At 45.2% G+C, this 59,565-nt stretch overlaps 1 protein-coding gene across 2 annotated transcripts; it reads left to right on the forward strand.

The window, feature by feature from the left end:
• The first annotated feature begins 21,591 nt into the window (after positions 1–21,591).
• On the forward strand, positions 21,592–48,785 carry IFNGR2 (interferon gamma receptor 2). 2 transcript variants are annotated; one of them, XM_057697220.1, is made up of 7 exons: positions 21,592–21,820; positions 30,140–30,272; positions 36,173–36,381; positions 40,230–40,375; positions 43,796–43,955; positions 44,346–44,503; positions 47,616–48,785. In XM_057697220.1, the coding sequence occupies exons 1-7, from the start codon at positions 21,745–21,747 to the stop codon at positions 47,790–47,792; spliced, it is 1,059 nt and encodes a 352-aa protein (XP_057553203.1). In that variant the 5' UTR covers positions 21,592–21,744; the 3' UTR covers positions 47,793–48,785. The 2 variants fall into 2 exon arrangements, with proteins under 2 accessions (XP_057553203.1, XP_057553204.1); XM_057697221.1 differs by having other exon boundaries at positions 21,663–21,820; positions 30,140–30,258; positions 47,616–48,782.
• The last annotated feature ends 10,780 nt before the right edge of the window (positions 48,786–59,565 follow it).

The following is a 59,565-nucleotide window of genomic DNA, read 5'->3' on the forward strand; positions in this document are numbered from 1 at the left end:
TTCTTGAAGGGAAGGATGCAGAGACCAGCAATGGGCAGGGCCCAGCATCATTTTGAGCTGTTTTCTTGTTGTTGTTTGTTTGTTTCTGGCCACACCACGAGGCTTGTGGGATCTTAGTTCCTGACCAGGGATTGAACCCCCCACCCCACCACCAGACACTCAGCGGTGAAAGCATGGAGTCCTAACCACTGGACAGCGAGGGAATTCCCTGTTGTTGTTGTTTTTAATTGAGATAAAATTCATATAACATAAAATTAACGGTTTTAAGATATATTATAGGTTCAGTGGCATTTTGTGCATTCACAGTGTTGTACAATCACCACCTATATCTAATGCCAAAATATTTTCATCACCCTAAAGGAAACCCTGTACCCATTAAGCAGTCGCACCCCACCCTTCTTCCCCGCAGTCTCCAGCAACCACCAGTCTACTTTCCGTGTCTACGGATTTGTCTATTCTGGACATTTCATGTGAATAGAATCACACCGTATGTAACCCTTTGTGCTCGGCTTTTTTCACTTAGCATAATGTTTTCAAGGTTCATCCATGTTGTAGCAGGTGTCAGTCCTTTGTTCTGTTCCATGGCTGAATACTATTTCATTGTATGCATAGACCACACTTATTTATCCATAGTTGTTATGTTTATTGAAACTTAGGTTTATTGAGCTCAAACTTGCCCTGAGCCCCTCTGGGAAACAAGGCAGACCTCAGCAAACACCTGTTCTGGCTGTTGTTTTTAACCTCACAAATAAAATATTAATAGGTTCTCACTGCAAAGCAAACAGAACTCAAAACAATACTCACCAAGCGATGCAACACCCGCGCTCTGAACGTGCTCCAGCAGCTAAGAAGCACAGCTGAGTCTGCGCACAGGGCACGGAGAGAGCTTGGTGATCACTGTCACGTGTTCAGCATCTCTAATCCCTCCTCCACTGGTACCTTCTCCCCACCTATAAACACCCCCAGGTCTTCCTCTACTTAAAAAAATGACACAAATTTCCTTTTGGCCCTCCCACTTCCTGAGCTTACCACCGTGCCTCTTCACCACAATTTTCTCAGCTTCCTCACACCCACTCACTGGTGAATCCCTCTCAACTTGGCTTCCCTGCCTGCTGCTCTCTGAAAGCCACTGCTGTCCCCACCAATCACACCCAAACCCTTTGGTCCAACCTCTCCCATCTTTTCGCCCCACAGCGGTGACCAGCCCCCTTCTTCTAAGAGCTCTCTTTGCCTTCCTCCTCCTCTCCCTTATTTGTGTTCCCATCTTATTCTGCTATTTGAGTGCAAGATCCTGGAGGCAGAGCCTATGGTATCATTTCACGTACTTTGGAATGTCACATGCCTAGTCAGTTCATCAATATTTGTTGATGTGAAGTCACTTGAGCTGTTTGTGTACATTTATGTCCAGAAGGAGACAGGATCCACCTATCCTACTCTAAACTACCCTTCATCTGAGCAAAATGATCAAGAATCTCTCAATCGCTCTTCTATGGGAACTTAAAATGTGCCAAGTACACACATGCAATGGCATACGACTCAGCCATAAAAAAAGAGCGAAATAATGCCATTTGCAACAACATGGATGGACCTGGAGATGATCGTACTAAGTGAAGTAAGTCAGACAGAGAAAGACAAATCCCATGTGATATCACTTATGTGTGGAATCTAACATTTGGCACGAATGAACCTATCTCCAAAGCAGAAACAGACTCACAGACATAGAGAACAGACTTGCAGTTGCCAAGGGGGAGGTGGGGGGGGCGGGATGAATTGGGAATCTGGGACTAGTCAATGCAAACTATTATATATAAAATAGGTAAACAATAAGATCCTACTGTACAGCACAGGGAACGATATTCAATACCCTGGGATAAACCGTAATGGAAAAGAATATTTAAAAACGTATATATGTGTATAACTGAGTCACTTTGCTGTACAGCACAAATTAACACAAGATTGTAAATCAACGACACTTCAATTAAAAAAAGCTAAAAAAAAAAAAAAAAATGTACCGAGGAGACGCGTTCACCAGCGTCTGTTTCTCAGCAGGCTGAGAGGGCGTTTTAGCCCATGCAAGAGCGTACGGCCTCAATCTGAGAAGAAGCCATCCGATTTTTATGCAGTACTGGATGTACTCAGAGGGCTTCGAGGAATAGTTTCCTGAGTTTCTTGATGTCTGCAGTGCTGACTATTACTTTCACACTTAGCTAAGTAACCTTTGATACTGTGTGGTTATAACATAATAACCACATGTTGCTTTGTCTCCTCAATCAACGGTGAAAAATCCGAAGGGCTTTAACCACTGGTAAAAGTGTCTTCTCACATCAACCACATAGCAGCACACAGTATAATGTGAACCAAATGGCTATTTTCTAAGTGGGTTGAGTACAAACTGCAAGGCGATTGTGACCTTGCCTGGGCTCTGCTGTATAGGCGAGCCAAAACACATTACTCTGGAAAGCTAACTCTCCTCTACCGTCCCTTTCCTGGTAGTTCTTAACCAGTCCCGGGCTGACCCCACGTTCCAAGGTCTGTCTGATGATGCCATCAGGAAAGTCTGATCTGTGTTTACCTAAGCACGCTCAGGGCTGTCCCAGCTGCAGTCATGCCTTCTTCCTTTGCTATCTAACCATTCCCCAGCTTTAGTGGAACACGTTCCCAGGAGGGCAAGTCCGGCCCAGTGGGTGTGTGGGGCAGGGACTGGCCACCAGCATCAAGGGGCCGGGCATGGCTCCAGGCCACGGCTCCCCTCTCCTCTCCCAGGAGGAGCCCAGACCCTCCCTGCCCTGAGAGTCCACCTTCCCCAAAGGATCCATCAGCCCAGGCCACTTCACTGCTCCACAAGGCCACCTCTGGGAAACTTGCTCTCCTCTTCTTCTGGTCCCGACAAGGGTGACTCCCCTGAGTGAACCACCAGCTGAGAAACTCGAATGCCCTCCTTTACGAGCCCTCTCTCTCATTCGACTCCTCTCCCCTCCTGGGGAATTGTTGAAATCCTCAACAACCTCCGGGCCTGGTTCTGCCATTGTTGATGGTGAAACTGACCCCAGAGTTACATTGAGAAATCAGTTCCAGGGGTGCCCCGCGCCAGTCCGGAACCTCTGCACCTTTTCTCTGCACCCCTTCCAGCGACAGTTAGGGCTCTTCAGAATCCTACTTCTCATATACTACATCCCTCTGAGGCAGCCCCACCTGCGCTAAGGGGAGACGTGCTAGGTGACCAGTGCCGTCAACTGGCAGCAAAGCCACCCTGTCTAAGTCCTGTCCAGAGCCTGGAAGATAGAGGAGCAGCTCCCTGCTCAGGGGCAGCCTGGGCAAGAGGGCAAGATCGCGCATGCCGATCACTCTAAAGCCTCATCCCTGGTCCACCCACCAACTGAGGCTGCGCCACTGCGTATAAACACCAAAGCATCATCTCGGTCTGTGCATTTTTAGGTCTCTGGAAACAACACATTAGAACACGGGCTTCATCTGAATGGTGTGTGATGGCAGGTGAAAGAGGAGGCAAAGTCATTCCCATTGAAGATGATGTGCGAGTGAAGGTGAGGAACCGAAGACGATCAGTGGGAAAGGTGTTGGAAACAATAGGGGAATTTGATCACGGAACTCATTTCAAAAGTAATCTATAGAAAGCAATTTTCCTGCAGAGAAGCAAAACCAGTTCAAATAGGTTTTGCGGATACAATGGAATACTACTCACCCGTAACAAAGGAGAGCTTGCAACTTATGACAACATAGGTGAATTTTGAGGACATCATGCTAAGTGAGATAAGTCAGAGAAAGACAAATACTGTATGGTGTCACTCACTGGTAGAATCTAAAAACAAACAAACACCAACAAACAAAATACAAAAAAAAACTACACACACACACACACACAAAAGACCTCATAGATACTGAGAGGGGATTGGTGGTTGCCAGAGGCAGGGGGTGCAGCTGGGGGAAAAATGGGTGCAAAGTGGTCAAAAGCTACAAACGTCCAGTATAAGATGAATAAATCCTAAGGATATAATGTACAGTGTGGTAACTGTAGTTAACAATATCGTATTGTGTATTTGAAAGTTACTAAGAGAGTCGCTCTTAAAATTTCTCATCACACACACAAATTTGTAACCATGTGTGGTGATGAGTGCTAACTAAACCTATCGTGGTGATCATTTTGCAATATATACATATACCAAATCATTATGTTATACACCTAAAACTAGCACAACATTAATATGTCAATTATATCTCAGTTTTAAAAAAATTACTTTCAATACCTATGCCTTCTTTCAGAAGGACAAAAACATTAAAAAGCACTGCCTATTAGAAAAATAAATTATTATTATAATGGAAGAAAAGGTCTTTTCTACAACCATGGCAACCACACATCAAAAGATAAAATGTGGAGGCATAAACTTAGCAAGAACTATGAAGGATTATTTTGAGGAATGTAAAACAAGTAAAAGATTCACTCAGTTCTTCTAAAATATGTCTGTTCTCACAAATAATTTTCTAAATTCATGAGTATTTCAATTAAAATAACAACAGGAAAAAAAGGACTGATGTCCTCATTTTATGCTTTATATAAAAATGAATTACAATTAAATAAATATGAAACAATGAAAGTCCTAGAAGAAAATATGAATGGATCCATTAACAATGTTATAGAATCCCTTTTTATCTAAGGAAAAAAAATTAAAAGCAGAAAGGGAAGTAATTATCACCTTAATTACATTAAATAATTAATTGATTAATCTTTTTTTAGAAGATAACACATTCACAGATCACGAAATTCAAAAAGAACATTGTCTTTTTTAAAGGGTACAGATGTATGTACACAGAAAAACAATGCATTGAACTATTGTTAGTGTTTTCCTGTGTATCTTTACCGAATATCCAGTACATACACAACCATATTTTTAAAATAAGAACAGGAGTGTACTATACACACTCTCATGTCCCTAAGATTTTTCACTTGCTCCAACCGAGAGATCAACATCTATCTGCCAATTTGGCTCTGACTCATTCATTTTCAGTTGTATAATATTTTATTGTTCTGCTTAAAAATTATTCATTTCTGTATAGGAAAAATTATCACAAAGCAATTCAAAAGATAAACTACAGTCTGGGGGATGTATTTGCAACACATGACTGAAGAGGGCTAATATCACTGATAAAAATCCATTTTAAAAGGGACAAGAATCCACCCAAAAAGAGGCTAAAGATGTGATCAGACAGTTCATAGAAAAGGAAATTCAAATGTTCTTAAGCAAAACGTGGTCAACCTCATTCATGGTCAAAAGATAGAAATCTGACAAGTTTTGCTTTTTTTTTCCCTACCACATGGGCAAAAATCACCCAGTCTCATGCCCTGGTGCCTGTGAGGCTGTAGGAAAAGAATGTGCCCAATAGAACTGCCCAGAGGTGACGTGAAGATCATTCCTGTCTGTGAGGTCCCCAGGCCTCGTTTCTGGCTCTTCAATCCCTGGTCCGGGAAGATTCCACACGCCACAGAGCAGCTAAGCCCGTGCGCCACATCTGCTGAGCCCACAAGCTACAACTACTGAAGCCAGAGTGCCTAGAGCCCATGCTCTGCAACAAGAGAAGCCACTGCAATGAGAAGCCCACGCACCACAGCGAAGAGTAGCCCTCGCTCACCACAACTAGAGGAAGCCCACGCTCAGTAATGAACACCCAATGCAGCCAATAAATTAATTAAGTAATTATTTTTAAAAAGGATTCTGCTTCCTGACACCCTTTCAGACACTTGTTTTCTGCTTGAACTAGCTAGGGTGTGTTCTGTTGTTTCCAATGTAGACCCCAACTTCCAATGTAGAACCTCAGGTAAGAAGGGGATACCAATTTCCTCCTTACAAATTGGTTGCCAAGATTCCCCAAGATACCAGGTCCTGATGTGTGATCAATGGGAGTGGTTATCTACACAGACGCACAACCTTTTACCTGGAAACCTCAGGCCAGTCATATTTTGCAACTGGGGCTTTTAGAAAGGTGACATGCTGCAGGTGACATCATGTGTATGGGCCAGCACTCTGTGATCATTCTCCAAGTAAATGTGTAACTTTCGCATTTAATGGCATAATTAAAGACTATATATAGCTTCATGCTAACTCAGGTCATGTGTTACGGAAGTTCATGATTTTCAAAGCTCTTTGGATTTTGGAGTTGTGGATTGGAATTGTGTACCTGTATTATGTTGACTCTATTTTCCCATAGCCTAATTATTTTATTCTGTGATACTTGGTTTTTTTAAAATCCTTCCACACCAGCCCGAAATATGATATATCCAATTCTCAGTGGAGACAACTCTGGCTTCTTGGTACATTGTCACACATCAGCCCCAGTGACCTTTGGCCAGGCAGGCAGGTGAGCCCCAGCTTGCATGTGACATCACGGGGTTGCTGGTATTGCCAAGACCAAAGTGACACTGGAGTTTCCCCAGTGTGGAACCACCTTAGGGGATCAGAGCCACTAGCATTGAATTGGGATCATTTTTCATACGGGTCCTGGTCTGGTTTCCAAGGGAGAAATTCCTAATTCACACTAAGGATGGAATATCTTTAGAGTTAAAATTTCCTCTCACCCAGGTTTTCTAAAAGGTAGGATTTGACTCCTGGAACATACAGATTGACCTGATGCCTTGGTAATCATTGATTAACCATTTTGCAACCCTATTTTATGATCTTAAACATGACATGTGATTTTTTTGTTTCTTTTTTTGCAGCTTGATTGAGGTATAATTGGTATGCAGTCTGCTGTGGGCATTTGAAATTACCTTTGGATGAGTTTTTACATATGTGAAACCATCACCAACATCAAAATAACAAATATCAATCACCTCCAAAGTTTCCTCATTGAGCACAATTTTTAAATAAAGCATGTTGAGATTACAAAGAAATTTAAAGCTTTCCCCCTTAGCAAAAGCTTGTTTGTAAGGGACAAATCCAGACGTTTGTCTTTTTGATCTGGTTTATTTTCAAAAAGCAAACAACACTCAGAAAGAAAAGTGTTGGACTTCCTACGTGGCGCAGTGGTAAAGAATCCACCTGCCAATGCAGGGTACACGGGTTCGAGCCTTGCCCTGGGAAGATTCCACATGCCACGGAGCAACTAAGCCCGTGCGCCACAGCTATTGAGCCTGTGCTCTAGAGCCCGTGAGCCACAACTACTGAGCCCATGTGCCACAACTATTGAAGCCCACGCGCCTAGGGCCCATGCTCCACAACAAGAGAAGCCACTGCAATGAGGAGCTTGCACACCGCAATGAAGAGTAGCCCCCGCTCTCAGCAACTAGAGAAAGCCCGTGTGCAGCAACGAAGACCCAACGCAGCCAATAAATAAAAATAAATAAATTAATTAATTAATTAAAAAGTGCCTAGATTTCAACAGTACCAATAGGAAAACAAGTAATTAATTCTACCCTTTTTGTAATCCTATATCTACCAGTTCCAAAAGAATCCAGCATAATGTAAGGTGGTACCCTGGACTGACTCCAGTAACAGAAAAGGAACATTAGTGTGGAAACTGGTGAAATCTAAATAAAGTCTGGGGTTTAAATAATATTAAGGTGTCAATTTGGTTTCTGGGTTTTGACAAATGTAAGATATTAACCTTAGGAGAAACTGAAAGCAGGATGAGTGACATACAGAACACTGTACTATCTTTGCATCTTTTCTGTAAATCTAAAATTATCCAAAACATACACTGTAGGGGACTTCCCTCATTGTCCAAGTGGTCAAGAATCCGCCTTCCAATGCAAGGGACAATATATGCCACAACTAGAGAGCCCTCATGCCACAACTACTGAGCCCATGCTCCAGAGCCTGCGTGCACCGCAACAAAGATCCCACAACTAAGACCTGATGCAGCCAAAAAAAAAATTCAAATAAGAAAATAAATAAGTATATATATAGTGTGTATATGTATATACACTGTATATAAAAACAAATCCGTTGATAGTTACTCAAAGAAAACCACGTTTTAAATATAAAAGATTTTATTGTACCTCCAAATGATGGGCAAGCAATAGTTCATCTTTTGTAATTTTTTGAAAGTAACAACACACCAAGGTGGGGAAGTGGGGGTGGGATGAATTGGGAGATTGGGCTTGACATATATACACAAATATGTATAAAACAGATAACTAATGAGAATCTGCTGTGTGGCACAGGGAACTCCACTTCGCTGTACAGTAGAAACAAACACAGCATTGTAAAACAACTATACTCCAATTAAAAAAAAAAAGTAACAACAAAACACATTTCACTTTCTAGGGCTACCTTTTCCTTCCAATGGGTTTTACCATCTTTTCCTCATTCTTTCTCACCTGTGGGGTCCTTTACCTAACGATTATGACCATTTCTAAACACAAGGTTGAGCAGAAGTTTCATATGTTAATTCTCCGAAATAAGACTAACCTGCTTTAAAGCGAGGAGACTAAAGAGGAATTTACTTCGTGGACTAGAAACAGTCTCTTCTGTTTTGCGTTTGCCCTGACGTTGATATTGCTAGTTTGGGGAGGGAGATGGGGTGTAGGAAATGTTTGTGAAAGGATAGCCTGTAGAGAAAACAAGGGCCTTCCCTTCCCTCTGGTGGGGAGGATGCGGGGTGGGGTGGGGTGGGGTGGGGTGGGGGTGGGGCAGGGCCTTGAGTGACAGGAGGCCGAGGGAGGACCGCGATGTGGATGTCTGGGTGCGCTAGGGATGCCAAGAAGGAGGGCAGCGGATGTGGGTTTACCCACTTTGAAGGGATTAATGAGCATCTTCGCTGTGTACACAGCAGGTTGATTGCCAGCCAGCTCTCCTCACATGTCCTGGGCTTAGTCCAACTCTAGAGCCTTGGAAAGTTGGACACGGATTTGACTTGATTTACATAGCAAAAATGATTCGATGGTTCTGTTGCTGGGTGTTGTGAAACCAGTACACAGCTGTGCCCACCTTTCTAACAGATGCACTCTTGCTGCTGACGAAGCGATTTATGTAGGTCAGGAAGTGCAGAATATTTTTCAGTAATTAGTTTTGCCCACTAGTCTTCTCTCTGACTTCCTGTCTAAACGACACTTTTTTTTCTTGTCGACAATTATTAAATTACTCAAGTCTGAAGGTATGTGGACATGTATATTTAGCTACATGCTTCTTCTGGGCTGTACTCCAAGCCTCTAGAATAACGCCTGGCACATGTGGAGTGCTGATAAGTGGTTGTTGAAGAATTAAAAGGTAAATGGGATTCCTCTCTTTTGATACTTGGATAACTCAACACGTCAGTGCTACTTGCCTTCATTTGGATCAAAGTTCTTTAGGACTATTCGTTTCCTGGGACAATGTCATGTCCACTTGGGAGACAAGAGTGTCTCTTGGTCTTGACTGAGGTCATCCAGGTAGGTTCTGAGACTAGGTTCATTCACACAGGTGCCCTTGTGCCCCCTGGGGGAGGGGGTAAGGAGGCATTTATAGCTACACCCAAGCCCCTGGGTATTTGGGACAGTGACAGGAGGGAAGGGTGCCCTCCCCCCTGCATATCCTGGGAAAGCCAAGAGGGGCAGGTATGGGGTTTTCCCCCAAGGCAGGGAAGGTGGTGGGAATGTGAGCTGGTGGTGAGACCCTTTGACAGGGGGGAAGAACTGCCCCTCCGTGAACACCTCCCAGGTGCCTGAGTTAGTGTTTCCCTCAAGGAGACTGTGAAAAGAAAGCTGTGTGGATTGGTACCTCTCTGGCACAGCTTGAAGGGCCCCTCAGTTCCTGCCTGGGGTTCCCCACCCCCAACATGGAGATGTCCGGACACCTGGGGACCTACCACTAGTACTGGAACAGAAGGGAGAGTAGGGGCTCCTACAGAATCTGCCACTGCAGACACCAAGAGAACCACGTGGGACAGAATTCAGTCGGACCCATCATCCTCTAGATCCCATGTCCACCAACGTCCTGGACACGAGGTGCTGCGTTTACTGGTTGACTTGGGTGTCTTCTGTCATCTCCACTCAAATGTAAACTCCATGAGCTCAGAGGTTTAGTTTGTTGTGTTCAGCGCAGGGCCTGGCATGGAGTAGGTGCTTAATAAACGTTTGTTAAATGAATGAGAGAAGGAGGAGAAGAAGGAAGAGAGGGAGGGTAGGAGGGAGGGAGAGAGGGAATGAGGGAGAAAAGACACCATATTGTCCCTGGACCATTTCTCATCTTGCCTTCACTAACAAACGTACCTAAATGAATTTGTTTTGTTTCTAATCATTTTGTATGGATAACAAGTGTACCTAAATGAATTTGTGTTTGTTTTGTTTCGATTCATTTTGTATAGATAAGTGTACCTAAATGAATTTGTGTTTGTTTTGTTTTGATTCACTTTGTATGTAAATCACATAAGTATGGTGTTTGAGGGTTCAAAGGAAAAAAGGAAAGGAAAGCTCAAGGTGACGGTAGTTTGAAAGTCCGCCAGAGGAGGGAAGTTCACAGCCATTTAACACCACGGAATGTAGGAGAAGCACCACATCGCTACGGCTTGCTGCACAAATGCCCGTGACTTTGCATGGCCTGCCCTGGAAGGAGTCAGCCAACTGAAGGCTTACATTTGAAGGTTGCTGAAGAGTGAACATGAGGGGACAGGCATCTCTTTTTGCCCTGGCCCAAGTCATGGTTGGGAGCTGGCAGAGTCCAAACTGTACCTGTATAATGTCCTAAAACTACAGGCAGCTGGATTTTTGCAGTCATGAAAAACAAGTATGTGAGAAACAAAAGATTCCTTTCTATGCCATCCTGATTGTGGTTTCTACAATCGTCTCAAAAATGGTGAAGTCATGTTGCCTCCTTGCCTTTTTACTGGTGCTCAAGAATTTAGGCATTTCAAGATGTGGGGGACTTCCTAGGTGGCCCAGTGGTTAAGAATCTGCCTGCCAATGCAGGGAACACAGTTTCGATCCCTGTTCCAGGAAGATCCCCCATGCCACGGAGCAACTAAGCCATGTGCCACAACTATTGAGCCTGTGTACCGCAACTACTGAAGCCCACGGGCCTAGAGCCCATGCTCCTCAACAAGAGAAGCCACCAAAATGAGGAGCCCGCGCACCACAATGAAGAGTAGCCCCAGCTCGCTGCAACTAGAGAAAGCCTGTGTGCAGCAACAAAGACCCAACACACCCAATAAATAAATAAATAAATAAATAAATAAATTTATTTTTAAAAAGATGTAAGCTGTGGTTATTTCTGGGTTGTAAGATTACGGGAGAATTTTTTCTGTTCTTTCGGTATTTTATAGATTCAGGAGAATGAGTAAATACTATTATCATAAAAAGGAAAAAAAACAGTAATAAGAGCTTGTGTGTATTTGTTAAGTTTAAAAAGTTCCAAATCAATTAAAATTCCAGTTTATTAGCCCACATACTAAAAGTCCAGCAAATACCAAAGTTGCCATTGTCTGGAGCAGGAATCTGATTGGAAGCAAAATGCATGTCTTGTAAACTGCATTTCTCTTTCCTCAGATACCAGGGCACCTTTGGACATTAAGCAGTCTGGTTTTTTAGTTGCTAGGAGGCTGATTTTGGTAAATGTGTAGGACTTTTTGACTACATGTGGACATACTACCCCACCCCCACCACAACACAGCCTCTAATTTCATTTCCTAGACATACATTTTCCATAGGCCTATAATTTCTTAACCTAACATTTTGTACCATGTATTCTTTTTTTTTTAATTTATTTATTTTATTGGCTGTGTTGGGTCGTCGTTGCTGCACACGGGCTTTCTCTAGTTGCGGTGAGCAGGGGCTACTCTTCGTTGTGGTGCGTGGGCTTCTCATTGAGGTGGCCTTTCTTGTTGCAGAGCACGGGCTCTAGGTGCATGGGCTTCAGTAGCTGCAGCACATGGGCTCAATAGTTGTGGCTCACGGGCTTAGTTGCTCTGCGGCATGTGGTATCGTCCTGGGGCAGGGCTCGAACCCGTGTCCCCTGCACTGGCAGGCGGATTCTTACCCACTGTGCCACCTAGGAAGTCCATACCATGTATTCTTTTTGATTTACAAATCTTTACCCTAAAAATACTTGTATATGGGGGAGGGATTCATTGGGAGTGTGGGATTAACAGATGCACACTACCATATATAAAAAGATACGCAACAAGGATTTACTGTATAGCACAGGGAACTATATTCAATATCTTATAATAAACTATAATGGAAAAGAATAGAAAAAATATATATAGAGAGATATACATATATATGTATAATCGAATCACTTTGCTGTACCCCTGAAGCTAACACAATATTGTAAGTCAATTACACTTCAATTAAAAAAAAAACATGCATATGACGTACACCGCCATATAGTGTATTCATTATTCTAGGCTGCCTTAAAATTCTAGAGAACGAGGTACAGCATTTCTTTTCTTATTGGGTTCTAGAAATCAGTTGATGTTTCATAGGTCCTGCCAAAGCTAAGCCAGTGTGCCTATCCAGGTGACTGGCATCATTACACCAAAGACCAGCTTTTCCTGGAAGTCTCAACTCTGGCACGAGCCTTTTCAAGGGGAATGTGCACCCAGGAAGAGTTGTTGGTGTCGAGGAAGGAACTAAATGAAGAAGGACGCTGTGCCTGATAACCCTTTCTCTTCCCTCCCAGTACAGTAAATCCCCTACATATGAACGAGTTCAATTCCGAGAGCGCATTCGTAAGTCCAATTTGTCTGTAAGTTCAACAAAGTTAGCCTAGTTACCCAACACAATCAGCTCTATACCACTGCTTTTACACTTGCTTCCAGACATCCTGGGCTTGAAATAGATACTGAACTACTGTACTCTCTACAGTACTGTACAGTAAAGTACACCAAAGCACAACCACTTGTAGGGGATGCACGCACATGACACTGTACGCCAGACACGTGAACTTACTTACATGATTGGACATGCGAACACATGTTCTCATCTTTGAAAGTTCGCATCTTGAAGGTTCATATGTAGGGGACTTACCGTAGACCAAATGACTAGTCAGCACTGCCCACACCACATCATGGCCCAGTGAGTGCCCTTTTGCAACCAGAAAGTCATAGCCTTGTTCACAAATGAGTGTATCCAGATTACTGGAGAAATGTAGCAAATCCTTTCTACCCTCACCTGCCCTAACCCCAAGCTCCAGAAAACAAGGTTAATTCTTCTATTCCTTCTTTTTTTAACGTAGGCTTTTACACCTGCCAAGTTAACAGTGCACCAAGTTTAACAAGAAAATGATGAACGCCAGTCCCAGGAGGCAGAGCCCTGCAAGGGCCACAGCTTTCAGATTTTGAGAGAGAGGGACTGTTGGTGTAGTGTCCAGTCTGGGGATGCCACGCTTTAGAGGTATGGGTGTGCTGGGTGAGGGGGCCATGCAAGACTGAATTGGTGCAAAAGCCCAAAGTAGAGGTGCTGAGAGTAGCTACCCACCTGTCTGGTGTCATTCTGTGCAGTCCCTGCAGTGGGCTGAATAATGGCCCCCGAAGATGTTCACATCCTAATCCCCACAACCTGTGTTACCTTTCTTGGCAAAATGGACTTTGCTGGTGTAATTAGATTAAAGATCTTGAGATGGGGAGATTTTCCTTGATTATGTATGTGGGTTCAATGTATTCATAAGGGTCCTTATGAGAGAGAGAGGGGCAGAGTGTAGGAAAAGGAGATGAGTCCATTGATGGATGAATGGATAAAAAAAATGTGGTATATATACAATGGAATATTATTCAGCCATAAAAAAGAAGGAAATCCTGGCATGTGTGACAACATGGATGGGTCTTGAGGGTATGACAAATGAAATAAGTCAAACAGAGAAAGACAAATACCACATGATCTCATTTATACATGGAATCTAAAAAAAAAAGGAAGAAAGAAAACTGAACTCATAAATGCAGAGAACAGATTGGTGGTTTTCAGATGCAGGAGGTGGAGGTGAAATTTGTGAAGGTAAAAACATCCAGTTATAAAATAATTAAGTCTTGAGTACATAATGTACAGCATGGTGACTATAGTTAATAATACAGGTCCTGGGGACGTCCCTGGTGGTCCACCGGGTAAGACTCCGAGCTCCCAATGCAGAAGGCCTGGGTTTGACCCCTGGTCTGGGAACTAGATCCCGCATGCATGCTGCAACTAAGATCCCGCATGCTGCAACTAAGACCCAGAGCAGCCAAAATTAATTAACTAATTAATTGATATTTTTAAAAATACAGGTACTGAGTTGCATACTTGAAAGTTGCTAAGAAAGTAGATCTTAAAAGTTCTCATCATGGACTTCCTAGGTGGTGCAGTGGTTAAGAATCTGCCTGCCAATGCACGGGACATGGTTTTGATCCTTGCTCCAGGAAGATCTCACATGCTGTGGAGAAACTAAGCCCGTGCGCCACAACTATTGAGCTTGTGTGCTGCAACTACTGAAGCCCATGTGCCTAGAACCCGTGCTCTGCAATGAGAGAAGCCACCAAAATGAGGAGCCCACACACCACAATGAAAAGTAGCCCCTGCTCACCACAACTAGGGAAAGCCCGTGCACAGCAACAAAGACCCAGTGCTGCCAATGAATAAGCAAATAAATTTATGGGGAAAAAAAGTTATGATAAAGAAAAAAATTCTGTAATTATGTATGGTGATGAATGTTAACTAGACTTACCGTAGAGAACATTTTGCAATATGTACAAATATTGAATAGTATGTTGTACACCTGAAACTAATATAATGTTATATATCAATTAATCTCAAAAATTTTTTTAATTCAAAAAAAGTTTTTTTTAATTTTTGGCCACACCTCAAGGCTTGTGGGATCTCTTAGTTCCCCAGTCAGGGACTGAACCCAGGCCCCAGCAGCAACAGTCTGGAATCCTAACCACTAGAGCACCAGAGAACTCCCACAAATTTTAAAAAAAGAAAAGGAGATGTGATTAGAGGCAGAGAGTGAAGAAAGACAGAGCTGAAGATACTACATTGCTGGCTTAAAGACACAGGGAGGAGCTACAAGTGGAGGAATTCAGGCAGTCTCTAGAATCAAGAAAAGCAAGCACACTGACTCTCCCCAGAGCCTCCAGAAGGCAGGCAGCCCTGTGAAGCTATTTTGGACTTCTGGCCTCTGGACTGTAAGATAATATACTTTTATTTTAAGCTGTTAAGTTTGTGATAATTTGTTCCAGCAGCAATGGGAAACTCATGCAGCCCGCAAGAAGAGGGGGTCCCAGGCTAGGCCTCCACAGGGCACACAGACGGGAGGGGCCCTTGGGTCAAGCATTGAAAGCAGAAGGTTCCCAGCCTGGGTCTGAACATGACTGGGATGCTTTGATGGAAGGAACGAAGGCCCCCAGGTGGTCCCAACAATTCACAAAACCCCAGAGAAATCATTCATTTTTAACTTTTAGGATATGTAACATAAAATCCTTTGGATTATACGGGGCTGATTTCTTTCATGAGAAATTATTGAAGAGTAATCCTCCCCCCCTCCCCCCGGGGTCCTGGGGGGGACCTCCTGGTGGTTCTTGGAGGTGACATTCGTCATGCTCTTTGGCTCAGAGAAGGTGTCTAGTGGAGGAGGCTTGGCACAGACTAAGTAATGGGGCAGCAAGGGAGGCTGGGAACTGGAGTTTTCTGGAAGGGGCAGTACTCATAAGGCTGGGAATTCCTGAGACATACCAAGGCTGTTCAATCGGTGCTAAGGAAGACAATCACTGCCCTGACCTCATAGGCTTGTAATGAGGTGAAGGGTTGACCGAGGTCAGGGTCTCTCCTCGAGGCAGTAGACGTGACTCCCCTTTTACTAATGGTGTTTGCGATGACTCATCAGAAACTTGGCCTGACTCCTCTCCGCTGCCCTGAGCTGATTTACAGTAGCCACTGCCTAGTCTGAGCCTGTCTGTTAATGAACAACTCTTACTCATGTCCAACCTGCCAGGATTTTCCTGGAAGACTACAGTACCCAGACAGCAAATTTAATACAAAAGGATAATTATATGACCTTAATCTTTCCAGAAAACAGGAATCCTTTTGAGTTTCTCTGGGTTAATTATACAAATCCTGCCCTGAGAATCCCTGAAGACCGCTCCAGCCCGCCCCTCCCCACTCCCACTGGCAGCTTCCTGAAGCCCTGAGCCCCTTCCCTGAAACTGTGGGTGCTTTCCCAGGTGACTTGCCAGGAGCAGGAATATTAAAGCTCTTTCCATCGGGGTTAAAAGGACCTGTACCTTTCTTCCTCTCTGCCTACTCTCTCTCTTCTCCCCGCCAAGTTTCTGGATATTGTCCATCTCCTGCTTTATGGAGGAATGAAAGGCAGAATGTCATGTTTTGAAATAGTTACTCTTGCAAGGGTCCTTCACAGGGAGGGGTAGAGGAGAAAATAGTATGCATTTTTGGAATGGGTGGCCCCACTGCGGGAGAAGAGATGCGACGCTTGCAGGAATTAAAAGGCGGGTCCTGTGGCCCGTGATGGACACAGTGAGGAGACAGGACCCTGTCACTAGAGACCCGAGGTGAACGTGTCCTCTTACTTATATGCCAGTCCCTCTGACCTTGCTGCTGGAATTTCTTAGAACAGAGGACAGCCCATCAAGGCCCCACTTAGCAACGCACAGGGCCTATTCTGGGTCAGGAGCTCTTGCTCTGTTTGAACCAATGGGGGGCACTCCCCTACCTACACTTTGGGGGCACCCATCTCAGCAGAGAGCAACACGAGACGGTGCTGAACAGCTGAAGATGGTAATCTGGGACAGCGACACAGTTCTCGGAAAGTGGAAGTTCAGACAAGAAGTGGAGTTTTAGAATTTAGATTGTGGGTTTGGGGAGGGGAGAGGGGGTGAGAGGTGAAGTAAGGAAGAGGGCTGCACAGGTGGGAGGAACAGCATCGGAAACAAAGTAACACATACGTGGCTTTCATGAAGCACATCTTTCAGCACATCTTTGAAGACTCAGGGGTGGTGGGCGAGGGATAAATTAGGAGTATGGAATTAACAGATACATGCTACCTTACAGAAGATAAACAAAAAGGATTTACCATATAGCACAGAGAACTATAGTCCATATCTTGTAATAACCTATAATGGAAAAGAATAGAAAAAAGAATACATATATATATCTATATCTCCGAATCACTTTGCTGTACACCTGAAACTAACACAATATTATTTTTTGGTTTTTTGTTGTGGTTGTTTTTGTTTTGTTTTATTTTAGGCTGCACTGCACGGCAGGTGGGATCATAGTTCCCCAACCAGAGATCGAACCTGCGCACCCTGAATTGGAAGTGTGGCGTCTTAACCACTGGATTGCCAGGGAAGTTCCCCCCCCCACCTTTTTTTTTTGCAACACAATATTGTAAATCAACTATACTTCAATTTAAAAAATCCTTACAGTCTTTTTTGAGGGGGGAAGTCACACTGTGTGACATGTGGGATCTTAGTTCCCCGACCAGGGATCAAACCCGTGCCCCCTGCATTGGAATCATGGAGTCCTAACCGCTGGACACCAGAGAAATCCCCAACTTAAAAAGTCCTTAAAGACTCACAGAGGGAACAGCAAGGTCCTGTTGGAGAGCCTCAGAAAGTATGATGGGGCAGGCAGAGCCAGGCCTGATTAGGGAGAAACTGAAATGGCAGGATAAGAAGTTTGGCATGAGATGCAAGGGGCTTTGCAGGGCTGGCTAGGAGCTCACCCCACCACGTATCGGCTGTGTAATTTGGGGGCATGATCAGTCAGATTTTGATCAGAGAAGCACAACCACTATACAATTTGTGTCTATGTGTGTGATAGGGATTTAATCTTAAGAAATCACGGGAGGACTTCCCTAGTGGCGAAGTGGTTAAGAATCCGCCTGCCGATGCAGGGGACATGGATTCGAGCCCTGATCCGGGAAGATCCCACACGCCAGGGAGCAACTAAGCCTGTGTGCCACAACTACTGAGCCCCTGTGCCACAACTACTGAAGCCCGTGCACCAATGAGAAGCCCACGCAGCGCAATGAAGCGTAGTCCCCGCTCGCTAAAACTAGAGAAAGCCTGTGAGCAGCAATGAAGACCCAGTGCAGCCAAAAATAATTTATTAAAAAAAGGAGAAAAGAAAGAAGGAAATCGCGGGAGTTGGCTACACAGTCTATGTGAGGCTCTTTTCTGTGGCTGGTGCTGGAGCCTGAAGTTCTCAGGGCAGGAGGTGGGAAAGAGAAGGTGGATGAGAGGAGGAAGATGCAGGAACAAGCTGGAACCGTCAGTCTCTCACCATCTCCAAGCCTCCAACAGGGTGTCCTGCAGGAAAACCTGGTGCCCTTTGCCAGGGAGCTAAACATGCACCTGGCCCAGGAGAAAGGGAAGCTGTAGCAGAGGATCTGGCAGGTGCTGGAGGAGTCTCGGGCCTGGCTGCATCACCACCTTTGAGAACACGAGCAGATAAGCCACAGTGTTGTGAACTGCAGCAGTGCCCCACGCCCTGCCCCAGGCTCTCAAGAGTAGAGGAATGTGGCTGCATCTACACTTCTACCTTCCAAATCCTGTAAAAAAAAAACATCCTCTTGGCCCATGCTAACACAAAACTATGCAAGGAGGAAATTCTAGGAAATGCAATTATGGCTTAGCTAAATTGATGCCGTACAAATCCACCACAGGGCAAGTTACTAAATACTAAATGCTCTGAGCCTCAGTTTCCTCACATGTAAAATGGCAGTGATGACGCAGTGATGAAATGGCCCTAAGGGTGAGGGCTGAGTGGTGTAACACATGCAGAAGCACCCCTGGCCGTCAACCGATGTTGGCTTCTTTCTCCACCCCCGCATCCAGCCTCCTGAAGGAGGGGAGGGGAGCACCTCTAGATTATTGCTTGAGAAAAACATTTCAGGAAGATCAGCTGGTCAGAAGGTAGCACATTAATGGAACAGAATGGGGCGATTCAGGTTTCGTAAGACTGAAGTTTACATGTTTATATAATAGTTGTAAAAGAATTCACAACTAAGAGTATAAAATTAAGCACAAAAGTATTCATTTAGAATGAGAAATCAAGTTACAAATTTTAAAAGCTGCCAAATACCACCAACATTGCAAAATTCAGAAAAATAAAATATTTGTGTTAGCTAACTGCCTGACATAACTCTCTAATACTCTTTTATCTACATATTTGACTGTGTAATCTTTGGCTCTACGTACTACAATCTTTTGAAATATGCTCGAAGGAATTCCCTGGTGGTCCAGTGGTTAGGACTCCCCACCTCCATTGCAGGGACCATGGGTTGAATCCTTGGTCAGGGAACTAAGGTCATCAAGCTGTGCAGCGCAGCCAAAAAAAATAAAATAAATAGTATTTAAAAATAAATAAATTAATTAAATATGCTCTATAGAAAGAATAGAAAGTTAATTCAGCCTTTCCTCTAGAATGATTTATCAAAATGTTTCTTCTTATTGACAATTTAGGAAAGTGTCTTTTAACTTCACAATCTGCTATTGCTACATCATGTCAAGACATTTCTCGAAAACACCACAGCCACCCCAACACCATCCTACATGAGACGTGTGTTAAAGGAGAAGTCGAAGAGGAAAGAGACAGAGGTCTGAACTACTGTGGTTAAAATCTCTTACTTGGCAGATTTCACAAAAGCATATGACCAAGTGAACACAGTAAGGGGAGCCCCTTCCATGGCTGTGGAAGAGGCTGTGGAAAGGAGGGCCCCTGAGGTGTAAGCTTTCAGTGGTTTCTCAATAAATCTGCCTCCAAAGGGGAGGAGCTGCAGAAGGGAACCCACTTACAAAGGTTTTATGCGATAAACTGAGCTCCGGAGGGGTAGAGATGGAACCAGGCAAAGGCCAGTGGATGCTAGACATTCTTCACAGGACATGCTAATGAGATTGGCTTCCTGTTCTTTTCAGATTGAGGGTTCCCTGGAAATCAGAGTCATCTATGCACGACTTCACAATCTCTTAGCCAGGAGGACCAAGAAATGGCAATACCAGCCACCGAGAGAACTGGCCTTTCTACGGCGAGCTGCCTTGGAGTCGGGGGACAGTTACTTGCTTTGGGGATATTGTGTGCCTGAGGTGACAGTAGGATGCCCACCCAAACAGCAAACTGGGTAGGCTCCTTTGAGTACTCTGCCAAGAACTGTAAGGAAAATGTAAACCGTCTACGTCTTAGCAGAGAAGAGCTCTGGAAGGAGATTTTCCAGCTGAGGAGAAATACACTGGGGGTTTTCACGTACCCCTCAAGGACCACAGGCTTCATTGTCATTGCCCCTGAGAATTCTATATCAAGTGAGATCACAAGCCTCCCCTCTGGCCTGGGCTGAGACACGTGCACCTGTGTCCTTTTCTTTAACTTGATTTTTTCTTTTTCCTGATTATAAAAGTAAAAGATGCCCACTGGGGGAAAAAAGAGCAAAGCATTAAAAAAAATAAAAACTCTTACCATTCACAACCCCACACCCTATTTCACAACAATGCTTTGGCATATTTCCTCCAGTCATTTTCAATGCGTCATTTTTGCAAGCATTCTGCCCTTTCCACAACATATAAACATGTGTTTGTCTTGAAAAACTCGCTCAAAGCATCCTTCAAATACTGCTAGATATTTCATCAGATACGTTTACAACAGTGGCCAATTTCAAGAGTTCCACAGTAAGGAAATAAAATGCAGAAAGTCCAGAAGTTAAGCTTGATGTTGCCAAACATGATGCTTCCAAGTAGCCCAGCAGGCCCTCTTCCTTCATTCTTGGTCTCCCCGCCCCCGCCTCCCCCACTCCGCGCCCCACCCCCCAACCCCCGCCCCAAACTCCTTCCCTTTTTTGCCCCTTTCCTTCCCTGCTGAACTTGGTTCATGGCTCATCTTGGGAGAACAGAATAGACTCAAATCCTCGCTGGCATCAAACTGGAAACAGCGCAGAACAGGCCTCCCACACACACCCCCGCACCCTCCGCTTCTGAGGTTACTTCCTCATACACTTCACAGCCTGAACCAGGGCCAAACCCACAGACCATTATGAAATGTGGGATATTTCTCTCATCCTCCGCGTTGCTGGGCGCCCAGTAATCCCCAAAGCCCCACTCTTTCCTTCACCCAGGCTCTTTCGAACCACTATAGCCTAAAACCCATTTTCAAAAGAGGGTTAAAAGCTGAATGTGTACTTAAGAGACTAATCAGCAGGCAACAGTGTAAACTTCAGGGAGCAATGCTGGACTTCTGCAACCCCAGGAATCAAGGAGCAGCGGGAGAAGAGGGGGTAGAGGGGGATGGAGGGCTCGGCGCGGGGCCGACCCGGGGCCTTGGGTTTCGGGGGGGGGGGGGATTTTTCCGGAAGGGTCGCAAGCCCCGCAAGGCCGGCGTCTGGCAGGGTTCCCTCTCCCCCCCGCTCCTGGGTCCCAGGCCGGCTCTGAGCTCGCTCGGGGAGGCCGACGTCGGTGAGACCCCGGCTTGGGAGGCCGCGGAGGCCGGGCCCGGGGCGCTGGGCGCTCGGGCCGCGGGCAGCCGGGGTGGGCCCGGGGCCGCGGTTCCCGGGCGCGCCGGCGCGGGGAGGGGGCGCCCGGAAAGTCCCCGCGGCGGGCGGGGCGCAGGAGCGCGGCGGCCTCGCGGGGCGGGGCGCGGGCGCCGGGAGGGGCCGGCCTGGGCGCGGCGGCCGAGCCGGGCTCCCCTGCCGCCCGGGACGTGCCGCCGCTGGGGAAGAGGCGGGCCCCGCGCGCCCTGCGCTCGCCATGGCCGCCGAGGCGGCGACGTGAGCCGGCTGGGCGACCCCGGGCCGGGGCCGGGCCTCACCCAGAGCGCCGCCGAGCCTGCGGCGCCCGGAGCCCCGGGCCATGCGGCCGCCGCCGCTCTTACTGCTGCCGCTGCTGTTGCTGCTCCGGGGCTGCGGCGCCGCGGCGCCCCCGGCAGGTAAGCGGGGCCTGAGCCGCTCCAGGCCGGCCGGAGGCGGCGTCGCACGGGTGGGAGTCCGTGGGGAGCCCGGAGCAGCCGGGGAGCCCCGATAGGTTGGGGATAATCGAGGGGCTGTCCCTAGCGGGTGAGGTCCGCAGGGAGCCTGGATTGGTGGAGGGTCTGCGAGGCTGCCCGCATCGGTTGAGGGGCTGCGGGGAGTCTGGATCGGTTGAGGGGCTGCAGGGCTGCCCGGATCGGACTGGGTCCGCAAGCTGCCGCGATCGGTTGAGGGACTGCGGGGAGCCCCGATCGGGGGGAGGGTGGCGGTGCACGGGGAGCCCGCGGCGGATGGGTGCCCGAAACGGGTGTGGTGTGATCCGCGAGGATTCCGGGCCGTCTCGGAACGCGCTTCGCCCCTCCCGGCGCCCTGGATATCGCTGCGAGGGAGGAGGCGCTCCAGCCCCCGCACGAATCTGGACACACTCTCGCTCCTTCTCTCCCACCCCCGCGCGACCGAAAACTAGCGCGACCCCGACTCCGAATGTCTCAAAATGAACCAAGGAAAAACCGAATCCAGGGCTCGAGAATAGGCCGCCCCTGCCGGCCGCAGATTCTTCTGGGCCAGCCGAACGTGGCCCTGCCTGGCACGTCCCTCCCCAGTGGCCTGAGCTAGAAGCAGGTCCCAGGCCTGCCCTCCTTGCAGCTTCGTGCCATGGGGGCCAGCCACAAGCAGGGACCTCCGTCTTGGAGGTTGTGACTGTAACTCAGCCTTACTGTGGCCGAGTGTCAGAGCAGATGTGAAATCCAGATGGCTAGTCCCCCGAGATTGGGCTCGGATAGATGGGGGAGGGGGGGTAGCACCCAGGGCTGGACCCAGAAATGTTGCGTTGGGGGAAGGGAGTCAGCTGAAGCAGACTTTTAATCGCAGCTCCGTGTCCATCTGGACAGCCCATTGCCTGAGCTCAGCCACCGCTTACCTCTGACACTAAGTGACCATACTTAAGAGCCAAAGAGAGAAACTACCAAAGAAAGAGATAGAGAGAGAGAGAGGGAGAAATGACAGAGGAAGATCTATGAGAACATTCTCTCTGTGCATGTCTACGTGTTTGTGTTCTGCTGGGTTCTTTCCCATGGAGAGGCTGATATCATAGACTGGGTAACACTTAAAAAGTCTTAAGAATTTGGAATTCCTCCCACTTGAATTCTCAAGATGCTGTTTGGGTTTGTTTCTTTTATCAGCATCCCTTGCAAAAGCCCTTAAATTCCATAGATGCTGGCTAAGGGGAGCCTTGCATTTGGGGATGTCGCTCCTGGTTAAATTGGCTCTTTCCCCTTGGGAGTCAGACAGATGGGTTTGCATCTTCGCTAGGCTCCTCCCCAGCTTCAAGCCTTGAACAACCTGTGTCTGCCCCTTCCCTGGGCTTCCTTCAGTTGAGATTTGGACCTTGGTGAAATGTTGGTAATTGCCCAGGGTGGCCCTTTATACTAGTGCTGCTCCTGATTAGCCTGTGAACTGTTTGTGTGACTTGTCTGCAATGAGTCCAGAGGTTGAGAGAAGTATTGAGAAACTTTGTGATTTGGTATTGCCACAACACCCACAGGCAGGTCCATCTTTCAAGTGATTATTTTGATTGTATTCTACAAAAGTTTGGGTCTGTGTGGTGCATTGGGAACAAATGGGTCCTTCACCATAGATACTCATCTGTTTTTTGTGACTATTTGAAATTTTGCCTAATAAACAATTAAAAACTAACTCGGATTTTTTTTTAATGTGTTTAATTATTGGCTGCTTTGGGTCTTCGTTGCTGCGCGAAGGCTTTCTCTAGTTGTGATGAGCAGGGGCTACTCTTCATTGTGGTGAGCGAGCTTCTCATTGCAGCAGGTTCTCTTGTTGCGGAGCACGGGCTCTAGGCTCGAGGGCTTCGGTAGTTGCAGCGCATGGGCTCGGTAGTTGTGGCTCACAGGCTTAATTGCTCCGTGGCACATGGGATCTTCCCAGACTGGGGCTCAAACCCGTGTTCCCTATGTTGGCAGGCAGATTCTTAATCGCTGCACCCCAGGGAAGTCCTAGGCCACAAAATTTTCTTACCACGACTTGCCGACTTGAACATCCAAAGCTTCTCAAAGTTTAGAGACCACTGAGAAAGACAGTAAATCCCCAACCACATAAAAACCATTGCCGATTAATGTACATTAAGTAACTCCTGTTTGTCCATGATCTCAACAGCGGAAACTACAAGGGTGGGTCAAAAATTACCCGCACTCAGGTTATATTAAAGCTTCTATAAATTCTACAGCCAGAGTGCAGATAATTTTTGACTCACCCTCATACTCTGTAACTGGAATGTTTTGGGGCAAAGTCTATAAATAATACTAATGGCCACCATTTATTAGTCTACTCTTTTAAGTCAGACTGTTAGGTGCTTCATATACATTCTCCTAATTTACTCCGCCATTCTTTTGAAGTAGATAATAGCCCCATCTTACCCCCTAGGAAACCAAACCATCCTTCACAGGAAGGGACAGATGGTCTAGGTCAGGAAGCTGATGTCCAGTATTTGCAGACGAGAGCAACTTCCTGGTTATGAGTGAGGATTCAGGGAATGTTTTGACTTCTCCTCATCTGCAGGGTGTTTATGGTAGATGGGATCATTGATATTCAGGATAATGACCCATCCATGGAAAGATCCTGAAGGGTGTTCAATTGTCAAGATTAAATCATTAATTTTGGTGTTAGTAGTACTTTATTATCTGTGTGTGATGTGTGTTAATCAAACTATGTTGTTAAGATGCAGGAGAGCCTATTCTTAAAAACGTATAAAATCTCAAACACCTGGATCCAGGGTGGATCGGAGGTGACCATTTGGGGCAGGAAAGCAGAACAGAAAGAGCTGTGGTTGTGAGGTGCAGAGGACATATTTGGCACCTGCCTAGGTTACCTCCTCTAACCATTGTCGTAGAGACCATGGAGAAGTAGAGTGGGCCTTTATATACCCTACTTGGGACTGTGAGCTTTTATCTTGTAGGAGCTGGGCTGTCATTAAGGGCCTGGTGTCCACCTCCAGGGATTGTATTAGTTTCCTATAACAAATGACCCCCAACTTGGTGCCTTAATACAGTATAGATTTATTTGTGCCTGGTATCTTTGCAGGAAGCTTCTTTGCCATAGACATCTTTGTCGCAGGCATTTTCACCTCAGACATTTTTGCTGCATAACTAATTGGCCAACAGGCAGTTTTGCCATAAAAGATAAAATAACCGGTTGACAGTTTGGTTTGACAGTTTGGTTTCAAGTGGTTGAAATGTGTTAGCATTTCTTCCAGTTAGTGAAGTTACTGATGGCTTTATTGAGCTGACAGATGACAATGCTTTGGTTTCTTATTTTGAAACACACTACCTTGGAAGAGAAAGAGGCCAACGGCCTTAAAGTCACAGAGTTGAACCAACAATTACATAGAACTAAACGGTTATCAACGGACATGTGGCAATATGCCAAGACCACACAATAGTGCCGAAAACACGGTACAAAGCTCAGTTACAAATATGCATCCTAGTGTTTGGAAACTGACACCTCGCTTAATGAAAGAAGAAATCTTAGTGAAAAAGAGAAAGCATGAGACAAATCAGTAAGCAAAAAAAAATGCATAATATAATGAACGAAAGACTTTGAAGACAAGTGCTTTGTAAAGCCCACAAAGTGAAATCAATTGTGCAGTATTGCCATGAATCTACACACATTTTTATACTCCGTTCTTTTTTTTTAATTAATTAATTTATTTATTGGCTGCGTTCGGTCTTTGTTGCTTTGTGTGGGCTTTCCCTAGTTGTGGCAAGCGGGGGCTGTTCGTTGTGGTGCACGGGCTTCTCGTTGTGGTGGCTTCTCTTGTGGAGCGTGGGCTTTAGGGCATGTGGTCTTCAGTAGTTGTGGCACGTGGGCTCAGTAGTTGTGGATCGTGGGATTAGTAGCTCCTCAACACGTGGGATCTTCCTAGACCAGGGATTGAACCTGTGTCCCCTGCATTGGCAGGCGGATTTTTAACTACTGCACCACCAGGGAAGTCCCTACACACATTTTAAATGTATTCAAATATTTTATATTTTGCAATTGTCTTTAAATTTCGTTTTCATTTTTCATATTTCATTCTGCCTGTTGTAATGTCTCTGTTTCATCTTTCATTATTTTACTTTTTACAGCTAAATTGCCTTATGGCAAATTAGTTATTCAGAAAAAATGTTTGCAGTGAAAATACTTGTGGCAAAAAAATGTCTACGGCAAAGAGGCTTATGGTGAAGATACCTAGAACCAAATTTAGTAACTTATAGTTCTGGAGGTTGGCAGTCGGATGCAGGTTTCACTGGGCTAAAATCAAGGTGTCGTAGGGGTATGCTCCTTTCTGAGGGTTCTAGGGGGAGAATCATTTCCTTGCCTTTTCCAGCTTCTAGAGAAACATCCTTGTGGTGACACTGGGTCCATTCAGATACTCCAGGATAATCTGCTTTCAAGTCTTCTGATTAGGACCCTAAATTTCATCTGCAACATGAATTCCTCTTTGCCCTGTGATCTAATGTATTCATAGGACACAGACATCTTTGGGAGGGGCCACTATTCTGCCTACAGCAGAGTCAGACCATTGAATCCAGTGGTCAGCGTGGGGCTGGGTCCCCTGCTGGTGGTCACTGAAGGCAGGGTCAGGGTAATGGCTTGTGGCTCGCCACCTGCAGAAGCAGCCATCCATGAGGACAGAGGTGAACTGGGAGATTGGGATTGCCATATACACATTACTAATAAGAAAACAAGGTCAAACCGTACTCTTTAAATATGTGCAGTTTACTGTATGTTAATTATATCTCAATAAAAGTTCTTTAAAAAATCACACTCGGGCAGCAGTGTCTGGTTTGCCTTTCATTTGTGGTCCTGCATGTACCCCTCACTCCATCTCTGGAAGAGATGGTATCATTTCATTTTTCACGGGGAAACTGAGGCTCAGGTGCGGTCGTGGCAGGATCCCGTGGCTCTAGGTGGCAGGATCAGGATTCCAGACAAAGCCCGTTGTCCGGAAATCCTCTTCTCTTCCCACAGAGCCTTTGTCAACACCGTTGACAGCAGGTGCTATGGCCCTAAATATATTGACCCTTTAGAGCCATCCAGATAAGTCCATGGTCCAGAGTTGTACCCACTCCCTGCCCCAGCCTCTGAGACCAAAGAAAAGGCAGGACTCACACATAAAGCAAGGGAGGGAAAGAGAGCCTGAGCTTCGCGTGGGTTTCCAGTGGACAAATGCGATATTGAGGACACGAACTGGCTGCGTAATCCCTTCAGGAGCGCAGGCTGTTCCCCAGATCCTGAGTACCTGCTCCTCCAGGGACTGGGGATGAAACAGCCCCCAAGCCTGGCAACCCCCAGCCTCCCTGGAGCTGGCCGGTCTAGTGTCTGGGGGAGACAGTCGAGGAGCTGCTGGCAAGGAGAGGAAATGATCACATGGTACCCGCACTGTTCTCAGCGCCGCACGTGAAGTTAACCCACTCATACCTCATAACAGCCCTTTGAAGCCTGCGCTGTTTTCATTTCCACTTCACAGATGAGACAAGCCAGGCACGCAGAGGGGAAACAACTTGCTCAAGGTCCCGCAAAGAGTGCATGGCTTTGAACCCAGGCAGTCAAGCTCTAGAATCCATGCCTCTCACCCCCGGGGTGTAAGCAAAGGACCCAGGTGGTGGGAAAGCCCGGGAAAAAGGAAAGCAGGGGTTGGGAGTCTCCTGCCCTCGGCTTTTTAGGCAGGAAGCTGTTCTGAGAAGGTGGCACCTGAGCAGAGAGCCGAAGGGAGTTGGGGAGGGAGGCTGGCACAGGGGGAAGGAAGGGTCCAGAGAAAGGCAGCAGCAAGTGCAAGGCGAGGTGGGAGGGTGCCCGGCGTTTCCCAGGAACAAGGAGGACCCCCCCAGGAGGCCGTTCAGCGACGGGCCTCCTGAGAGGCGCACAGGGCCGGAGTTGCCGTTGGTGTTAATGAGTGGGCAGCCTCTGGTACTGCGCTGTGGAATCTACAGCTCTGAGACTCATTTTCTTCTCTGAATGTGGTGAGACAGGGGATTCCAGGAAACTCAAATACGAGAGCAAAACTGCAGGTCCTCTCTCCACACCTCAATAAAATGAAAGTTGAAGAAAGTGGAGAAGACTCATCTGGAGATTCCAACTTTTACCGAGAAGGCTTTCTTCTGGTCCGTGTGCTAGTTGGAGTGGAAGACATCGCTGATGTCTCCCACTGGTGCTCCCCTTCCCAGCTGAATGTCTACACGGGGGAGAGGGTGCCGGGAGAGGGGTGGAGGGAGAGGGAAGCCATCTGGCTCCTCCCCAGAGGTGGGGAGATGGGGAGAGGGCACTGTGGCAGGCCAAATAATGGTCCCCAAAGACGTCCACATCTTAATCCCCAGAATTCATGACCATGTTACCTTACGTGGCAGAAGGAACTTGGCGGACGTGATTAAGTTAGGGGTCCTGAGCTGGGGAGTTTATGCTGGGTTGTAGGGCTCTGTGGGCCCAGTGCAATCACAAGGGGCCTTGGAAGATGGAAGAGGGAGGCAAGAGAGTCAGAACCAAAGAGACGGCAGCACAGGAAAGACTCAGCCCAGCATTGCTGGAGGATGAGGCCACAAGCCAAAGATTGTGAGCAGCTTCTAGGCAAGGAAGAAGGCAAGCTTCCAGAAGGAACAGAGCCCTGCCCCGACCTTGACATTGGCCCAGTGAGACCTACTGCCAACTTCTGACCTCCAGAGTTGTAAGCGCATAAATCTGGGTTAAGACACCACATTTGTGGTTATTAAGATGCTTTGACGGATGCCCAGCCCTAACCAAGTACAGCCCTCCTTGGAAGCAGGACTTCATGTCTCAGCTCAGCTTTGGGATGCGCGGGACCACAGCCGCCACAGTGAGCGGGATGGCCCTTCCCAGGAGACCAGCCTCCCGCCATGCTGCGCCTTTGGCCTGGCTTCCAAGAGGCCTGGTGTGAATTGACAGATATGTCAGTGAGCTGGTTGAATGAAGATCTAGAATGAAGGTCAGCCCAAGGTTGTAGCTGTGAAGACAAGGGACATTCTGTAAGTAAACACGTGGCCACAGACCCTAGGTAAGGCGCCTTTCAGAAGAAGCGCGACAGGCCAGGCTCTCGGCCGATCTGCCTACCCTTCTTTAAGACTGGATGCATTTACTGAAAACGTGTGGTTTGAATTTCCTGCTTTGAATTCTGGAACAGCATGTTTTTCAAACTTTCCTTTCCACCTCTGGGTGTTTCTCATTAATCTTTCAGTCTCAGAGAAAGTCTCATCATTATTGTCTGTTTTCTTACTGGAGAAACGTCTCCCGCGCAGGCCGCCTCTAGCCCAGTCCTGTAAGCATCTGCCTAGGATTGTGTCTCCCAGGCCAGCCCGGGGAGGGGGCTTCTGATCTGGGCGGCGGTTCCCTGAGGACTGTGTTATTCTGTCGTTGGTCGCTCTCAAACGTCAGTGTGCAGGAGAATCGGCCGCGAGGCTTGTTGAAAATGCAGAGTTCCTGGTCTGGGGTGGGGCCTGGGACTCTGCATTTAAACCTCAGCGATTGTAACGCTGGAGGTTTTGAGAAACACAGCACTGTGATGAAGCCCAGAAGACAGGGGCTTCTCACTCCTCACCCTGCCACGTGCCTTTGGGCTTTGCACGCCTGGTTTGGGGCGGGGCGGGGGGGGGGGTGTGCACGTTTGTGGAGGTTTACCAAACACTCCTTTGGTATACGTCTGGGTCCAGTGTATGTCAAGTGACCATCAAGTTAATCCTCTCCACAGCCTTCGGTATGTACTGTTATTTATTCCTTACGCCTGACGAAGCAACTAAGGCCGGGGCTGTTGGGTTACCCACACACACTAGAGGTAGACAGGCGTTCTAGTTCAGCCAGACCCCACGCCCAGGCCCTGTTCATAGGACTGGAACCTGCAGGTGGAATGGTAGCCCCAAGCCCCTCTTTTTCCCACGGTCTGTGTCCGCGGGGCTGTCGTCAGTCAAAGGCTAAAGGGGTAGGAGATGTGCCGGGGAGACCGGGTACTATCAAAAACCGAGGTGTGATGGGAAGGAAATCCAAAAAAGAGGGGATATATGTATACACGTGGCTGGTTCATCTTGCTATCCATAGAAACTAACACAACACTGTAAAGCAACTATACTCCAATAAAAATTAATTTAAAAAAAAAAGACAAGGCTTATGAATGGCCCGGTGGAGTGCATTGGAATATTTTTGTAATCAGTTTTTCTCCTCTTGATCCTCCCTTTCTCTCCTGCCTCTCCTCCCCACCCCCCCCATTCTCTGTCCCTTTCAAGACTCCCTTTCTCAGCTTCCTGCTCCTCGAAACCTGAAGGTTCACCTGTACAACGCCCAGCAGGCTCTGAGCTGGGAGCCCGTGTCCCTGAACAATGACACGAGGCCGGTGGTCTACCAGGTGCAGTATAAATAGTAAGCGACGTTTCTGTTGGCATTCTTACCGGGAGTCGGGGTCGGGGGGGTTGTTTCGGAACCCGAGCCCAGCTGCTTGTTCTTGACTCTTGGCAGGATTGTAAACAAATCCAGGGGAAGCAGATACGTCTCTTGTACTTTTTACATCTCCAAGGACAGAGATTTCACAACACCCCACTCATCTGAAGGCCGAAAGGACGCTGGCCATCAGAGAACTCAGCTGTCTCTCCACATGGGTGCTTAGTTTGGTGGAAATTGAGTCATTGGTTTCAAGAGAAGATTGTATAAAAAGGCTTCCTGTCTTGAAAGGGCAGGAGGCATCTTTTAGTGTTCATGTTCTTCAGGTTTCAAAATCTGGTTTATTTAGCCTTGTGGGCCAAATTTGATCTAATAAGGAAGTTATTTACTTAATGAACGATTCTCAGTTTCTAAACTGGCGTTCCAGTTTGCATTTTATTTCGGCCCCTCATTCTGTGTCTCACCTCCTCTGCAAGTTTTTTTGAAAAGACAGGCAGTTTGCCATCACGTGATTTGCAGTATAGACACAAAGAGGAAGAAGGAAGTCAAAATCCAAGTCCTTGTTTACCTTGTTAAATGCATTAAGTGAAGACTAAGTTAAAATTGTTGGGGGAGTTCCCTGGCAGTCCAGTGGTTCGGACTCCATGCTTCCAATGCACGGGGCACAGGTTCGATCCCTGGTCGGGGAACTAAGTTCCTGCATGCCACACAGAGCACCAAGAAAAAAAAAAAATTATCGGCCAAGTCATTTTTAGATTACTAAATAAACAAAATTTTTAAAAATAGGAGTGGTCAATGCTTGTGAGAATGTGGCTGGTGGGTCCAGTGCGGGACCAGGATCAATTATTAGCACACCCCTCTTGGAAAGTAATTCTACTATTCCTTTAGAGTCGTGGGAATGTCCGTATTACTTTATCCTCGGCAGACAATGCAATGCCCCCATCAGGAAAAAAAAAACCAAACTTATATTCATGAAGATGTACTGATACGTTGAAGTATCCATTCAGGTCCATTAGCAGGAAGGTGGCAAATTGTGTCAGGTTAACATGTGGATGAACCCTTAGGCGACCACTGCAAAGGGTAGCTGTGTGTCACGTGACAGCAGGTGCACCTGTATGTAATTGAAATGAATCTATGGTCAAGCACAGGTAGCGAACATAGAAAAATTACAGGATGTTAATTTGTTAGAGGAGTAGGTTTCCAGATGACTTCGTTTTCATCTTTATCTGTCTGTTATAACAATATTTGCTTAACAAAAATAAATTCTGAACTGGGATTTGAGGCCCATCCCTGGATTGCATTTGTTTATTTCTTAAGTAATTGTAAATTACAGACATGACCATCTATAATAAACGGACCGGTCCTTTATTCCGGCTACATCATTTGTGGGACTTGGTGCAAAAGGAAAATGTGGGGCCCCTTGTTCAAAAACTATTGGGATTTTCAGGATGGCAACAGTAGAGCTTCAAACCAGGTGCCTTCCTAGGAGTACAGCTTTGTGCCACTGTACAGGTCACATGCCCGTGAAGCAGGCCCTGGTCAGCATCCTAGAGCCCCACAGGAAGATTTCAGTAAGAGGAAGTCACAGCTGATCTCTTGACTAGCATTCCTTAGCTCTGACTGGGGAAGTACATTTGTGGGTTGACAGAGCACCTCTAAATATTAGAAGTGTTTGTTAAAGGCTTTGACAGTTTCGCATTACAGACCAACCTGTTTCACTTTGTTTTCTATTCGGAAAGCGTTTTCTAGATATTGTTTCAGGTTAGAGGTTGGTTTTGGTAAAAGAAACAAAAAGATGGGTTGAATGTGACTGTTCCTCTTTGGAAAAGCTGAGGGGGTCACTGAAAACTCAAACAGAGGCTAATTTTGTTTTCTTTTCCAGTTATAGATCTGATCATGGAAGAGAGCCTTTGCTTTTTCTGTTGGTTGGTTTTTAGATACTTTCACATGTCTAGGACATTTCAGTTACATTACATAATTTAATTTTGAGGCTCATGGGTTTTAAAACGTTCTGTTCTGTTTCTCTCCAGTAAAACATTGCTATAATTATAAATGAATGTGCCTCTGTTTTTTGACATTCATAGCAGAAAAGACAAAATTACATAGAGCACTCTGTGGGAAAATTTTCAGTGGAAATCAGACCTTGCAGATCATGTGGGCTACAGTCTGTTTGGCCCACAGTGTTTAATTCTTTTTTTCCTAGTTAGTGCCAACATTTAAAAATCCGGAGATTTCACTTTAAAAAAAAAAAAAAGAAGAACCCAGTTTGTGTTTTTTCTTGAAAATAAAGACAGGCAGACAGCAGGGCCCTCCCTAGGTCACACCCCACCTTCCTTGCTGCCAGGCCAGGACCTGTCCAGCCCAGTCTTCTGAACACATTTTTTTTAATTTCATTTTTTTCTAATTTTAATAGCAATACATATTCTTTATAGCAAACCTGGAAAACCCAGAAAAGTAGAAAGAATAGAAGTAAAACAACCTGGCGTCCAAGAAAAAATCACTATTCTCATTTTAGTGTATTTCTCTCTAGACTTTTTTTTAATCTAAATACATGCACTTGTTTGCAGATGTGCCAACATGTGTGTAAGATTGAAACAGAGCTGGGGTTACGCTTCTGGGCCCCGCTTCCTTTTTTTTTTCCTTTTAACTTATTGTAGTTAAACATGTGACCATTTTTTTCATGTAGTTGTTTCTGCGTGAACATTTTTATTCTTTGTTTTGTTATATGATGTCTTACTCATGATTTTTTTAACTTTTCCCCACTCACGAGTTGTGTAGATAGTTGACAGTTTGTGACTGTTATAAGTAATGTCCTCAAACATAAATCACGTCTGATTGTTTTCCTACATTTCTGGAAGATGACTTGCTGTGTTCAAAGGGGAAAAAGTTACTTCACCATTTTTGGAAGCGATGTAACAGAGGCTGGACAGTGAAATCCTTGGTTGATCAGATGTTTGACAAATATTTAGATGGTGCTTACTAGGCACCAGGCCCTGCTCCGGGCACTTTCCTGGTGTCCACTGTTTCAACATTCATGACAGCCCTGAGAGGCAGATGCTGTAGTGCATCCTCATCTTATCGTTAAGGAGACTTGAGGAACAGAGAAGTGAAGTAACTGGGATCTGAACCCTGCAGAGTCCACGTGTTTAATCACTACCCTCTGCTCCCTCTCACGATGAGGTTGTGTTCAAATTAGATTAATGCGGGACAGAGGCCATCTGGATCAGTCCATTGCCAGGAGCCAGGACTACGTGCTGGGTGAGGCTCAGACCAGCTGATTCAACATAAGCCTGGGCAAGAGGCTGGGGGTCCAGGCGTGGGTGGTGTCACGCGCGTGAGGATGTGTCCATTTCATTATCCGATTAAATGGGGCTCACAGCACCTTATTTTGACCCTTTGCAAATAGATGGGGAGGCAGCATTCCAGAACGCCACTCCCCCCCCACCAAGCTGCTGACCTTCCTGTGTCAGCTGTCATTTAAATTTTGGATGGCTTGTACCCTTTTAAACCCCTTTTTGGAGAAACACTTTTAAAAAGGAGTACTGAAATGCAACAGATTTCTGTGCATTAATTTTGTAACCTGCAACTTTACTAAATTCGTTGATGAGCTCTCGTAGTTTTCTGGTGGCATCTTTAGGATTTTCTATGTATAGTATCATGTCATCTGCAAACAGTGACAGTTTAACTTCTTTTCCAATTTGGATTCTTTTTATTTCTTTTTCTTCTCTGAGTGCTGTGGCTCAGACTTCCAAAACAATGTTGACTAAAAGTGGCGAGAGTGGACCTCCTTGTCTTGTTCCTGATCTTAGAGAAAATGCTCTTAGCGTTTCACCATTGAGTATGATGTTAGCTGTGGGTTTCTCATATGTGGCCTTTATTATGTTGAGGTATGTTCCCTCTGTGCCCAGTTTCTGGGGAGTTTTTATCATAAATGGGTGCCGAATTTTCTCAAAAGCTTTTTCTGCATCTATTGAGATGATCGTGTGGTTTTTATTCGTCAGTTTGCCGATGTGATGTATCACACTGACGTGTGGATATTGAAACACGCTTGCATCCCTGGGATAAATCCTAAAGGGGCAAGCTTGGAGAAGAGCGGAGGAGGTGGAACATGGGTAGTCAGTTCCCTGGCAAATCAGGAAGGGGGAATTTTGCCCCAGTTCAATGGCTGGGATTGGCAGGAAGAATACCTTAGAGTACCTTTAAGTATCTGTATAATTTTAAAAAAGAATCACTTACCCTCTTCTGAAGCACCCCCTCCCCCAGTCTGAGATGGGGAGCCTGTGGTTTGTGGTCTCTCTCCCCATCAGGGCCTGTGACCCCAGGGCGTGCTGGTATGTGAGTCTGGTGGGCACCTTCTGTGGAAGCCCTGGCCACATATCTTGATGTGGCTTTCATCTGGTCGCCCGCCACATTAGCAGAAGATAAGTCTCAAGTCAGGGTCAGAGGTACACTTAGAAGCACACGTGGTGTGTGAGAGCCGGTGGCCGTGACCCCAGGCCTCATCTCTCCTGTCTCCCCTGGCCTTGCTTCCCAGGCCACAGTTGCTATCCAGGACACAACCTGTCCCTGGAGGGAACACTGCCTGCTGCCCCCATTGAGGCTTCTAGAGCCGGCTCCCTGCCTTTCCTCAAGTCTGTCACCTAAGGACAGAGCTCAGAGTTGTGGCTTAAAATCCCACATGGGCATGTGGCACTGGGACTCTGGGGAATGCATTCTCACTTACAAGGATGGATGGCCTTACATTTGGCAAGGTTTATATGTGGCCAAGACTCTCTTTAAATGGACAGCTATGGGGTGAAAACAAACTCTACACCAGCAGGAAGCACGGGCATGGTTTGTAGGAACACATTCCTGAGACATAGTAGGCTACAGAGGCTGAGCTTGAAACGTTAAAACCAGCTGTAGAACAAAATGGCAAAAGATGTTTGCAAATCATGTACCTGATAAGGATACTTGTATCCATAATGTATAAAGAACTCTTACAACTCAACAATTAAAAGGCAAAAAACCCAATTAAAATATTGACAAAGGATTTGAGTAGACAGTGCTCCAAAGAAGATATATGAATAGCCAATAAGGACATGAAAAGATACTCGGCATCATTAGTCCCCAGGGAAAATATAGCCACTAGGATGGCTACAATAAAAAAGGCATGATAACAAGTGTTGGTGAGGGTATGGAGAAACTGCGACCCTCATACATTGTGGGTGGGAATGTAAAATGGTGCAGGTGCTTTGAAAAGAGTTAAAAATAGAGTTACCATATAACCTGGCAAGTCCACTGCTAGGTATACACCCTAGAGAACTGAAAGCACATGTTCACGCAAAAATTTACATGTGAATATTCTTAGCATTATTCACAATAGCCAAGAAGTGGAGACCACCCACATGCCCGTCAATAGATGGATGAACTAAACATGGTATGTATGTACAATGGGATATTATTTGGCCATAAGAAGGGATGAGGTACTGATACACACTACAGCATGTATCACACTTGAAAACATACTAAGTAAAACAGGCTAAGTGAAGGGCGCTGATCACAAAAGACCACATAGTTTACGATCCCATTTCTATGAAATGTCCCGAACAGGCAAATTCATAGATATAGAGAGTAGATCAGTGCTAGCCTAAGGCTGGGGGTTTGGAGGAAATGGAGGGTGACTGCTATAGGCACGGAGCAGGGGTCTTTGTTCTGAGATGGATTGTGGTGAGGGTTGCACAACCTTGTGAATATACTGAAGGCCATTGAATGGTGCAGTGTATGATATGTGAGTAATATTTCAGTTTAAAGAATGGTTTTAAAAACTCAGCTCTGGGGAAACTGTTATATGCGATCGAAGAGAGAACTGTACAAAGTGAAAATCCTTTTTCCCTTTGCAGCAGCACCAGTAGTAACTGGTATGACGTCAACAAAAAAGACAGCAGGGTGGATTGTACGAGCCTCACCAGGACAGAGTGTAACTTCACCGCGAACAGCCTCTTGGAGGGTTTCCCTCGGCATTTCAACATCTCTTTGCGCGTTCGAGCTAAGCTGGCAGACCTCGTTTCTGACTGGGTAACGGCGCCTTGGTTCGAACACTACCGGAATGGTAAGAGGACTTGGGTACCAACTTCCTTTAGCGTTCGCAGGTTTTCTTCACTTTCCTCTTCGCTGAATGGTACTGACTCCCCCCCCCCCACGTCCTGTCTCTCGCCCTAAATAACCAGCACCCACGTGGGTATGATGGTCAAACCCGAGTACGGACCACGGCAGCTGGGGCTAGGGGAGGGTTACTTGCTAGACCTGGAGGTCGCCAAACCACAGCCTGCAGGTCAAATCCCACCCACCAACCTGTTTTTGTAAAGTTTTATCGGAAAGAAGATGTGGTGTGTGTGTATATATATATATAATGGAATACTACTTAGCCATAAAAAAGAATGAAATAATGCCATTTGCAGCAATGTGGATGGACCTAGAGATTATCATACTAAGTGAAGTAAGTCAGAGAAAGAAATATTATATGATATCCCTTATATGGAGAATCTAAACAATTGATGCAAATGAATTTATTTACAAAACAGAGACTCACAGACATAGAAAACAAAGTTATGGTTAACCAAAGCAGAAAGGGGAGGAGGGATAAGTTAGGAGTATGGGATTAAAATATACACACTGCTATATATAAAATAGATAAACAACAAGGACCTCCTGTATAGCACAGGGAACTTATAATAACCTATAATGGAAAAGAGTACATGTATAACCTAATCACTTTGCTGTACACCTGAAACTAACACAATATTGCAAATCAACTATACTTCAATTTAAAAAAAAAAGTTTTATCGGAACACAGTTTCCCCATCTTTTCATATGCTGTCTATGGCTGCTTCCGTGCTGTAACAGGCGAGTTGAGTAGCTGCAGCAGGGGCTGCCTGACCTGTCAGAGCCTAAATTCACTCTGGTGGTTTACTGAGAAAGTTTGCTCACCTCCGTGCTGGATGGGATAGCACACTGGCTTCACCGATCAATGTTATGTGGCACAACTTCTTTTATGTTCAGGAAAGATTTTAATTCACCCTTGAACGGTGCCTGAAGCATAGCAGAAAATATTTGTGGAATCATTGAATGAACAGATGTGCTCCCAGATATTGGCAGGGGGCGTCAGAGTCATCAGACCCTAGTTTATAGATTTGTTCCTTCAATGATTCATTTTTCACGTGGTCAGCCGTGCCTGATGCTTCTCTGGTGTCTACGCAAACACAAAGTATGGAACTCTTGGGATCCTGATTCAAACTAAACAAAGGTATAAGACAATTGAGGAAATGTGATCACTGTCTAGATATTTGATGGTTTATTAAGCAATTGTTGTTAATATACTTTAGGCGTTATAATGATATTTTATGTTCTTTTTAAGGGAGGGGAGTAGTCTGGTCTTTTCAAGATACATATTGAAGTATTTACAGATGCAATGATGTAATGTCTGAGATTTGTTCAAAATATTCCAGAGAGTGGGAGGCGCAAGGTGGTCCTTACAAGGTGGTTGGGCTCAGGAGAAACAAAACTGGGCAGGACTTGATGGTTGTTTTAAAGTTGGGTGATGAGTACATGAGCTTTGGTTACAATCTTCTTCCTACTTTCTGTATGTTTGAAATTTTCTGTAATAAGAAGCTAAGAAAAAAACAGTGCTTTTTGCTAGCAATTTGAGGATGGGACAAGAAGACAGTGCAGTGCCTGCCAGCTGGTCATCTACTGTGGACAAGTCATTTGTCCTTGAGTGGAGACCCGTCACACATCTGAGCTATCAAGCCTCACCTAAGTGGGAATTCGTGGGGGGAAAAGTAATGGTGGTATCAGAAGCAGGACCTGTCATGAAGTCACTGGTCCAGGCCGCCAGCTGCTGCTCTCTGTCCTACCAGCCAGCGTTGGGCAGCCGTGTCCTCGGTTAGTTACTGGTGGGATGTCACTGGTAAACTTCGAGGCCGTGGTGTTCTCATAGCCCATCGCTGCTTTCAGCACTTGTGGTCTAGTCAGGATGGGTTACCAGTGTGAAGATGCTTTACAAGGGCTCAAGGGTGAAGAGATGAGATAGTGGCTGAAGGGGGTAGGCTTTGGCATCACATAAACTTGGGTTCAAATCCCAACACTGCCACTTACCAGCTGTTACTCTGGGCAAGTAATGTCCCTCTGGGCTTCCGTTTCCCTCTCTGGGAAATGGGGATGGCCTTCTGTGGTTGTTACATAGATCTGTGTGGACACGCATCTAAAGTCTATGTTGCCAGATTTAGAGTGACCGATCAGTCTGTGGACACTGCTATCAGTAGTGACCCTTCAAGCCCTCCTTCAGGGCCTTTAGAGAAGGCAGACTGTCCGCCCTCAAAAGACACACTCATCACGTTACTCTCAGATTATCAGTGTGGGACACCCTTCAGAAAGGCAGGTCTTTCGCTGCTGACCTTTCAGCGGTTAAGCGATTAGTCATCCAGGCTCCCACGCCCACTCCCTCAGGGAAGTCACGGAAGAGTCTAGAGGGTCTACTCAGCGGGGGCCCTGGCCCTGCAGCTCCACATGCTGGTCTGTGCTCCGGTCACTTCACTGTCAGAAGTGCTGCTTGAAGACCTGCGTGCCAGCATCTGTGAGCGGGTTCAAGGAGAGCTTTTAGTTACTCCTAGCCAATCCAATAACATCGCTGTGGCTTGAGGCGGGCCAGGCCGACCCTATATCTGTCTGAAGGTAGTTCCTCCACTAGAACAAAGGAGATCGGAGGGCACGAGTGCAAACTCTGCGGAGACCAGTTACTTTTACGCCGAGAGAAAGGTGGCCAGACCACATGCCTAACCCTCCCCAACCTGGGAGAGCCCTGGGCGGAGCATGGAAGCAAGAGACAAATCCAGCCCCACTTTCCTAAACGCAGAACTGTTCACAGTGATATGAGCATGTGCGTGTCTGCAAGAGGTACAGAAACAGACCTCTTAGAACTTGGAGGACACAACCTGTACTTTGATCTGAGTTCCTCCGGTTAATTAGACAATGTAAATGCTTACTTGATAATGCTGTAATCTTTCTTTTATAGCATGTCATGAGTCACAGACATATGAAAAGCCTTAACAAATAAACTTATGATGATAATATTTTTCAGTTATTATATTTAAGCGTTGTATTAGAAAAAGCTAGAAGTCAAACGTTTTTAAAGGTTGGTAAACACCACTTTTGGTTCATTTATATAGAACATATGTAACCAAAAAAAATATATATGATATATATATATATATACATATAGTAGGTAAGGGCTAACAAAATCTTTTTCCTCTCTGCATGAAAACTTGACCTTTGGTTAACCTGGTAAAGGTGACATATAAACCATGTTCCTAGCACTGCTTAGGAGGACCTCTGATTGGTAAACAGCATTTCAACTGGGACGCTCTTAAATACCTGGTAGGAAACTGTATTTGGGGCATTGCTGAGTACAGGAGTTCTTGTAATCGGGCCTGTTCCCTTGTGGAGACTCTGGAAACGACGCGTGTGGAATTGTTACGAGAGATATTGGCTCTTGCGGTTGAGCCAGGGAGGCCTCTGTACCTGCCCGATGTGGGTGCCACATCCTTGCACCTGAGCTGTCTCCCGGGGGCGGGCTGGGAACAGTCACGCGGACGGCTGCGAGGACCCCTCCTTCCACCGAAGACCAGAAACCCCTGGGGCTGCTCGGTAACTTCACTGGGATCCTGGCCTGTAGCCTTCCAAGTAAATCCGGCACCCAGAACAGCCTCTGGTAGTCTTGTATGGCTGAATGTAATCTCATTGTATGTATAAATAGATGTGTGTGTATCATACTAAATATAATTACATATATAAAATACATATTCTGTATATATATATATAGATGTACGTGTGTATGTATATGTATATATCTACATGTCTACATAGACTGATTGATTGATTTTGTTTGTAATTCTATTTCAGCCACCATCGGGCCACCAGAAGACATCTGGGTGACCCCAGGCGAAGGCTCCCTTATCATCAAGTTTTCTTCTCCCTTTGATGTCCCTGCCTCCGTGGCCTTTTTTTTGTATTATGTCTACTACTGGGAAAAGGCAGGAATCAAACAGGCAAGAGCATTTTTCTTCTTTGTTTCTGATTTTCTTTTCTTTGGAGGTTCTGGATAGCAAAAGAAGGTCCACTTTAAAATGGCCAAGGGGAACAGGGTATCCCGGTACCCCCTTAGAGGCTGAGACTTAGCGGTTTTCATCCTCCTCTTCAGGACCTCTGCTTCTGCTCACTGTGCTGAGATGCCCCTCCCGCCAGACCCATCTGCAGGGCCCTCTCTGCTGGCATCACACAGTCCCCCTGGTCTGGGTCTGGACTCGGCCGGTACCCAGGGTGCTTTTGCCACATTCTAGAGTTTTGGGAGTTTCTGTGGGCCTGTTTCTACAGCAAGGAATTTACTACTGAAGTCTGCAGGGTTAAACTATATGAATTCTCTGGCTTGAATGGTTTGCAAAGAGGGCAGTGTGAAAAGGTGAAAAGTCCATTGGAAGGAGAGAGAGTGTTCTGGGGAGAAGGGCCAGCAGGTTTGAGAAGGCTCAGCACATTTGGGGAACTGAACATGCTTTTGGATCCGTCAGAAATGCAGCCTGGGGCTTCCCTGGTGGTCCAGTGGTAAACAATCCACCTTCCAATGCCGGGGACGAGGGTTCCATCCTTGGTCGGGAAACTAAGATTCTACATGCCACGGGGCTACGGAGCCCGCGTGCCTCAACTACAGAGCCTACGCACCACAACTAGAGAGAAGCCTGAGCACCGCAACAAAGATCCCACGTGCGGCAACTAAGACCTGATACAGCCAAAAATAAATAAATTAATTTTTTTTAAAACAAAGGAATGCAGGCCACATGAGGGGCTGGGGTAGGGTAAGGTTGACAAAGGTGGGTCAGACCAAAAAGGGGTCTGGTCAGCCCTGGGTAGCACAAGAAAAAACTGATGGCCTTTAATCATCTCCAGAGCCTGATTATCCAAGCTACATTTTTTTTTTTTCTATTTTTTGGCCACGCTGCACAGCATGCAAGATCTTAGTTCCCCAAGCAGGGATTGAACCCACACGCCCTACAGTGGAAGCACAGACTCATAACCACTGGACCGCCAGGGAAGTCCCTTCAGGCTACACTTAATGATGTTTTACTACCTGTGTAAACTTCATGATTTCCTAAGTTCAACATTATTATAATTTTTTTTAATTTTTTTTAATGTTTTATTTTTTATTATTTTTTATATAACTTTTTATGAGGATAAGAGCTTATGTTTATCCAGAGCTTTCTTTGTGTCTGGCACCAGGCCAGGCACTTTAGATACATCATTTCATTTAACCTTTACACCCACCTGTTTCACAGAAAGGGAAACCAGGTGGTTAAGTAACTTGCCCAAGGTCAGCAGCTGACAGCCAGCAAAGCAGAGGAGACATCTAGCCTCAGGGTCCACGCTCTTAATTTCTGTTTCTCTCCTACCTAGTTAAGGGTTGCACTTGCTCTTCGTTTCTTTCTGGTGAGTATAAAAACACTGAGGAAGGCAAACTCTTAGCAAATAGGGAGGAAAGAAATAGTCATTTCCCAAAATCTGAGGTCAAAGTCTGGTCAACTGGAAGAGAGAAGGCCTGGGAAGAATCCAGAAGGGATTCCCCTTTCCCCCTTTCAACCAGAGCATCTCTAGTTTGGAATTCCATGAACAAAAGATTCTGGGGCTAAAGTAACTGGGAAAGCCACCGAAACGATCTCCATTCCACCCGTGAGTCTGTCAGGGGTCCCCAAGACCAACACCTAGATTTGCTCGAAGGATGCATGGCACTCAGCGTATAGTTGTGCTCAGGGCTGTGACTTATTCCAGAGAAAAGACACAAAACAGACTCAGCAAAGGGAAGAGGCACATGGGGCAGAGTCTGAAGGAATCCAGGCATAAGCTTCCAGGAGTCTTCCCCTCGTCACACAGGACACAATTCCCCCGGCTCTAAGTGTGATGTGACAGCGCGTGTGAAATCTTATCTACCAGAGAAGCTCATTAGAATCTCAGTGCCCAGGGCTTGTGTTGGGGGCCAATCACACAGGCACCCTCTGCCCAGCATAGGCACCAAAGCACCAGGCTCCCAGAGGGAGAGCAGGCATTCAGCATAAAAAGCATTGTTTAGACACGAACCCACCCCTACCAGTTAGGGAATGGTGGGAACACTCCTCAAATCCAGGTTCCCAGATGCCAGCCGTGGGTCAGCCTTGAGAGCATGCCTTTCTAAGGACAGCGGTCTCAGGCCTGAATAGTAGCTCTTCTCTGCAGTCTGTGATTCTAACTTTTGGAAAAGCCACCTGGCTGCCAAAATAAACTCAAAAAGAATGTCATCCTTAAAATTGCTTCATTTGGCATCACGAGTAAAAATTTTTCTCTTCTGCCGTGGCAGTCATCACTGTTAAACAGGAGGGAAAAAACCTTAAAAATCATCTGTAATCCTGCTGTTCAAATATGATAATTTTGTATTTTTAAAAATAAGATCGTGGGACTTCCCTAGCAGTCCAGCGGTTAAGACTCCGAGCTTCCGCTGCAGGGGGTCGGGTTCAATCCCTGTTCAGGGAACTAAGGTCCGCAACTCGGCCAAAAGAAAAAAAAAGTAATAAGATTATGTTCTGTATACTGTTGAGTAATCTGCCTTTTTTCAGTCAACATGTATAAGCAGCTTGACCTCCACGTTCCGGAGCATGTGTGACATGGCACCATTTCAAATGGCTGTAGCGGTTCTACTGTAGGATCTCAAAATAAGAAAGCAGTCCTTCACAAGAAATCCTATATTGCTGTAATAAGGGATGTCATTTTCTCATCTCCCTGTGGAACAGTGACAGTTTATCCAGGATGAGAGGGAGGGGCCGTTGACTGGACGTGTGAGGTGACGAGACCCGAGGGGGAGTAGCAGCAGTGAGGGGGAGAGGGGCCAGAACCCTCCAAGAATTCGGTACCCAACTCTTTCCTGATGACGTAAATCACAAAGATCATATTGACCAAAAACTATAAAAGGAGTCAGCACATTTCCGTGAAAACCAGAAGCAGATTGGGAACCAAAGGAACGTTATTTCCTGGCATGATTTTTTCCCTCTGTTCATTGACCAACTTTCAATGTGTAGATAAGACTAACCATGAAATACAAAATGTTTGTTTGAAAAGAGAAAATTTCGTCCTAGGAACTGGGATTTGCTAAATTCCAGCTTCAGAGTCTCCGTTGCTGTGATGGGGCTTCGACGGGTCGTCGGACCTCACAGCCAGAAACACAGCTCTAGTGCCCTCTGCATCTTTCTTAATGCTTCTCGCCAATTTTCACATAGAAACTTTGTCATTGCGATGCATATAAAATCGGTATTCTGTTTCTTTAAAAACAGATCCCCTTCTTCTTTGGCTGTTGTGTTCATTGTGAATTTGAGGAAATACGGAGAAGATGGGAGGGGTTTGACCATGTCTATGTGGGTAATTTTCATGTGTGGTTGTTGGTGTTTTTTACGTAGGTGACACACCCTTTCAGGAGCAACTTCATCACGTTGAATGATTTAAAACCCCTGAGAGCATACTGTTTTCAAGTCAAGGCAGAACTGGTTTTGACAAAAGAAAACATCTCTAGACCCGGGCGTTTAAGCAACATATCTTGCTCCGAAACAACAGCAGATGGTAACGTATGCTTTCTTAAGTCCCTTTCTGAGCTGAGAACAGAAGCCTCCTAAAACAGTGCAATCAGGGATCGCTTATTCACTGAAGGGTAGTGGGAGTGGGGAGACCCAGAGAAAAGAGACCCTAGAACAGTACTTCACTGTAGACATAACAAGCTCGTGATGAAATCTCCGGTAGCAAGAGCTGCCAGACAACTAACATGTGCTTTGTTTAGGATTGCCTTTACTAGCTGTGTATTACAGCATACAGGGCTGGGTGGAGGAGGGGCAGTATCCATCCACTTTACTGGGACATGAACTTCTATTTATTGCAGTGATGGATTGGAAATTACCCGATGTTTGTGTCATGTGTGGGATGGTCATCTTGTTCACTCTTATGTCATCTCTTTAGCCTCTACCAAGCTTCAACAAGTCATCCTGATTGCCATGGTAACCTTCTTCTTGCTGTCAGTGGTGGTAGGGGCCTGTCTCTTCCTGGTCCTGAGATACAGAGGCCTGGTTAAACACTGGTTTCACTCTCCACCAAGCATCCCATCACAAATAGAAGAGGTATGTGTGTACACATCTCAAAGGGTGACGTGTCAGCCCTTCACGCCCATGGTAACACCTAAGAGTATAGCAGTGGACAAAGCCACGGACACAGAGATTTGAGTTAAAAGTGGTAACTTGGTTATTTGTACGCCCATGTTCATGGCAGCATGATTCATAATAGCCAAAAGGTGGAAACACCCCAAGTGTCCAGCGACGGATGGGTAAATAAAATGTGGTGGGAATTCCCTGGCAGTCCAGTGGTTAGGACTCAGCGATTTCACTGCTGATGCTCCAGGTTCCATCCCTGGTCAGGAAACTAAGATCCCACAAGCTGCAAGGTATAGCCAAAGAAAAAAAAAGAGAGAGAGGTGTGGTGTATACATATGAATGGAATATCACTCCGCCTTAGAAAGGAAGGGAATTCTGAGACATGCTACAACATGGATGAACCTTGAGGACATTTTGATAAGGGAAATAAACTAGTCACAAAAAGACAAATACTACATGATTCCACTTATATGAGGTACTTAGAGAACTCACATTCACAGACCCAAAATATAGAATAGTGATTGCCAGGGTCTGGAGGGAGGGAGGAAATGGGGAGTTAGTGTTTAGTGGGAACAGTTTCAGTTTTGCAAAATGAAAAAAGTTCTAGGGACTTTCCTGGTGGTCCAGTGGTTAAGACTCCATACTCCCCACACAGGGGGCCTGGGTTCAATTCGTGATCAGGGAACTAGATCCCACATGCGTGCCGCAACTAAAAATCCCGCGTGTTGCAACTAAGACCCGGAGCAGCCAAATAAATAAATAAATATTTTAAAAAATAAAAAAGTTCTAGAGATAGATGGTGGTGATGGTTGCCCAACAATGTGAATAGACTTTACACGACTGAACTGTACACTTAAAAATGGTTAAGATAGTAAATTTTATGTTATGTGTATTTTACCACAATATAAAAAAAAATTGGAGGGGGGGACTTCCCTGGTGGTCCAGTGGCTAAGACTCAGCGCTTCCATGCAGGGGGTCAGAGGTCAATCCCTGTTCAGGGAACTAGATCCCACACGCTGCAGCAAAGATCCAGTGCAGGCAAATTAATTAGTTAAATAAAATTAAAAAAAAAATTTTTTTTTTAATTTTTTTAAATGGCACGAGGTTTGCCAAAAGGTGGCCTGGTCTGGGCCAACCAGGAGATGGGTCGCAATAGGTCCCTCTGGAGATAATACATCAGTCCCGGGCTGTTGGAGCCTGCCCCTAGGGAGCCTGGCTGGAGGACCGGACCAGTGGAGACAGCAGTCAGGAGTGTAAGCTTTGGGTCAGGCATTGTGCACGCAGGAGGATTCTAGAGCTCAAAGCCTTGCACGCCGAGTGCGCAGGGGATGTTTACCAGTATTTTAAACGATTTAAGAGAGGAAAGTGGAGTGGGTGGGTCTTACAGAAAGTCTTGTTTTCCTGCCCAGCCCCAGCCACCCTGAGGCTCTGTGCGGTGGCCAGGCCCTCTGAGGATGCAGCCAGGATATCCTTGGGATCGGAAGCTAGCTGATAGAAGAACATTTAAAACTATTTACTTCTGGAGGTTTATCATTCTTCAGTAAAAATCAGGGCAAAAGTACTGGAAACAGACTCATGTTGCTGTATGTAGTCTATAAAGGCAGAGTGGTGCTTCTAGAAAGAGCTGTAGTCACTTGTTTTCCCTCGTCTGTCACAAGGTGTTTAAAGTACACAGACATTATGTGAAATACATGTTAAATTCCCCACTGGAAGCTCCATAGAAATGCTGCAGGATTCCACTTCTATGAAGAGTCTAAATAGAATAATAGTCAAACTCACAGAAGCAGAGAGTAGCATAGCGGTTACCAGGGGAGGCGGGGAGCAGGGAGTTGCTTTCAAATGGCATAAAGTTTCAGTTATGCAAGAAGAGTAAGTTCTGGTTTCTGCTTTACAACATTGTGCCTATAGGGAGTACTGTGTCGTGCACTTAAAACTGTATTAAGAGGGTAGGACTCATGTTAGGTGTTCTTACCAAAAAAAAAAAAAAAAAAAACCCTTCACTGGTTAATATTGTCACTATGTAACAGCTCTCAACTCAGAATTTTACTTGATATTAATAATTTCTGTCTCGGGACTTCCCTGGTGGTCCAGTGGTTAAGACTCGGAGCTTCCACTGCAGGGGGCACAGGTTCAATGCCTGGTTGGGGAACTAAGATCCCACAGGCAGCATGGTGTGGCCAAAAAATTAAAAAACAAACAAACAAAAACCTCTGTCTCACAGTAGAACTGGCAGCAGGACCCTAGGAAGTGAATTTACTACTAGTTGTTCCTTTGGGGCTTGAATCTAAAACAGCAAGTCTTTTGGTTCACTTTCCTGAGAAAGTGTGATGTGTGTATCAAAGGTCACTGAAGTTACATGAGAATCGTGAATCACATTTCAGTTATATTTCTGAGGTTTCACAAGTGCATGTGACTCGTGGTCCTTCTTCTTCTCAGCAGCCAGCGGCTGTATCGCATGTCAGTATTTTTCAGCATTTCCAAGAGCCAGGCGGTCGGTTCTTGGTAACTTGGTTATTGATGGCCAAACCCAAAGCAGAGGCAGCAGGGCCAGGGCAAGCTATGGCCTGTGGACCAGCGCTTTGCTTTGAGGACCCACGCTCTCTGATTCACCCAGGGCTGCGTAGCGCAGCTCCTCTGCACCCCGAGTGTTGTGTGAAGCAGAGACAACCAGTGGGTGGAGTGGCTGAGAAAAAAAGGCTCGTGAACGTTCCCCCTTTGCCGCCACGGTAGGTGAACGAGAGGCTCCGTTTCCTCCTTCTCTGAAAAGTTAGAATTCCAGAGACATTTCAGGATTAATAATCTGCAAGCCCTCATCCAGTGCAGCAACTTAGAACTTGCTTTTCCTGAGTTACGCCCTTTCACACACCTTCAGAGTATTCCCTTGCTTGGCCCTTGGATTCGTGTGAAAGTTATTGAGATGAGGGGTAAAGGGGTGGTGGGTTTTCGATGTTGTTTCTCTGGTGGACAGAATTGGAAGTTATACCTGAGTGGAATAGGATTGTGCCAACTAAAACTGAAGTTTGAAGGTCTGGTATTTGGACCCGATAAACTAATTATGATGATGGTTTGCAACCTTTTCCAGTACTTAAAGGATCCGGCTCAGCCCATCTTAGACGCCTTGGACAAGGACAACTCGCCAAAGGATGATGCCTGGGACTCTGTGTCCATCGTGTCGTTTCCAGAGAATGAGCAAGACATTCTCCAAAGCACTTTGAACCAAAGCTCCGAGCCGAGCCGCCAGCCCATGGAAGAACCCTGAGCCAGTGAAGCTGCCGACGTGCCTGTCAGGGCTGATGGAGCCCACGATTCCTTATTCCCGTCACAGAAAGACCCAGGGGGCCCGGGGAGAGGTCGTGGGTCCCGTGGGAGCGACAAACTTTTTTTTTTAATCTAAGAATTTGCTAAATCCTACAAGTTTCTAGACCAATTCTACATGCCAAAAAAATTAAGGTTTCTCTCAAACACTAAAAAGGCACGTAATCATTTGTTAGCAAAATGGCTTGGCATTTTGATATTTTGTACGTTGCTGGTTGGGCCAGGCGGTCAGGAAACGGGGTCCTCTTCCTGGCTTGGGCCCCTCAAGCAAGTCAGTAACCTGTCCCAGCCTCTCCCAACAACAGACACTGAGTGGTCCTTCACACCCAGTCTCCTGGCTTAAAATGTGATTAATCCTGTAAATAGTTTCCTAGTAATTTAAGGGTTTTTTTTTTTCTGGCAAGCAGGAAATAAAAGACCATATAGTTAACTTTTTAAAAGTCTGTGTGAAGTTTTTCCTCTTCACCTTCTTTATTTTGGTCTAGTTTCTGCAAAGTTTCAACTTTTAAAAATGACTGTATGTAAATTTTTGTTTTCCTAAATAACAGTAGAGGCCTCACGGTCATGCAAGCAAGAACTTCCGACCTGTGTCACTTGATTCCTTGGAAAGTTAGGAAGGGGATTTTCAGAAGCCGCATCAGCACTGCCTTTGTACGTGACGTGTCCCATGTGCTGAGCAAGGCATGGAGAGAGAATTAGCTCATGGACAAAAGTGATACCCACTGGGCCTGCAAGTCTTCTGACAATGCAAGTATTGATGGGCTATTTTGTTCAGAGGATATGGGTTAAAAATCCATTTATACAGGGACGTCCCTGGTGGTCCAGCAGTTAAGACTCTGCACTCCCAATACAGTGGGCCCGGGTTCCATCCCCGGTGCGAGAACTAGATCCCGCATGCCACAATTAAAGATCCCACAGACGGCAGTGAAGATCCCACTTGCCAAAATTATGACCCAGCGCAGCTAGGTAAATAAATAAATAAATAAATATTCTAAAAATATAAATCCTGAAAACGAAATCCAATATATTTTGAAAAAAGAAATCCATTTACATGACTCTTAATGTTTAGGAAATGGATGTATAGCTTCACTCCGCTCCTCCAACACACACACAGTGACATGTTGCCGTAAGGTCTGCTTTAGAAAGGCAGCCTAACCTTGACAGTGGGAAGAGGCGATGCTGATGGTAGGTATGTGAAGCTTCTAGCACTGGTTGATGGAAAAACCTTCTCCGTCTCGGTTGGGACCCTGTGCCTCTGGGGAGAAACTGGCTCTTGGGCTGACTTTCTAACCAATCCTTGTGTACCCTGCCATCCAGGGTGACAAGAGAGAAATGAACACCCACCCACAGCCCCCACCACCTCAGGCGAATCCCCTTGTGAGATGTCTACTTTATTGATGACGTGCGCCTTGAGTTGGGACAGGTTTGGAGAAAGAGTTAGTAGAGGGAAATTGTAAAGACCTCCTTCAGATCATTTAGGAAATTTAAGATAGAAGAGCTTCCAAAATGTCCAACAGTGAGCATATTACCTTCACCCGACCACCAACTCGCTATTCCTTCTACGTTCTCTAGTCTAGGAAGTTCAGTATAACGTGATCCACCTGTTAAAGAGCTTGGAGCCATCCCCAACACTTGTCTCTTCCTGATCCCCCCAATCCCATAACCAACAGCACCTAAACCTGTACGACTATGTTATGTGGCATCCCTGCTTTGCTTTCCCACTGCCACTATTCCCTTTAGACCTTGGGCATCTGTCACTCGGGGACGCTGCAAGAGTCTACGAACTGCTCCCATTGTCGCTGCTTCAAATATTGTCTCTTGAATCCAACTTCTACACACTATGATTCAAATCTATTACTTTTATTCTTAATTAAAAAGTCTCAGGATGAAAGCCAAATTTGAGTACGCAGAGCTGGGCTACCACAAACGTCCACGTGTTGTGAACACCGCCCACTTCCCCTTTGGGTCATGTAGGAAAATAGCTCTGATGCAAAAATTGTATAACCTAGACTCAGACTCATGGTTCAGTCCCACCAATGTCTCTTCCCACCCAGGAGTCTTTTGCCTGACATGAAACAGCCCCATATGTATTTCTTCACCACGCTCTGTGCTTTTCCTTGATCATGCTTTGTTGGATTCCACTGCTTCACAGTCAGCCTGGAGTTGGGAATGTCTTCCTTGGGGACTCTCTTCCTCAATTTGGAGTCTCAGCATGTAGTTCAGTGCACTACATAATTTGCTCTGAATAATAATAATTGCATTAATTTTTGAATTAAATTACATTTGATGTTAAAAATCTTTGAAGCAGGAGACATTAAAAGAGACAGCATAAATCAAAACTATTTTTAACAAATAAAATGTACTACGTACTTTGAGGTCTAAATGGTCTTCAGTGTACTACCTAGAAGCCTAGAACCTGCAAGTTATTTCACTTCTTATAATCTAATTGATGGAATTTACTAATGGAATTTCTTTCTTGATTATTAGCATGTAAGCTTTTAATAAAGTGTTATACTAAAAAAAAAAAAAAAAAGATAGAGCTTTGTCTGTTGGGCCATGAGATGCAGCCCCGGGAGGAGAGGAGGGCGTGGTTACAGCAGGAAGAGAACCAGTTAGGAGTCTGAGCCTAGCAGAATGGGGGACAGATAAGCTTTGTTAGGAATAGGCTCTTCTGTGCCACCCTCCATAAAAGGAGGTGCCAGCCAGTCAGGGGCGAGCAGACTGGCCTTGGGGACCAGATTCTGATAAGGCTGAACTGGGCTCAGGGTGGAATCAGTCCAGCGTCCCGGGGGCTCAGATGGGGCTCAGGCCCAGAAAGGTCCTTCTTAGTTGTAGGAGGCAGTTAAGTGAGTGATAGACTCAGAGCCCAAGCCCAGGGCCGGTGCTACTTTCAGGTGCCTTTCAGGGGCCAGACTCTCCAAGGTCATTGCTTTCTAGGGGAGGGGCTACACTGACACCCAACTGGGTTCACCAAGCATCCAACCGTGCTGCTAGTCTCCGGCCGCACCATCCTTCCTCATAGGCATCGCCCGGAGGCGTGGGGCTGGCCTGTTATCCAGGAAGAAAGGACAGGAATTATTTGAGTAAATAAGATACTCTTTTTTTAATAGTATTTTCCAAAAAGAAACACCTGGTTCTACTTTGTCAAATAAATGACTAATCAATGGGATTAATACTTACACTAATTTAGGACTTTAATTTCTGGTCAAGCTAAGTACACCATCATATTTAAGCTGGAAACAATCTATGAATTATAACAGGGCAAACTGCATGCCAAACCCAGCCTGCTCCCTGTTTTTGTACGGCCTGTAAGGTAAAAATAGTTTCTACATCTTTAAATGGTTGAAAAAAATCAAAAGAAGAATATTTCATCACACATGAAAACTATATGAAATTTACATTTGTGTGTCCGTAAGTAAACTTTTATTGGGACCCAGTGACGCCCATTCATTTATGTATTGTCCATGGCTCCTTTTGCACTGCAAGGCGGAATTAAGTAGTTGCCAGAGATTATTTGTCTACAAAGCCTAAAATATTTACTACCTGAATCCTTACAGAAAGAGTTTGATGACCCTTATTCAATTAAATGTTCGTTGTATCGGAGAAAACAGACTTATTCCCATTATTTATGTTTATACAGTTACAGAAGGTCCCTACGAGACCCCATTTGATACTGAGACTGTTTAATTCAAGGTTCATATATTATGTGGGAGGAGGTGTGTTTGATTCTTGCATGTATTCTATAAAGCACATTATGGACTACGTACCCTGGATACAGTTTAGGAATACAAAGGTCAGTGGAGGAAAGTAGGCCCTATGTCAGTAATAGGTCACCCAGACACAGGGAACCCTACTTAATGCTCTGTGGTGACCTAAATGGGGAGGAAATCCAAAATAGAGGGGGTATATCTATACATATAGCTGATTCACTTTGCTGTACAGTAGAAACTAACACAACATTGTAAAGCAACTGTACTCCAATACAAATTTTTTAAAAAACAGATCACCCAGAGATGATGGGTGAGTTGGATTAAGGCCACTGCTAGCCCATAAGGTACCATTATGTGAATTAGATAGACACCAACCTTTCAAGACTCTGCTTGTGCCACGATTTTCTTAAGTGTCCGTACTATCTCCTGTGCCTGCACTGTGAATAGCGCCCCCTGGGGGTTCCTAAGCATGCAGACTGTCGCCAGGACCTCAGTGCCCTGGGAGAAAAAGCTGCTGGGTGAACCCCTCTTGCTCTGGATGGTGCCAAGGCCAGCAGGGCGAGGACCTGATGGACATGGAAGCAGAGAAGGGAGGCCCCCCGGAGGGAGTTGGAGGCAAGGTCGGGGCAGAGAAGGGAGACTTTCTCCATATCTGTAGGTCACCAGCCCATCTACTCTAACTGGAGAAACCACTGCTGCCCTCTCACCCAGAAACTGCCAGTGTGGAGAACAGCTCAGGTCCTAGCCCGTGCTTGGGGCAATCTACCTTTGTGACTTTTATTTCATTTACCATCACTTATCTCTGTCCATAGGGTTTTTTAAAAGGCTGCGGTCCACCCCTGTATGAAACATCCTGTCATCATCTTTGCTTATTGTAATTCTTTTCATTCTAAAAGATTCAACTTCTTCATGTAAATCGTCTCACCAAAACATGGTATTAATTGTCCCTTCCCACGCTGCTGCCATTTCTGTCTCTTCTGCTCATTATATTCTGCCTATAATGTGTAGATGTTCTGTCTCTGTCTTTAAGCAAAATTCAATAAATGTTCCTTTTCTAAGCCCACAGTCACTAGTCATGCTGCTTTCAGTTACTGGGAAACAACTTTGTACCCCCCTCTAAGGTGCCCCAGGGCACTCCAAAATAAATTTGCTTTATGCCAGAAAGCCTGTATTTTAGGCAAGAACATCCTAAACCGTCCCTACTATTTGGTGAGAGTGCAAATCCACACAGGCATCTTCTGGTGGAGCAGTCAGACCTCCTGCTCCTCAACGTTTTCGCAGGCCCTCCTAAGAAGCAACAGCTCTCTGATGGGAATATAGTGAACGTGACCTCTTCCTCCTTGCTCCCAGTTTTTGGTGAGGGAAGATGGCCAGCTGCCTCGGGAGAGCACGGAAACTGGCCAGAGTGGGCAGCACTTGGCTCGGGGGAGGGATCTGGTTGGTGCCATTCGCCGGCACCCTAGGCAGACAGAAGGATGCTGCCTACAACTTCATCCCGCTAACGAAATACAGGCAGCATTGGCTTCTCCGGGCCCCCAATTTATTAAAAAAGTTGGGGAGGCAGACCCCAGGGTTTCTTTACATACATATGCCTAGCTAAAACATAATCACTCGCAAAAGACATTAACTACTTTTCCCTTGTAATTAAACAGTGGTGTGAATAACAATTTATAATGAATATGACTTGGACTTGATTCACTTTTGTATTCAGGTGAATAGAACTATATGATATCGTCCCTGTGGATAATAAGTGAACTTTCTGTAGTTTAGAGCATGAGAGAAGGCCTAAACCCTCCAAGAGCTGATGAGTCCAGATAGGACTCTGAGGTCCTTGTGAATGGGCATGGGCAAGTAAATGGCCTGGCATAAAATTCAATTAATTAATTAAACCGTTATGTTTCTTGACTAGCTCCTTTCTGAGATGTTGCTGTGAATCTTAGTATGACTGTGTGTAACTCCAGGTACCCCAAACACTTCTCAACTGGCCAGCCCCATGGTACAACTAGAAGATGAACACAGCACCAATAGTCAGGGCCATGGGTACATTTGTATAGGCTGTGCACTGCACAACCCCAGGAGTGCCATTTACATACACAACAAACGTATGTGGTTCCTTTGAGACTTAGAATTTCCTCTTGAAAAACTGTCAAAATTAATGATGAGGTTTCCATGTTAACTTGCAAAACCACATTTAAAACTTATTATACACAAAACGCCACTAGTAGACTTTATACAGTAACGTGAATTTCTTTTTACTGTTTTCCAGCCATTTTCTAGAGAATATTCCTTTTTATAATGAAATAATGGGACATACTTGGTGGTCCAGTGGTTAAGGCTCCGTGCTTCCACTGCAGGAGGCATGGATTTGATCCCCGGTGCGGGAACTAAGATCCCGCAAGCCACGCAGCACAGCCAAAATAAATAAATAAAATAAAATGTAATGAAATAATATCACAAATTGTGTATAAAATCAAAGCTCAGTGCTCTGGCCCAAGAGACTGGAATGGAAGAGACTGAAAACAGGCAGATTTCAGGATGAGGTTAAATCCTCACCATCTCCCCAACATCTGGGTTTTTCTTCAACCAGACAAGTAAAGATTGTAATTTGTTACAATCTGTATATCTCCTCTGTCATATCAGAGGGCCACTTTAGTTCAAGTCTACTTAATGCTATTAGTAAAAAGTACAACGAACTTGTTCTGTTTGACTTATTAAATTAATCAATCTCTCTCCCCACAAGGTACTTTAATAATTACAAAGGAGAAAAACAGCTACTTTAAGGTGGAGATACCTGGTGTACACCACCTAGATCAGGCAAGCAAAGTTAAAATCACCAGTACTGGGACAGATGTGTGCTTACTTAGATGTCCTGAAACTGTAACTTCTGTTATTCCTGCCCAAACTGCATAACCAGAATTTAACCATGATGGAACATGAGACGAACCAAAATTGAGGGGCATTCTACACAACAGCTGGTCTTCGTTCTTCAAAAATACCTAGTCATGAAGGATACAGGCTGAAGTTGTCCAAGCTTAAGAGCCACTAAAGGGCCATGACAACTAAATGCAATGTGTGATCATAGACTGGATTCTGGAACAGAAAAAACCTTATTTTTCTTTACTATAAAGCATACTAGTGGGGCACTTGGCAAAATTTGAATGAAGTGCTTAGTGCTGTATCAATATTAACTTCCTGATTCTGGTATTGTACAGTAGTTGTGATTTGGGGAAATATACATGGAGGTATTCAAGGGTAAAGAGGCATCCTGTCTGCAGCACATTGTCAAACATCTCAGAAAAAAATAGACTAAAGCAAGTGTGGTAAAATGTTAACTTTGGGGAATCTAAAGGTTATACAGGAATTCTCTGAGTTATTTTTGTAACTTTCCTGTAAGTCTGAAGTTATTTCAAAATAAAGTTAGTCAATCTCTGCACTTGTAACTTTCATAACAGGAAGTAAACATAGCCTCATGCTGAATCCCTTTTTGTCACCTGGATGAGGTGCTCCTAAATCAAAGATCTGGTTATCTCTGCACTGACTTAATCAACAGGGGTCTAGAAGGCTTGCCCTGCCACTCCAACTTGTAGAAATTTAAAATACCCTACTTGCTGCAGCTTAAAGAATTGCAGTGGCATATACTACCATCGAAAAACCCTATGTAAAATGACTTAAGCTATGTTAAATCTGCTAAAAAATATATACATATATATACCCAGAGAAAACCATAATCCAAAAAGAAACATGTACCACAATGTTCATTGCAGCACTATTTACAATAGCCAGGACATGGAAGCACCTAAATGCCCATCAAAAGATGAATGGAAAGAAGATGTGGCACATATATGCAATGGAATATTACTCAGCCATCAAAAGGAATGAAATGGAGCTCTATATAATGAGGTGGATAGACCTAGAGTCTGTCATACAGAGTGAAGTAAGCCAGAAAGAGAAAAACAAGTATTGTATGCTAACTCATATATACAGAATCTAAAAAAAAAAAAAAAGGTACTGATGAACCCAGTGACAGGACGAGAAGAAGGATGCAGATGCAGAGAATGGACTGGAGGACATGGGGTTGGGGGGGCGGGGGGGCAAAGGGGAAGCTGGGATGAAGAGAGAGAGTAGCATAGACATATATATACTACCAACTGTAAAATAGATAGCTAGTGGGAAGTTGCTGTATAACAAAGGGAGATCAACTCGATGATGGGTGATGCTTTGGAGGGCTGGGACGGGGAGGGTGGGGGGAGTCACGGGAGGGAGGGGATATGGGGATATGTGTATAAATACAGCTGATTCACTTTGGTGTACCTCATAAGCTGGTACAAGAGTGTAAAGCAATTATGTTCCAATTAAAAAAATTTTTAAAAAAGAGTATAAAGAAATTATATTCCAATAAAAAGCTTAAAAAACAAAAAGCATTGGCAGACTCAAAACAAACACCGACTCCAGATTCTTTTTTAGGTGGCACGCCACCTTGTGACAAAAGGCTAAAAAGCCATCAAATGAGGAAGGAAAACCCCCTGCAGGCAAAGCCACCAGGGAGAGCAGGACTCAGCTTTATCTATCACTTACCGTTTCCAGGCACCAGGACTGAAGGACAAACAGCCTCGGGGTCACATAGCTAATAAGTGGCAGTGGCAGAATTAGGGAAAAGTAAACCAACCTAAACATAAATCCATAGTCCCCCAAGAATCTCAACTCCAACACCAGACATCTCCAGGAACAATGCAACTGGAAATACTCTTCTCCTCTCTCCACCCTCACCATTTCTATCCTTCATGTCAGCCTGGCCGCTGGCTTTTCCCAAGGTCACGACATCCACACCTAAGTTTCCCTTTCCTTTGTCAATTCCCTGCATTCTATCTATTCTTCTAAAGTCACCAGAGCAGCAGTTCCCCAAATTTTATTTCTCAACATGTTCCAGGAGATAAATTTCCAGGACTCAAGGATGAAAAACACCATTGAATTGACACTTCCTTCCTAAAAACATACAAGACGTATTTTACTAAAAAACTCTTAAGAAAAAAAATTTACAGGAAAAAAAAGTTTTAACCTAGTTCAGCTGAGGGTCTCCCAAGCTTCTCGGACCAGTGCGCACTTTTTTCCTAAAGCAATGCCAAGGTTCTAGGGCTGCTTGGGAAATGCTGTGAGAAGAGGAGGACTTCATCAGGAAGGGCCTGAGCCGTGATCCGGACCCACAGGCACGTCACTTCACCTCTCCAGATACAAGTTCCGACCTCCAATTGTAAGGATGAAATGAGACCATACACAGGACGTAGAAAGCGCTCCGTACATGTCAGCAACCAGCGGTAAGCAGGAAAATGACATGATGAAACAGGGCCCTACAGCGGGAAGATTTAGCTGGCGGTAAGAGTACTGAATGAAGAAAGAAATGATGGACCATGATAGGAATGATGGTGAAAAAGTAACTCTCTGCTAAAAGAAGATGAGGTCAATCAGAGTTCTTTATAAACTGCAGTCAAACTTCATTATGTGGACGTTCACTTACTCGATAAAATATTTGTTAACTCCCAAGTCAACACTCACGCCATGTCCTGGTCACTTGCAGATATGCGTCGAGTAATAACTGGTGTCACCTGACCCACAAATTTCCAGCTGAGGTGGAATGAGCCGAAGCTCTGCCGTCTTGTTCTAGCTCTCGTGCTGTAATGTGTCCTTTTCATGGCCTATTTTGTGCCATATTTTTCACATTTTTGTCGTGTTACTGATTTCACTGTGTAAAATGGCCCCCTAGACTGGAATGGGCCTGGTGGGAAAAAATGCATGAGTTATAAGCTTCCTTCAGGCATAAGTTATATGCTGCTTTCAACTCAAGGTTATGAATCAACAATATTAAACAAGGAGTTTTTAAACAGAAACATACATGAAGCAAGACCATGTATCGGTGGTTGAGGAAAATATTGTGGCCAAAGGCTCATCTAACCCAGCATTTCCCCCAGGAGCAATGATTCAGAATTCACTAATTCGGTCTTGGGGAGGCTTTATAGAACCTACCTACTGTGAATAATGAGAATTGACTGTATTGGAAAAGCTTGACAGCTTAAGGTATGGGGGAAGGGAAAAGAAGAGGTGGAGAAAATATTTTGGGCTCAGTCATAATGAAACTGAGGGGAGGGGAGGATAAGAAAAGTGATACTGCCTTTAGATATGAAAGAACCAGGATGGAAATATAAATAGTTCATTTTTAATAAAATGCAAATATAATAAAGACTATTTTCAGGAAAATGGGAGTGGGTTGTAAAAACAAAAATGGTGTCACAATTCCCTTAAGGTAAAGAACTACTCCAGGATTAAATGAGCATCTTCTGATTTTCCTCAGCAATTTTTCAGAAAAGCACTGAACCTGTCCATCACTTTAGGCTATTCCTTTGTCTTCAATCAAATAAGAAAAACAAGCAACAAAGGGACTAAAATAATAATTTCTACTTCAAGTCATTTCTACTTCAATCTTTCCAGTCTGAACAGATGATACAGTGAATAGATTGCTCTAAAATAACAGCACAGCCTGTTGAAAACAAAATATGAAACTGTGTACAGCAGAATAAAATTAGCATCAGATGTTTCTCCCTCCGGATTTACTTGAGATTAAAATATCTAAAAGTAGTCCCCAGCGTTTATAAACTTTAAACAGAATCAAAATGAGAGTGTGATGACAGGTGAGTACAGGGGAAAAAATGGGATAAATTTATAAGATTGGCAGAGCTTTGATATTTGATATGAAGTAATTAAATAGAAAATAGAGGGACTTTCCTGGTGGCGCAGTGGTTGGGAATCTGCCTGCCAGTGCAGGGGACACGGATGCTGCTCCGGGAAGATTCCACATGCCAAGGAGCAGAAAGACCCCTGCACCAAAACTACTGAGCCTGTGCTCTAGAGCCCGAGAGCCACAACTACTGAGCCTGCACGCTGCAACTGCTGAGTCCATGTGCTGCAACTACTGAAGCCCTCGCATGCCTAGAGCCCATGCTCCACAAGAGAAGCTACCCGAGAAGCCAGCGCACCGCAATGAAGAGTAGCCCTCACTTGCCACCAACTAGAGAAAGCCCACGGGCAGCAATGAAGACCCAATGCAGGTAATGTAATGCAACGTAACACAATGCAACGCAAAGTAAGATAAAATGGAGCAATGGGAGGGACTTCCCTAGTGGCACAGTGGTTAAGACTCCATGCTCCCAGTGCAGGGGGCCCGGGTTTGACCCCTGGTCAGGGAACTAGATCCCACATGCATGCCACAAATAAAGAGCCCTGGAGCTGCAACTAAGACCCAACATAACCAAACAAAGAAATAAATATGAAAAAAAAAATGGAGCAATGAGGAAAAAGAGAAAATGGTCCAGAGCTGACGTTATGTTTGCAAACCCCCCCATCATGGAAAACTGTAGCGAACCTGAGTTCAAGGCATCTACATCGAACACTCCTGGGATTCTTGCACAAGCAGCAAATGTTCTATAGCATTGACCCTCCAGTCTTCAATCTCGCTACTTCATTATAGTGATGCATGTCAAAAACTTATATAATGGAAAAATCTAGCCTCTGCAGCAACAACATAAAGTATACGATCAGGATCTTAGAAACAAGTGTAATTAATAAAATATAATGCTCTGGTAATACTGGTCTATACACAAAACAACACCAAAAGACACTCAGATTCAACAGCCACTGAACCTGTGTAACAGGGAGATCTTTATGTTAAGGGAATCACATGTATCTTCAAATGATTACAGAAGACTCTATTCTAACTCACAATGTCTGATAGATGTGGATACTAACATTATCTCCTTTTTTTTTTAATGAGGAAACAAACAGGGAAATTAAGTGATTTGCTCACAGTTAAAAAACAAATTCATGAGAGTCAAAAATAGAAAAAACAGCCATTATTCCAGTCAGCCTTCTGGATGCCCTTTGTTAGCCTTCACACAAGCATTTCACAAATCTGAGTATAATATATTTCTCCTGGGAACTCCCTGCCAGTCCAGTGGTTAG

Source organism: Hippopotamus amphibius, chromosome 10 (genome assembly GCF_030028045.1).
Source record: "Hippopotamus amphibius kiboko isolate mHipAmp2 chromosome 10, mHipAmp2.hap2, whole genome shotgun sequence".
Taxonomy (NCBI): domain Eukaryota; kingdom Metazoa; phylum Chordata; class Mammalia; order Artiodactyla; family Hippopotamidae; genus Hippopotamus; species Hippopotamus amphibius.

Excerpts from the sequence above, each read along its gene's own strand:
- IFNGR2 (XM_057697220.1), top strand. The coding sequence starts at position 21,745 with ATGCGGCCGCCGCCGCTCTTACTGCTGCCGCTGCTGTTGCTGCTCCGG. Across the intron at positions 21,821-30,139 it reads CGCCGCGGCGCCCCCGGCAG|ACTCCCTTTCTCAGCTTCCT; the intron begins GTAAGCGGGGCC and ends GTCCCTTTCAAG. Across the intron at positions 40,376-43,795 it reads AAAAGGCAGGAATCAAACAG|GTGACACACCCTTTCAGGAG; the intron begins GCAAGAGCATTT and ends TTTTTTACGTAG.